General features: G+C 36.4%; 12 non-coding genes and 2 pseudogenes across 12 annotated transcripts; all 14 read right to left on the reverse strand.

The window, feature by feature from the left end:
• Positions 1-3,841: 3,841 nt before the first annotated feature.
• LOC122320405 lies at positions 3,842-10,602 on the reverse strand (annotated as a pseudogene).
• Positions 10,603-11,040: 438 nt separating this feature from the next.
• Positions 11,041-11,220, reverse strand: LOC122320376. Its single transcript, XR_006245636.1, has one exon. It is a non-coding gene; the product is annotated as a 5.8S ribosomal RNA (ribosomal RNA).
• A 600-nt stretch (positions 11,221-11,820) lies between these two features.
• Positions 11,821-13,817, reverse strand: LOC122320388. The gene has a single exon (XR_006245648.1). It is a non-coding gene; the product is annotated as a small subunit ribosomal RNA (ribosomal RNA).
• Positions 13,818-19,172: 5,355 nt separating this feature from the next.
• Positions 19,173-23,134, reverse strand: LOC122320401. Its single transcript, XR_006245661.1, has one exon. It is a non-coding gene; the product is annotated as a large subunit ribosomal RNA (ribosomal RNA).
• Positions 23,135-23,572: 438 nt separating this feature from the next.
• Positions 23,573-23,752, reverse strand: LOC122320377. The gene has a single exon (XR_006245637.1). It is a non-coding gene; the product is annotated as a 5.8S ribosomal RNA (ribosomal RNA).
• Positions 23,753-24,353: 601 nt separating this feature from the next.
• On the reverse strand, positions 24,354-26,348 carry LOC122320392. Its single transcript, XR_006245652.1, has one exon. It is a non-coding gene; the product is annotated as a small subunit ribosomal RNA (ribosomal RNA).
• Positions 26,349-31,704: 5,356 nt separating this feature from the next.
• Positions 31,705-35,666, reverse strand: LOC122320404. The gene has a single exon (XR_006245664.1). It is a non-coding gene; the product is annotated as a large subunit ribosomal RNA (ribosomal RNA).
• Positions 35,667-36,104: 438 nt separating this feature from the next.
• On the reverse strand, positions 36,105-36,284 carry LOC122320378. Its single transcript, XR_006245638.1, has one exon. It is a non-coding gene; the product is annotated as a 5.8S ribosomal RNA (ribosomal RNA).
• A 601-nt stretch (positions 36,285-36,885) lies between these two features.
• On the reverse strand, positions 36,886-38,882 carry LOC122320389. Its single transcript, XR_006245649.1, has one exon. It is a non-coding gene; the product is annotated as a small subunit ribosomal RNA (ribosomal RNA).
• A 10,139-nt stretch (positions 38,883-49,021) lies between these two features.
• Positions 49,022-52,983, reverse strand: LOC122320402. Its single transcript, XR_006245662.1, has one exon. It is a non-coding gene; the product is annotated as a large subunit ribosomal RNA (ribosomal RNA).
• A 437-nt stretch (positions 52,984-53,420) lies between these two features.
• On the reverse strand, positions 53,421-53,600 carry LOC122320379. The gene has a single exon (XR_006245639.1). It is a non-coding gene; the product is annotated as a 5.8S ribosomal RNA (ribosomal RNA).
• A 599-nt stretch (positions 53,601-54,199) lies between these two features.
• Positions 54,200-56,196, reverse strand: LOC122320390. The gene has a single exon (XR_006245650.1). It is a non-coding gene; the product is annotated as a small subunit ribosomal RNA (ribosomal RNA).
• A 4,891-nt stretch (positions 56,197-61,087) lies between these two features.
• Positions 61,088-71,231, reverse strand: LOC122320407 (annotated as a pseudogene).
• A 437-nt stretch (positions 71,232-71,668) lies between these two features.
• On the reverse strand, positions 71,669-71,848 carry LOC122320380. Its single transcript, XR_006245640.1, has one exon. It is a non-coding gene; the product is annotated as a 5.8S ribosomal RNA (ribosomal RNA).
• Between the last annotated feature and the right edge of the window lie 241 nt (positions 71,849-72,089).

The following is a 72,089-nucleotide window of genomic DNA, read 5'->3' on the forward strand; positions in this document are numbered from 1 at the left end:
ATATGATATATTTCTTAATATAATTGATATTTATGCTGATTTTCATATGTATATGGTTAATTTATTAATATTATTGACAAAATCATATGCATATCATATGTTTTGAACAATACTTGGGTCGGCAACCACTGCCTACCTATAATAGTTTTTGAACACCCTATCTAGATATCGGGTGTTTTCTGTACTAGATGAGCCCACACTGTGGCTTTCTCTTAATTTACTTAAGAGTTTATAGGTATATTTCATACTTTTTTATATACATATGATATATTTCTTAATATAATTGATATTTATGTTGATTTTCATATGTATATGGTTAATTTATTAATATTATTGACAAAATCATATGCATATCATATGTTTTGAACAATACTTGGGTCGGCAACCACTGCCTACCTATAATAGTTTTTGAACACCCTATCTAGATATCGGGTGTTTTCTGTACTAGATGAGCCCACACTGTGGCTTTCTCTTAATTTACTTAAGAGTTTATAGGTATATTTCATACTTTTTTATATACATATGATATATTTCTTAATATAATTGATATTTATGTTGATTTTCATATGTATATGGTTAATTTATTAATATTATTGACAAAATCATATGCATATCATATGTTTTGAACAATACTTGGGTCGGCAACCACTGCCTACCTATAATAGTTTTTGAACACCCTATCTAGATATCGGGTGTTTTCAGTACTAGATGAGCCCACACTGTGGCTTTTTCTCAATTTACTTAAGAGTTTATAGGTATATTTCATACTTTTTTATATACATATGTTATATTTCTTAATATAATTGATATTTATGCTGATTTTCATATGTATATGGTTAATTTATTAATATTATTGACAAAATCATATGCATATCATATGTTTTGAACAATACTTGGGTCGGCAACCACTGCCTACCTATAATAGTTTTTGAACACCCTATCTAGATATCGGGTGTTTTCAGTACTAGATGAGCCCACACTGTGGCTTTTTCTCAATTTACTTAAGAGTTTATAGGTATATTTCATACTTTTTTATATACATATGATATATTTCTTAATATAATTGATATTTATGCTGATTTTCATATGTATATGATTAATTTATTAATATTATTGACAAAATCATATGCATATCATATGTTTTAAACAATACTTGAGTCGGCAACCACTTATAGGTAGGTTTATAGGTATATTTCATACTTTTTTATATACATATGATATATATTTCTTCATATAATTGATATTCATACTGATTTTCATATGTATATGGTAAATTTATTTATATTATTGATATCATATATATATATATATATATATCGGATATCATAATTTCATATATTTTGAAGAATACTTTGATCGGCAAAACTGCCTTGCCTACCTATAATGATTTTTAATGGAAAAAAAGTGTTTAGTGTGAGCACCAGCCGCGTTGGTTTAATTTAATTTTATCCCAGTAGCAATTCTTCGGGACAGTAGGAATTTGATTAATTTATTGATGAACATTACTAATTGATTAACAAGGCATTGAACTACACTTTAAAAGTTACAGTTACTCCCGCCATTCAATTGTGTATTTTAAAAAATCTTTTGTTAGTCAGGGTGACTTATATCGTAATAATAAATTAATTACCTATTTTAATAATATTATATCATAGTATAATATTATATGAACGATTCCGCAAATAATATGTATTATTTATAGATATATTAAATATAGGTTTTTTTTTTATTCATTACCGGTCACCAATCATCTATATGGCTATACATTCATTAACTATTATTATTAATGTGACGAGACTCTTGGTTACCGTAAAGAGGTTTATATATAGTTATCTCAAACATTACTTTGTTTCTTTTACTTTGACATGATCTTATATGCGTCACTAATAATATGACGGGACATTTGGCTACCGTAAAAGTGGATTCATAGTTAATCTCAAACATTACTTTGTTTCTTTTACTTTGACATGATCTTATATGCGTCACTAATAATATGACGGAATATTTGGCTACGGTAAAAGTGGATTCATAGTTAATCTCAAACATTACTTTGTTTCTTTTACTTTGACATGATCTTATATGCGTCACTAATAATATGACGGGACATTTGGCTACCGTAAAAGTGGATTCATAGTTAATCTCAAACATTACTTTGTTTCTTTTACTTTGACATGATCTTATATGCGTCACTAATAATATGACGGAACATTTGGCTACCGTAAAAGTGGATTCATAGTTAATCTCAAACATTACTTTGTTTCTTTTACTTTGACATGATCTTATATGCGTCACTAATAATATGACGGAACATTTGGCTACGGTAAAAGTGGATTCATAGTTAATCTCAAACATTACTTTGTTTCTTTTACTTTGACATGATCTTATATGCGTCACTAATAATATGACGGGACATTTGGCTACCGTAAAAGTGGATTCATAGTTAATCTCAAACATTACTTTGTTTCTTTTACTTTGACATGATCTTATATGCGTCACTAATAATATGACGGAATATTTGGCTACGGTAAAAGTGGATTCATAGTTAATCTCAAACATTACTTTGTTTCTTTTACTTTGACATGATCTTATATGCGTCACTAATAATATGACGGGACATTTGGCTACCGTAAAAGTGGATTCATAGTTAATCTCAAACATTACTTTGTTTCTTTTACTTTGACATGATCTTATATGCGTCACTAATAATATGACGGGACATTTGGCTACCGTAAAAGTGGATTCATAGTTAATCTCAAACATTACTTTGTTTCTTTTACTTTGACATGATCTTATATGCGTCACTAATAATATGACGGAACATTTGGCTACCGTAAAAGTGGATTCATAGTTAATCTCAAACATTACTTTGTTTCTTTTACTTTGACATGATCTTATATGCGTCACTAATAATATGACGGAACATTTGGCTACCGTAAAAGTGGATTCATAGTTAATCTCAAACATTACTTTGTTTCTTTTACTTTGACATGATCTTATATGCGTCACTAATAATATGACGGAACATTTGGCTACCGTAAAAGTGGATTCATAGTTAATCTCAAACATTACTTTGTTTCTTTTACTTTGACATGATCTTATATGCGTCACTAATATGACGGAACATTTGGCTACCGTAAAAGTGGATTCATAGTTAATCTCAAACATTACTTTGTTTCTTTTACTTTGACATGATCTTATATGCGTCACTAATAATATGACGGAATATTTGGCTACGGTAAAAGTGGATTCATAGTTAATCTCAAACATTACTTTGTTTCTTTTACTTTGACATGATCTTATATGCGTCACTAATAATATGACGGGACATTTGGCTACCGTAAAAGTGGATTCATAGTTAATCTCAAACATTACTTTGTTTCTTTTACTTTGACATGATCTTATATGCGTCACTAATAATATGACGGAACATTTGGCTACCGTAAAAGTGGATTCATAGTTAATCTCAAACATTACTTTGTTTCTTTTACTTTGACATGATCTTATATGCGTCACTAATAATATGACGGAACATTTGGCTACCGTAAAAGTGGATTCATAGTTAATCTCAAACATTACTTTGTTTCTTTTACTTTGACATGATCTTATATGCGTCACTAATAATATGACGGGACATTTGGCTACCGTAAAAGTGGATTCATAGTTAATCTCAAACATTACTTTGTTTCTTTTACTTTGACATGATCTTATATGCGTCACTAATAATATGACGAGTACTTTTTGGCTACCTTTTTCTTTGGATTCCCCAAAAATCCAAAATTATAATTATCAAAATAAATTTAATAATTATAATATTCTTTCCATTTCGTTATTTTATTAAATATCGAATCATCAAGCAAAGGATAAGCTTCAGTGGATCGCAGTATGGCAGCTGCTCAACCACTTACAACACCTTGCCTGTTACAAAAGTCGTTTACAATTGATTCTAGGCTTTGTCATTGTATTAAATAATGTTTTTATATGTAACTAGCGCGGCATCAGGTGATCGAAGATCCTCCCAATTTACTATGTTACAAATTACATTGGCATCACATCCATTGTCGTTTATAAAATGAATTATAAACTTTAAATGGTTTAGAAGCCATACAATGCAAATTGCCCCTTATTTATCATTGCAGTCCAGCACGGATACGACCTTAGAGGCGTTCAGGCATAATCCAACGGACGTAGCGTCATACCACTGTTCGCTCGAACAAGTATTGTGCCATTGGTCCGTACCTGCGGTTCCTCTCGTACTACGCAGGAATGCTGTCGCAACAACGTTTTGTCATTAGTAGGGTAAAACTAACCTGTCTCACGACGGTCTAAACCCAGCTCACGTTCCCTTGCATGGGTGAACAATCCAACGCTTGGTGAATTTTGCTTCACAATGATAGGAAGAGCCGACATCGAAGGATCAAAAAGCGACGTCGCTATGAACGCTTGGCCGCCACAAGCCAGTTATCCCTATGGTAACTTTTCTGACACCTCTTGTTAAAAACTCTTTAAACCAAAAGGATCGATAGGCCGAGCTTTTGCTGTCCCTGTGTGTACTGAAGAACACCGAGATCAAGTCAGCATTTGCCCTTTTGCTCTATGTGTGGTTTCTGTCCGCACTGAGCTGGCCTTGGGACACCTCCGTTATTATTTGAGAGATGTACCGCCCCAGTCAAACTCCCTACCTGGCAATGTCCTTGAATTGGATCATACCTGAGTAATTGGAGTTATACCAAATTTTCAAATCAAAAATACATAAATGCATCGTTTTATTAAAGAATTTGTTTGCGATTATATAACAAACTCGTGATACTTTGATCAAGAAGCTTGCATCAAAACCCAATACCATAAGATATAATAAATATATCCGTATAATGGCTAGGAAATGATACACGTTCCATTTAATCAAGTAAGTAAGGAAACAATAAGAGTAGTGGTATTTCATTGGCGATATCAAACCGAAGCCTAATATCTCCCACTTATTCTACACCTCTTATGTCTCCTTACACTGCCAGATTAGAGTCAAGCTCAAAAGGGTCTTCTTTCCCCGCTAATTATTCCAAGCCCGTTCCCTTGGCTGTGGTTTCGCTAGATAGTAGATAGGGACAGTAGGAATCTCGTTAATCCATTCATGCGCGTCACTAATTAGATGACGAGGCATTTGGCTATTTTTTTTTTTTTTTTTTTTTTTTTTTTGATCGCTAAGGAAGGGAAATCTTCGAAAGATACTACTAATCTCTTATTAGAGTTCATAGCATGCACGATTCACTGTTCTATCAGAACCGAAGTTCTACAGCGCCTACGTACTAAAACCCTCCTCATATGACAACTTGCGATGTTTATACCTTTTTTGGATGTTGTGCCAAGGTAGCAGGCAATTTTGCATAACCACAGTGCTTTCATCAACCCGCACCGCCAGAGTAACCGCTCCAATACATAAAATGTCTAAAGCAATAAATGCCTCCTTTCACTGCCCTGATACTGATGATATTACTATCACCAGTAGCTAGGAGGTCCTTTGCAATCAATCGTTTTACGGACTGACTACTCCAGATCCCCCTCCAGTTTAGTGTTGCGGAGTGGAACTCGATGTCACATGTCCCTCCGTATTGTCGCCGCAATTCAGTACGTATGTCCGGTCTGTCGTATCTCTCGACTTTGCGTTTGTGCGCATCGTCGATCGAGTGTCCGTCTGTCACAACCTGAGCGTCTATCACATAAATGTGATTTTGTCGGATAGCCACCAGGTCAGGTTTATTCAAGCCGGATTCGCATTGCAGACTTGGTTCGACATGAACAACGCAGCCTTTTCTCTCAAGTCCCAACTTGATTGAATTTACTACGCTGTTGTGTCTAGCTACCCGCCTTCCATGCGTACGGTAACATTTCTGCAAGATGTGGTTTGTTGTTTCGGAAGCATCACATCCTGCACGACACAGTCTATCCAATTCGTGCCGTCCCCTCGTAGTACGAGACTTTGAAGGTAGGGCATTTATCCGCAACTTGATTCCGTTCAAATATTCCTTTCCTGTTAGTAAACGCGTGGGTTGACTTACCCATCCATGTTGCTGGTGGAATTTACCAGCTTCACGGAGACCGCTGCCATCAACAGACATGTACAACCTATTTGCCCAGTACGACTCTATGTCCGAACGTGAAAGCAGTTCCGTACCTCCCGCTAGTAATCTAACCCGGGCCCGCCGCATTTCGTCGTCCATGAAACAGCTGGCCGCCTCGGATTGTTCGAGGTGGGGCCACTTAATGCTGCTCAATCGTTTTAAACGAAGCATTGGAGCTATCCATCTTAATGATGGGATCCCGAGTCCCCCAGAATTATGGGGGGCGTGGAAGAAGGATACTGGCACATCCGCCGGAAGATCTAACCATTTCCGGATATAGAATCGTACCAATTTGTCAGATTTTCTTAGAACGCCTATCGTCACACTCCCAAGGGTCAGCTTGTGATAGAGTTGTGGGATAAGGACAGTCCTAAGGGCAAATAACTTCTGTTGTGGCTTCAGGGGGGCCCGTGTCAATCTCAACAGCTTCGGACCGAAGTCTTCCGCTGGATTGTACCGGGCCCTCCCCTCCGCTGTGAACCGGATACCTAAATACTTCCACTCGTCGGTGCGCTTCATTGAAGGACATTCTCGCGAGCCTACACGAAAGCTGTGTTGCGTTACAACACTACACTTTTGTTTCGGCTGTCCCTTTATGCTAACAGTGAAACACTTGTTAGCATTTAGGTCGAGTCCCACAGAAGACAAAAAGTCAACTGTTTTGTCCAACAATTTTTGAAGGCCCATCGGAGTTTCCGCAAAAAGGACCAGATCATCAGCGAATGCTGCCGCGTTTATCATGGCATTTCCGACTTTGGCACCAATCTCTTTGGGTAGGGATCTAAGCAACCGATCCATGATCAAGTTGAATAGAACTGGAGACAGAGGATCCCCTTGCTTAACACCTCGCGCAGGTCTGATCACATCTGATATCCAGCCCTCCCCATTGAGTGTGGTGCCCCCGACCTCGTACGATCTCTGTACGTAGTCGACGAAATCCTTTGGTAGGCCATATGCAATCAAGGTGTTTTTGATTGCGGCATGAGATACAGAATCAAATGCCTTGCTAACATCTAGTGTCGCGATGTAGCATGATTTCCAACGTTTATGGCTTTCCCTCAGAATTAAGTCGACTATCGTCGCATTATCGGCACACCCATCGGTAGGCAGGAACCCCCGCTGACGCGGGTCCCAATTGATTGATGAGGTCAATCGGGTTGCTAGAATAGCATTTAGTTGCCTAACCAAGACCGAGGGGACCGAAATGGGACGAAAGTCTTGCGGACGAGTTGCCGTCGCCATCTTCGGGATGAAGATGGTTCTGGCCAGTCGTGATGGTTGTGGTAGATTGCCGCACCAGAGAATAAGGTTCATTATGCGAAGCATAATACCCGTTGGAATACTCCTGGCAGTTTTTGGAGATATCCCGTCAGGCCCCGGAGATGAAGATAATGGCACCTTGTTTACCCTTAAGTCCCGTTCATTAATAGGGGACCAAACCCTCTCAAGCGCGTGTTCCATGTGGAACCGTGTGTTCTCGCAAGAGCTTGGGCTGGGTTGGGTCATCACTTCTCTCCAGTAGGGTTCCATAATTTCTCTGTTTGGCATTACCGACTCATCAGCTCCATCAAGCAAGGATTTTATGCATCTCCCTTATGTTTGTCCCAGTTACGCTGCACCATTGCGTACTGCTGCCTTCTACTTTCCCTCCTATTTCGGGGCCTCCGGGGAGGCCTCGTCAGAATGTGGGGTGCATTCTGTGCCGGAAAAATTTCCAGGAGGTAGTTGGACAAACATTGGAGAGTGGTTTCCGGTCCAAGATCCTCCGCCCTATCGATGATAGATTGAAGGACCTCGGCTCTCCACAGGGGATTACATACTACGGGGCGGTTTTCCGCATGATTTCCTTAAGAGAGTCATAGTTACTCCCGCCGTTGACCCGCGCTTACTTGAATTTCTTCACTTTGACATTCAGAGCACTGGGCAGAAATCACATTGTGTCAACACCCGCTAGGGCCATCACAATGCTTTGTTTTAATTAGACAGTCGGATTCCCCAAGTCCGTGCCAGTTCTGAATTGATTGTTAATTGATAATCGTTATAATTAATAAGAACTAATCGGTTTGAGCCAATTAGTATTCTTAAAAATTTTAGCAAGAAAGTTCCACAATTGGCTACGTAACTAAACTATCCGGGGAACAAGTAACCACCATAAATGATAGACACTCTATTTACCCAGAACGAGCACATAAACCATGTTATTGTTTCCCAATCAAGCCCGACTATCTCAATCTTCAGAGCCAATCCTTATCCCGAAGTTACGGATCTAATTTGCCGACTTCCCTTACCTACATTATTCTATCGACTAGAGACTCTTCACCTTGGAGACCAGCTGCGGATATTGGTACGGCCTGTTGAGAAGTTTGCGTGTCCCCACCATAAATTTTCAAGGTCCGAGGAGAAAATATCGACACAACAGTATATGTCATGCTCTTCTAGCCCATCTACCATATCTCTCTGCGAAAGACTTCCATGGTAGTACGGCTATAAAACAGAAAAGAAAACTCTTCCGATATCTCTCGACGGCTTCTTTATGGTCGTTCCTGTTGCCAGGATGAGCACGAGGCCCATATTTAATAACAAACGGATACTCAACAGGTTACGGAATTGGAACCGTATTCCCTTTCGTTCAAAATTATTCAAGTATATTATTTTTGGCTTGTATATATATTTATTTAGTCATTAGTTTTTTACTTGAAAATTTTCGGCTTTCGCCTTGAACTTAGGACCGACTAACTCGTGATCAACCACTGTTCACACGAAACCCTTCTCCACTTCAGTCCTCCAAGGTCTCATTCGATTATTTGCTACTACCACCAAGATCTGTACCAATGGCAGCTCCATGCAGGCTTACGCCAAACACTTCTACGCATACCATTGTACCTTCCTACTCACTAAAGTTTCAAAATTTATATTACAAGTAATATAAATCATCTACTTTAGCGGTAATGTATAGGTATACAACTTAAGCGCCATCCATTTTAAGGGCTAGTTGCTTCGGCAGGTGAGTTGTTACACACTCCTTAGCGGATTTCGACTTCCATGATCACCGTCCTGCTGTTTTAAGCAACCAACGCCTTTCATGGTATCTGCATGAGTTGTTAATTTGGGCACCGTAACATTACGTTTGGTTCATCCCACAGCGCCAGTTCTGCTTACCAAAAGTGGCCCACTGGGCACATTATATCATAACCTTAAACTTCATATCAAGAAAGTTAAGGTTCTTACCCATTTAAAGTTTGAGAATAGGTTAAGATCGTTTCGACCCTAAGGCCTCTAATCATTCGCTTTACCAGATAAGATTATTTTATATAATATTAAAATGCACCAGCTATCCTGAGGGAAACTTCGGAAGGAACCAGCTACTAGATGGTTCGATTGGTCTTTCGCCCCTATACTCAATTCTGACAATCGATTTGCACGTCAGAACTGTTTCGGTCTTCCATCAGGGTTTCCCCTGACTTCAACCTGATCAAGTATAGTTCACCATCTTTCGGGTCACAGCATATATGCTCAAGGTACGTTCCAGTTAGAGGCATAAATAATATAAATATCATTATACATAACTATATAGAACGCCCCGGGATTGTGTTAATTAACTATAAATAGTTAAAAAACTAATCCCATTATTAGTCAAGTTAATTACGCTATTAGGTTTATATCCCAATAACTTGCACATATGTTAGACTCCTTGGTCCGTGTTTCAAGACGGGTCCCGAAGGTATCCTGAATCTTTCGCATTGTTAATCATACAAGTGCATATAATAAACACAAAAATCATTGATAATTATGCCATTATATAATTCCGAAAAATTAACGCACTGTAATCATATAAATCTATCAGCACTTTATCAAATTAATGACATTTATTTTGTGTTAAAACGCAAGCATTTTAATTTAAATAAACTATAAGCCATATTTTATGATAAATTTTGTATGCTAATAGATTACAATGTCCTTATATGGAAAAAATGCACACTATTATCATAATATTGTTTAAATATTACAATTTTAATGATGAATTTTCCATAATGGATATTCAGGTTCATCGGGCTTAACCTCTAAGCAGTTTCACGTACTATTTAACTCTCTATTCAGAGTTCTTTTCAACTTTCCCTCACGGTACTTGTTTACTATCGGTCTCATGGTTATATTTAGTTTTAGATGGAGTTTACCACCCACTTAGTGCTGCACTATCAAGCAACACGACTCTTTGGAAACATCATCTAGTAATCATTAACGTTATACGGGCCTGGCACCCTCTATGGGTAAATGGCCTCATTTAAGAAGGACTTAAATCGTTAATTTCTCATACTAGAATATTGACGCTCCATACACTGCATCTCACATTTGCCATATAGACAAAGTGACTTAGTGCTGAACTGATTTCTTTTCGCTCGCCGCTACTAAGAAAATCCTAGTTAGTTTCTTTTCCTCCCCTAATTAATATGCTTAAATTCAGGGGGTAGTCCCATATGAGTTGAGGTTGTATATAACATTTTTTTTTTCAATATATTCTTTACATTTATATAATGGAGAAACATTTAATGAATTCGTATAAAAATTTTTTTCGTTAATTAGTTTTAATTTAGTTATGAGTTTTAAACGAATTTAACGAAGAACAATAACATTTACAAAAGATTTCAATTTTACTAAATCATTAATAAGAGACAATTCTAGATGAAAAATATTTCAAACATTTTTTATGCTAGACATTCCTCAGTATTATATGATTGAAAATGAAAATATTTTTCTTCGTTTTTCACAATCAAATTATTTATAATGTGAGATAATGTTTTCCATAGATATTTTAATATTATGAATAAAAATAATAATTATATTTAATTAAAATTTTTATCCAATAATATACCATATGCTTAGAAATTTGATTACCAAATTTCTAAACAACTTAATTAGCATAGTCTTACAACCCTCAACCATATGTAGTCCAAGCAGCACTAAAAAATTAATTAAAGTACCATAACAGCATGGACTGCGATATGCGTTCAAAATGTCGATGTTCATGTGTCCTGCAGTTCACACGATGACGCACAGTTTGCTGCGTTCTTCATCGACCCATGAGCCGAGTGATCCACCGCTTAGAGTTTTTATATTTATTATTTCAATTTGTCAAATATGAATTTATTGAAAGAAATTAAAAATACACCATTTTACTGGCATATATCAATTCCTTCAATAAATCTTTTTTTTTATACCTAAAACGAAATGCTGCGAAATGTCTTAGTTTTATATAAACAATATTATACCATTTATTACTTGGATAATTTACAATTTCATATAATTTTAATGTGATATAATATTGCGTTTTTTATATAAAACATTAACCTGAAGTAAACCAGGTACAACATTCAACATTTTAGGTTGTTGCATTAGCCAATGTATGCCCATAACTATGATGAACAATACATATTCGCAACGCGTGTATATTATGGTCCATATACACGCAAGTTTCATATTATAATATATAAACATAAATTTGTGAATATATTATAATACAATTTAATTTGCTTGATTATTATTCTTGTTTGCTTGATTTTATTTATAAAAAAATTTAATCCAAATTTTCATTGAACTTCTTTTTTTATAAATATATAATTGTTTGGCAATTTTATCTTGTTATATTATAAAAATATATTTTATAATTAAAACAAGTTATTGTTGTTTACGGTAAAGATATTATATACAATAATGATCCTTCCGCAGGTTCACCTACGGAAACCTTGTTACGACTTTTACTTCCTCTAAATAATCAAGTTCGGTCAACTTTTGCGAAACAACCGTAACACGCAAGGCGTCACAGTGATCACGTCCGGAGACCTCACTAAATAATTCAATCGGTAGTAGCGACGGGCGGTGTGTACAAAGGGCAGGGACGTAATCAATGCGAGTTAATGACTCACACTTACTGGGAATTCCAAGTTCATGTGAACAGTTTCAGTTCACAATCCCAAGCATGAAAGTGGTTCAGCGGTTTACCCGGACCTCTCGGTCTAGGAAATACACGTTGATACTTTCATTGTAGCGCGCGTGCAGCCCAGGACATCTAAGGGCATCACAGACCTGTTATTGCTCAATCTCATTATTGCTAGACGCAATTTGTCCATTTAAGAAGCTAGTGTCCTTATAATGGGACAAACCAACAGGTACGGCTCCACTTACATAAACACATTCAAACACAATAAACATTTTACTGCCCACCATGAATGAAGGCTATATAAGCTTCAACACCATAATCCTGAAGATATCTATTTAATATATTTGAGTCTCGTTCGTTATCGGAATTAACCAGACAAATCACTCCACGAACTAAGAACGGCCATGCACCACCACCCATAGATTCGAGAAAGAGCTATCAATCTGTCTTACACACTTATGTTCGGACCTGGTAAGTTTTCCCGTGTTGAGTCAAATTAAGCCGCAGGCTCCACTCCTGGTGGTGCCCTTCCGTCAATTCCTTTAAGTTTCAGCTTTGCAACCATACTTCCCCCGGAGCCCAAAAGCTTTGGTTTCCCGGGAAGCGACTGAGAGAGCCATAAAAGTAGCTACACCCAATTGCTAGCTGGCATCGTTTATGGTTAGAACTAGGGCGGTATCTGATCGCCTTCGAACCTCTAACTTTCGTTCTTGATTAATGAAAACATCTTTGGCAAATGCTTTCGCTTAAGTTAGTCTTACGACGGTCCAAGAATTTCACCTCTCGCGTCGTAATACTAATGCCCCCAAACTGCTTCTATTAATCATTACCTCTTGATCTGAAAACCAATGAAAGCAGAACAGAGGTCTTATTTCATTATCCCATGCACAGAATATTCAGGCATTTGAAGCCTGCTTTAAGCACTCTAATTTGTTCAAAGTAATTGTACCGGCCCACAATAACACTCGTTTAAGAGCACTAATGCAGGTTTTTAAATAGGAGGAACATATGAAAAAATACAAGTACTTAATCACATATAAGAACTCCACCGGTAATACGCTTACATACATAAAGGTATAGTACTAACCACAAATGTAAGTTGTACTACCCGTATGAAGCACAAGTTCAACTACGAACGTTTTAACCGCAACAACTTTAATATACGCTATTGGAGCTGGAATTACCGCGGCTGCTGGCACCAGACTTGCCCTCCAATTGGTCCTTGTTAAAGGATTTAAAGTGTACTCATTCCAATTACAGGGCCTCGGATATGAGTCCTGTATTGTTATTTTTCGTCACTACCTCCCCGAGCTGGGAGTGGGTAATTTACGCGCCTGCTGCCTTCCTTAGATGTGGTAGCCGTTTCTCAGGCTCCCTCTCCGGAATCGAACCCTGATTCCCCGTTACCCGTTGCAACCATGGTAGTCCTAGATACTACCATCAAAAGTTGATAGGGCAGACATTTGAAAGATCTGTCGTCGGTACATGACCATACGATCTGCATGTTATCTAGAGTTCAACCAATATAACGATCTTGCGATCGCTTGGTTTTAGCCTAATAAAAGCACATGTCCCATAAAGGTTCATGTTTTAATTGCATGTATTAGCTCTAGAATTACCACAGTTATCCAAGTAACTGTTAACGATCTAAGGAACCATAACTGATATAATGAGCCTTTTGCGGTTTCACTTTTAATTCGTGTGTACTTAGACATGCATGGCTTAATCTTTGAGACAAGCATATAACTACTGGCAGGATCAACCAGAATAATGTTTTTCTTTACATATTTCATTCATATTTTCGAATAGAAATAATGCAATATAAATATTATAGATCTATTATTTTAATATTCTATTTTTTGAATTTGATTACGGCCAAAACTTGTATAGCATTCGTAATCCTTCTTTTATGTTTTGTTTTATACTTGTTTCGCCACTAATATAACAAGTTTTAGATGTTATAAGAATTATTCATTACATCATATATATAAATATACGTATGTATGTATAATTTTATAACATAATTTTTATTTAATATATATTTGCTACTATAATTTTATTATATGTACAATATTTTATTCTAAAATATCATTTTATTTCAACATACATAATTATTTATGTATCCACACATTTGCAATTTTTGTTTAATCAATATAAATATTGAATTAAATCATTTGTATTTTGATGTTAAATTTAAAATTTAACATTTTTCCATATAACTCTCGAATGATATATAATATAAAACCGAGCGCATATGAAAAATAAGTATTTATTTAATAATAATATTATTAAAAAATATTATTATTTTATTTGAACTCACTATACCGGCAAACGATATAGTGCGTCCGATTTTAAGGCAGGTACTAATTTAATATACATTATATTAGCCTGCCACCAAAAATTAACGATAATAATTGGAAACCAATTGTTATTATATATATACATATATAACCTTGGCGCACGTTTCAACGTTATTATCTTGAGTTTTAATAATATTAGTCCGCTCAGCCAAGTCTCGTATTCAAAAAGAATAAAGAAACAAATTTATACGGATAATATTATAATATATATTGTCAACATTGACTAAATCATATTATATACATAGATTTATATCAATTCTAGATGGACATCCACTGACCATCCTATAGTAGTTTTTTGCATCGATGTCTTGAAATCGGGCATTTTCAATTGGGCTTGCCACCCACCCTACAGTTATTCTCCTATAATAACTTAAGAGAATATTGAATTCAGTACTTTTTATATACATATGAATTACTTCTTCATATAATTTATATTTATGCTGATTTTCATATGTATATGGTAAATTTATTTATATTATTGACAAAATCATATGCATATCATATGTTTTGAACAATACTTGGGTCGGCAACCACTGCCTACCTATAATAGTTTTTGAACACCCTATCTAGATATCGGGTGTTTTCTGTACTAGATGAGCCCACACTGTGGCTTTCTCTTAATTTACTTAAGAGTTTATAGGTATATTTCATACTTTTTTATATACATATGATATATTTCTTAATATAATTGATATTTATGCTGATTTTCATATGTATATGGTAAATTTATTTATATTATTGACAAAATCATATGCATATCATATGTTTTGAACAATACTTGGGTCGGCAACCACTGCCTACCTATAATAGTTTTTGAACACCCTATCTAGATATCGGGTGTTTTCTGTACTAGATGAGCCCACACTGTGGCTTTCTCTTAATTTACTTAAGAGTTTATAGGTATATTTCATACTTTTTTATATACATATGATATATTTCTTAATATAATTGATATTTATGCTGATTTTCATATGTATATGGTTAATTTATTAATATTATTGACAAAATCATATGCATATCATATGTTTTGAACAATACTTGGGTCGGCAACCACTGCCTACCTATAATAGTTTTTGAACACCCTATCTAGATATCGGGTGTTTTCTGTACTAGATGAGCCCACACTGTGGCTTTCTCTTAATTTACTTAAGAGTTTATAGGTATATTTCATACTTTTTTATATACATATGATATATTTCTTAATATAATTGATATTTATGTTGATTTTCATATGTATATGGTTAATTTATTAATATTATTGACAAAATCATATGCATATCATATGTTTTGAACAATACTTGGGTCGGCAACCACTGCCTACCTATAATAGTTTTTGAACACCCTATCTAGATATCGGGTGTTTTCTGTACTAGATGAGCCCACACTGTGGCTTTCTCTTAATTTACTTAAGAGTTTATAGGTATATTTCATACTTTTTTATATACATATGATATATTTCTTAATATAATTGATATTTATGTTGATTTTCATATGTATATGGTTAATTTATTAATATTATTGACAAAATCATATGCATATCATATGTTTTGAACAATACTTGGGTCGGCAACCACTGCCTACCTATAATAGTTTTTGAACACCCTATCTAGATATCGGGTGTTTTCAGTACTAGATGAGCCCACACTGTGGCTTTTTCTCAATTTACTTAAGAGTTTATAGGTATATTTCATACTTTTTTATATACATATGTTATATTTCTTAATATAATTGATATTTATGCTGATTTTCATATGTATATGGTTAATTTATTAATATTATTGACAAAATCATATGCATATCATATGTTTTGAACAATACTTGGGTCGGCAACCACTGCCTACCTATAATAGTTTTTGAACACCCTATCTAGATATCGGGTGTTTTCAGTACTAGATGAGCCCACACTGTGGCTTTCTTAATTTACTTAAGAGTTTATAGGTATATTTCATACTTTTTTATATACATATGATATATTTCTTAATATAATTGATATTTATGCTGATTTTCATATGTATATGATTAATTTATTAATATTATTGACAAAATCATATGCATATCATATGTTTTAAACAATACTTGAGTCGGCAACCACTTATAGGTAGGTTTATAGGTATATTTCATACTTTTTTATATACATATGATATATATTTCTTCATATAATTGATATTCATACTGATTTTCATATGTATATGGTAAATTTATTTATATTATTGATATCATATATATATATATATATATATCGGATATCATAATTTCATATATTTTGAAGAATACTTTGATCGGCAAAACTGCCTTGCCTACCTATAATGATTTTTAATGGAAAAAAAGTGTTTAGTGTGAGCACCAGCCGCGTTGGTTTAATTTAATTTTATCCCAGTAGCAATTCTTCGGGACAGTAGGAATTTGATTAATTTATTGATGAACATTACTAATTGATTAACAAGGCATTGAACTACACTTTAAAAGTTACAGTTACTCCCGCCATTCAATTGTGTATTTTAAAAAATCTTTTGTTAGTCAGGGTGACTTATATCGTAATAATAAATTAATTACCTATTTTAATAATATTATATCATAGTATAATATTATATGAACGATTCCGCAAATAATATGTATTATTTATAGATATATTAAATATAGGTTTTTTTTTTATTCATTACCGGTCACCAATCATCTATATGGCTATACATTCATTAACTATTATTATTAATGTGACGAGACTCTTGGTTACCGTAAAGAGGTTTATATATAGTTATCTCAAACATTACTTTGTTTCTTTTACTTTGACATGATCTTATATGCGTCACTAATAATATGACGGGACATTTGGCTACCGTAAAAGTGGATTCATAGTTAATCTCAAACATTACTTTGTTTCTTTTACTTTGACATGATCTTATATGCGTCACTAATAATATGACGGAATATTTGGCTACGGTAAAAGTGGATTCATAGTTAATCTCAAACATTACTTTGTTTCTTTTACTTTGACATGATCTTATATGCGTCACTAATAATATGACGGGACATTTGGCTACCGTAAAAGTGGATTCATAGTTAATCTCAAACATTACTTTGTTTCTTTTACTTTGACATGATCTTATATGCGTCACTAATAATATGACGGAACATTTGGCTACCGTAAAAGTGGATTCATAGTTAATCTCAAACATTACTTTGTTTCTTTTACTTTGACATGATCTTATATGCGTCACTAATAATATGACGGAACATTTGGCTACGGTAAAAGTGGATTCATAGTTAATCTCAAACATTACTTTGTTTCTTTTACTTTGACATGATCTTATATGCGTCACTAATAATATGACGGGACATTTGGCTACCGTAAAAGTGGATTCATAGTTAATCTCAAACATTACTTTGTTTCTTTTACTTTGACATGATCTTATATGCGTCACTAATAATATGACGGAATATTTGGCTACGGTAAAAGTGGATTCATAGTTAATCTCAAACATTACTTTGTTTCTTTTACTTTGACATGATCTTATATGCGTCACTAATAATATGACGGGACATTTGGCTACCGTAAAAGTGGATTCATAGTTAATCTCAAACATTACTTTGTTTCTTTTACTTTGACATGATCTTATATGCGTCACTAATAATATGACGGGACATTTGGCTACCGTAAAAGTGGATTCATAGTTAATCTCAAACATTACTTTGTTTCTTTTACTTTGACATGATCTTATATGCGTCACTAATAATATGACGGAACATTTGGCTACCGTAAAAGTGGATTCATAGTTAATCTCAAACATTACTTTGTTTCTTTTACTTTGACATGATCTTATATGCGTCACTAATAATATGACGGAACATTTGGCTACCGTAAAAGTGGATTCATAGTTAATCTCAAACATTACTTTGTTTCTTTTACTTTGACATGATCTTATATGCGTCACTAATAATATGACGGAACATTTGGCTACCGTAAAAGTGGATTCATAGTTAATCTCAAACATTACTTTGTTTCTTTTACTTTGACATGATCTTATATGCGTCACTAATATGACGGAACATTTGGCTACCGTAAAAGTGGATTCATAGTTAATCTCAAACATTACTTTGTTTCTTTTACTTTGACATGATCTTATATGCGTCACTAATAATATGACGGAATATTTGGCTACGGTAAAAGTGGATTCATAGTTAATCTCAAACATTACTTTGTTTCTTTTACTTTGACATGATCTTATATGCGTCACTAATAATATGACGGGACATTTGGCTACCGTAAAAGTGGATTCATAGTTAATCTCAAACATTACTTTGTTTCTTTTACTTTGACATGATCTTATATGCGTCACTAATAATATGACGGAATATTTGGCTACCGTAAAAGTGGATTCATAGTTAATCTCAAACATTACTTTGTTTCTTTTACTTTGACATGATCTTATATGCGTCACTAATAATATGACGGAACATTTGGCTACCGTAAAAGTGGATTCATAGTTAATCTCAAACATTACTTTGTTTCTTTTACTTTGACATGATCTTATATGCGTCACTAATAATATGACGGGACATTTGGCTACCGTAAAAGTGGATTCATAGTTAATCTCAAACATTACTTTGTTTCTTTTACTTTGACATGATCTTATATGCGTCACTAATAATATGACGAGTACTTTTTGGCTACCTTTTTCTTTGGATTCCCCAAAAATCCAAAATTATAATTATCAAAATAAATTTAATAATTATAATATTCTTTCCATTTCGTTATTTTATTAAATATCGAATCATCAAGCAAAGGATAAGCTTCAGTGGATCGCAGTATGGCAGCTGCTCAACCACTTACAACACCTTGCCTGTTACAAAAGTCGTTTACAATTGATTCTAGGCTTTGTCATTGTATTAAATAATGTTTTTATATGTAACTAGCGCGGCATCAGGTGATCGAAGATCCTCCCAATTTACTATGTTACAAATTACATTGGCATCACATCCATTGTCGTTTATAAAATGAATTATAAACTTTAAATGGTTTAGAAGCCATACAATGCAAATTGCCCCTTATTTATCATTGCAGTCCAGCACGGATACGACCTTAGAGGCGTTCAGGCATAATCCAACGGACGTAGCGTCATACCACTGTTCGCTCGAACAAGTATTGTGCCATTGGTCCGTACCTGCGGTTCCTCTCGTACTACGCAGGAATGCTGTCGCAACAACGTTTTGTCATTAGTAGGGTAAAACTAACCTGTCTCACGACGGTCTAAACCCAGCTCACGTTCCCTTGCATGGGTGAACAATCCAACGCTTGGTGAATTTTGCTTCACAATGATAGGAAGAGCCGACATCGAAGGATCAAAAAGCGACGTCGCTATGAACGCTTGGCCGCCACAAGCCAGTTATCCCTATGGTAACTTTTCTGACACCTCTTGTTAAAAACTCTTTAAACCAAAAGGATCGATAGGCCGAGCTTTTGCTGTCCCTGTGTGTACTGAACACCGAGATCAAGTCAGCATTTGCCCTTTTGCTCTATGTGTGGTTTCTGTCCGCACTGAGCTGGCCTTGGGACACCTCCGTTATTATTTGAGAGATGTACCGCCCCAGTCAAACTCCCTACCTGGCAATGTCCTTGAATTGGATCATACCTGAGTAATTGGAGTTATACCAAATTTTCAAATCAAAAATACATAAATGCATCGTTTTATTAAAGAATTTGTTTGCGATTATATAACAAACTCGTGATACTTTGATCAAGAAGCTTGCATCAAAACCCAATACCATAAGATATAATAAATATATCCGTATAATGGCTAGGAAATGATACACGTTCCATTTAATCAAGTAAGTAAGGAAACAATAAGAGTAGTGGTATTTCATTGGCGATATCAAACCGAAGCCTAATATCTCCCACTTATTCTACACCTCTTATGTCTCCTTACACTGCCAGATTAGAGTCAAGCTCAAAAGGGTCTTCTTTCCCCGCTAATTATTCCAAGCCCGTTCCCTTGGCTGTGGTTTCGCTAGATAGTAGATAGGGACAGTAGGAATCTCGTTAATCCATTCATGCGCGTCACTAATTAGATGACGAGGCATTTGGCTACCTTAAGAGAGTCATAGTTACTCCCGCCGTTGACCCGCGCTTACTTGAATTTCTTCACTTTGACATTCAGAGCACTGGGCAGAAATCACATTGTGTCAACACCCGCTAGGGCCATCACAATGCTTTGTTTTAATTAGACAGTCGGATTCCCCAAGTCCGTGCCAGTTCTGAATTGATTGTTAATTGATAATCGTTATAATTAATAAGAACTAATCGGTTTGAGCCAATTAGTATTCTTAAAAATTTTAGCAAGAAAGTTCCACAATTGGCTACGTAACTAAACTATCCGGGGAACAAGTAACCACCATAAATGATAGACACTCTATTTACCCAGAACGAGCACATAAACCATGTTATTGTTTCCCAATCAAGCCCGACTATCTCAATCTTCAGAGCCAATCCTTATCCCGAAGTTACGGATCTAATTTGCCGACTTCCCTTACCTACATTATTCTATCGACTAGAGACTCTTCACCTTGGAGACCAGCTGCGGATATTGGTACGGCCTGTTGAGAAGTTTGCGTGTCCCCACCATAAATTTTCAAGGTCCGAGGAGAAAATATCGACACAACAGTATATGTCATGCTCTTCTAGCCCATCTACCATATCTCTCTGCGAAAGACTTCCATGGTAGTACGGCTATAAAACAGAAAAGAAAACTCTTCCGATATCTCTCGACGGCTTCTTTATGGTCGTTCCTGTTGCCAGGATGAGCACGAGGCCCATATTTAATAACAAACGGATACTCAACAGGTTACGGAATTGGAACCGTATTCCCTTTCGTTCAAAATTATTCAAGTATATTATTTTTGGCTTGTATATATATTTATTTAGTCATTAGTTTTTTACTTGAAAATTTTCGGCTTTCGCCTTGAACTTAGGACCGACTAACTCGTGATCAACCACTGTTCACACGAAACCCTTCTCCACTTCAGTCCTCCAAGGTCTCATTCGATTATTTGCTACTACCACCAAGATCTGTACCAATGGCAGCTCCATGCAGGCTTACGCCAAACACTTCTACGCATACCATTGTACCTTCCTACTCACTAAAGTTTCAAAATTTATATTACAAGTAATATAAATCATCTACTTTAGCGGTAATGTATAGGTATACAACTTAAGCGCCATCCATTTTAAGGGCTAGTTGCTTCGGCAGGTGAGTTGTTACACACTCCTTAGCGGATTTCGACTTCCATGATCACCGTCCTGCTGTTTTAAGCAACCAACGCCTTTCATGGTATCTGCATGAGTTGTTAATTTGGGCACCGTAACATTACGTTTGGTTCATCCCACAGCGCCAGTTCTGCTTACCAAAAGTGGCCCACTGGGCACATTATATCATAACCTTAAACTTCATATCAAGAAAGTTAAGGTTCTTACCCATTTAAAGTTTGAGAATAGGTTAAGATCGTTTCGACCCTAAGGCCTCTAATCATTCGCTTTACCAGATAAGATTATTTTATATAATATTAAAATGCACCAGCTATCCTGAGGGAAACTTCGGAAGGAACCAGCTACTAGATGGTTCGATTGGTCTTTCGCCCCTATACTCAATTCTGACAATCGATTTGCACGTCAGAACTGTTTCGGTCTTCCATCAGGGTTTCCCCTGACTTCAACCTGATCAAGTATAGTTCACCATCTTTCGGGTCACAGCATATATGCTCAAGGTACGTTCCAGTTAGAGGCATAAATAATATAAATATCATTATACATAACTATATAGAACGCCCCGGGATTGTGTTAATTAACTATAAATAGTTAAAAAACTAATCCCATTATTAGTCAAGTTAATTACGCTATTAGGTTTATATCCCAATAACTTGCACATATGTTAGACTCCTTGGTCCGTGTTTCAAGACGGGTCCCGAAGGTATCCTGAATCTTTCGCATTGTTAATCATACAAGTGCATATAATAAACACAAAAATCATTGATAATTATGCCATTATATAATTCCGAAAAATTAACGCACTGTAATCATATAAATCTATCAGCACTTTATCAAATTAATGACATTTATTTTGTGTTAAAACGCAAGCATTTTAATTTAAATAAACTATAAGCCATATTTTATGATAAATTTTGTATGCTAATAGATTACAATGTCCTTATATGGAAAAAATGCACACTATTATCATAATATTGTTTAAATATTACAATTTTAATGATGAATTTTCCATAATGGATATTCAGGTTCATCGGGCTTAACCTCTAAGCAGTTTCACGTACTATTTAACTCTCTATTCAGAGTTCTTTTCAACTTTCCCTCACGGTACTTGTTTACTATCGGTCTCATGGTTATATTTAGTTTTAGATGGAGTTTACCACCCACTTAGTGCTGCACTATCAAGCAACACGACTCTTTGGAAACATCATCTAGTAATCATTAACGTTATACGGGCCTGGCACCCTCTATGGGTAAATGGCCTCATTTAAGAAGGACTTAAATCGTTAATTTCTCATACTAGAATATTGACGCTCCATACACTGCATCTCACATTTGCCATATAGACAAAGTGACTTAGTGCTGAACTGATTTCTTTTCGCTCGCCGCTACTAAGAAAATCCTAGTTAGTTTCTTTTCCTCCCCTAATTAATATGCTTAAATTCAGGGGGTAGTCCCATATGAGTTGAGGTTGTATATAACATTTTTTTTTTCAATATATTCTTTACATTTATATAATGGAGAAACATTTAATGAATTCGTATAAAAATTTTTTTCGTTAATTAGTTTTAATTTAGTTATGAGTTTTAAACGAATTTAACGAAGAACAATAACATTTACAAAAGATTTCAATTTTACTAAATCATTAATAAGAGACAATTCTAGATGAAAAATATTTCAAACATTTTTTATGCTAGACATTCCTCAGTATTATATGATTGAAAATGAAAATATTTTTCTTCGTTTTTCACAATCAAATTATTTATAATGTGAGATAATGTTTTCCATAGATATTTTAATATTATGAATAAAAATAATAATTATATTTAATTAAAATTTTTATCCAATAATATACCATATGCTTAGAAATTTGATTACCAAATTTCTAAACAACTTAATTAGCATAGTCTTACAACCCTCAACCATATGTAGTCCAAGCAGCACTAAAAAATTAATTAAAGTACCATAACAGCATGGACTGCGATATGCGTTCAAAATGTCGATGTTCATGTGTCCTGCAGTTCACACGATGACGCACAGTTTGCTGCGTTCTTCATCGACCCATGAGCCGAGTGATCCACCGCTTAGAGTTTTTATATTTATTATTTCAATTTGTCAAATATGAATTTATTGAAAGAAATTAAAAATACACCATTTTACTGGCATATATCAATTCCTTCAATAAATCTTTTTTTTTATACCTAAAACGAAATGCTGCGAAATGTCTTAGTTTTATATAAACAATATTATACCATTTATTACTTGGATAATTTACAATTTCATATAATTTTAATGTGATATAATATTGCGTTTTTTATATAAAACATTAACCTGAAGTAAACCAGGTACAACATTCAACATTTTAGGTTGTTGCATTAGCCAATGTATGCCCATAACTATGATGAACAATACATATTCGCAACGCGTGGATATTATGGTCCATATACACGCAAGTTTCATATTATAATATATAAACATAAATTTGTGAATATATTATAATACAATTTAATTTGCTTGATTATTATTCTTGTTTGCTTGATTTTATTTATAAAAAAATTTAATCCAAATTTTCATTGAACTTCTTTTTTTTATAAATATATAATTGTTTGGCAATTTTATCTTGTTATATTATAAAAATATATTTTATAATTAAAACAAGTTATTGTTGTTTACGGTAAAGATATTATATACAATAATGATCCTTCCGCAGGTTCACCTACGGAAACCTTGTTACGACTTTTACTTCCTCTAAATAATCAAGTTCGGTCAACTTTTGCGAAACAACCGTAACACGCAAGGCGTCACAGTGATCACGTCCGGAGACCTCACTAAATAATTCAATCGGTAGTAGCGACGGGCGGTGTGTACAAAGGGCAGGGACGTAATCAATGCGAGTTAATGACTCACACTTACTGGGAATTCCAAGTTCATGTGAACAGTTTCAGTTCACAATCCCAAGCATGAAAGTGGTTCAGCGGTTTACCCGGACCTCTCGGTCTAGGAAATACACGTTGATACTTTCATTGTAGCGCGTGCAGCCCAGGACATCTAAGGGCATCACAGACCTGTTATTGCTCAATCTCATTATTGCTAGACGCAATTTGTCCATTTAAGAAGCTAGTGTCCTTATAATGGGACAAACCAACAGGTACGGCTCCACTTACATAAACACATTCAAACACAATAAACATTTTACTGCCCACCATGAATGAAGGCTATATAAGCTTCAACACCATAATCCTGAAGATATCTATTTAATATATTTGAGTCTCGTTCGTTATCGGAATTAACCAGACAAATCACTCCACGAACTAAGAACGGCCATGCACCACCACCCATAGATTCGAGAAAGAGCTATCAATCTGTCTTACACACTTATGTTCGGACCTGGTAAGTTTTCCCGTGTTGAGTCAAATTAAGCCGCAGGCTCCACTCCTGGTGGTGCCCTTCCGTCAATTCCTTTAAGTTTCAGCTTTGCAACCATACTTCCCCCGGAGCCCAAAAGCTTTGGTTTCCCGGGAAGCGACTGAGAGAGCCATAAAAGTAGCTACACCCAATTGCTAGCTGGCATCGTTTATGGTTAGAACTAGGGCGGTATCTGATCGCCTTCGAACCTCTAACTTTCGTTCTTGATTAATGAAAACATCTTTGGCAAATGCTTTCGCTTAAGTTAGTCTTACGACGGTCCAAGAATTTCACCTCTCGCGTCGTAATACTAATGCCCCCAAACTGCTTCTATTAATCATTACCTCTTGATCTGAAAACCAATGAAAGCAGAACAGAGGTCTTATTTCATTATCCCATGCACAGAATATTCAGGCATTTGAAGCCTGCTTTAAGCACTCTAATTTGTTCAAAGTAATTGTACCGGCCCACAATAACACTCGTTTAAGAGCACTAATGCAGGTTTTTAAATAGGAGGAACATATGAAAAAATACAAGTACTTAATCACATATAAGAACTCCACCGGTAATACGCTTACATACATAAAGGTATAGTACTAACCACAAATGTAAGTTGTACTACCCGTATGAAGCACAAGTTCAACTACGAACGTTTTAACCGCAACAACTTTAATATACGCTATTGGAGCTGGAATTACCGCGGCTGCTGGCACCAGACTTGCCCTCCAATTGGTCCTTGTTAAAGGATTTAAAGTGTACTCATTCCAATTACAGGGCCTCGGATATGAGTCCTGTATTGTTATTTTTCGTCACTACCTCCCCGAGCTGGGAGTGGGTAATTTACGCGCCTGCTGCCTTCCTTAGATGTGGTAGCCGTTTCTCAGGCTCCCTCTCCGGAATCGAACCCTGATTCCCCGTTACCCGTTGCAACCATGGTAGTCCTAGATACTACCATCAAAAGTTGATAGGGCAGACATTTGAAAGATCTGTCGTCGGTACATGACCATACGATCTGCATGTTATCTAGCGTTCAACCAATATAACGATCTTGCGATCGCTTGGTTTTAGCCTAATAAAAGCACATGTCCCATAAAGGTTCATGTTTTAATTGCATGTATTAGCTCTAGAATTACCACAGTTGTCCAAGTAACTGTTAACGATCTAAGGAACCATAACTGATATAATGAGCCTTTTGCGGTTTCACTTTTAATTCGTGTGTACTTAGACATGCATGGCTTAATCTTTGAGACAAGCATATAACTACTGGCAGGATCAACCAGAATAATGTTTTTCTTTACATATTTCATTCATATTTTCGAATAGAAATAATGCAATATAAATATTATAGATCTATTATTTTAATATTCTATTTTTTGAATTTGATTACGGCCAAAACTTGTATAGCATTCGTAATCCTTCTTTTATGTTTTGTTTTATACTTGTTTCGCCACTAATATAACAAGTTTTAGATGTTATAAGAATTATTCATTACATCATATATATAAATATACGTATGTATGTATAATTTTATAACATAATTTTTATTTAATATATATTTGCTACTATAATTTTATTATATGTACAATATTTTATTCTAAAATATCATTTTATTTCAACATACATAATTATTTATGTATCCACACATTTGCAATTTTTGTTTAATCAATATAAATATTGAATTAAATCATTTGTATTTTGATGTTAAATTTAAAATTTAACATTTTTCCATATAACTCTCGAATGATATATAATATAAAACCGAGCGCATATGAAAAATAAGTATTTATTTAATAATAATATTATTAAAAAATATTATTATTTTATTTGAACTCACTATACCGGCAAACGATATAGTGCGTCCGATTTTAAGGCAGGTACTAATTTAATATACATTATATTAGCCTGCCACCAAAAATTAACGATAATAATTGGAAACCAATTGTTATTATATATATACATATATAACCTTGGCGCACGTTTCAACGTTATTATCTTGAGTTTTAATAATATTAGTCCGCTCAGCCAAGTCTCGTATTCAAAAAGAATAAAGAAACAAATTTATACGGATAATATTATAATATATATTGTCAACATTGACTAAATCATATTATATACATAGATTTATATCAATTCTAGATGGACATCCACTGACCATCCTATAGTAGTTTTTTGCATCGATGTCTTGAAATCGGGCATTTTCAATTGGGCTTGCCACCCACCCTACAGTTATTCTCCTATAATAACTTAAGAGAATATTGAATTCAGTACTTTTTATATACATATGAATTACTTCTTCATATAATTTATATTTATGCTGATTTTCATATGTATATGGTAAATTTATTTATATTATTGACAAAATCATATGCATATCATATGTTTTGAACAATACTTGGGTCGGCAACCACTGCCTACCTATAATAGTTTTTGAACACCCTATCTAGATATCGGGTGTTTTCTGTACTAGATGAGCCCACACTGTGGCTTTCTCTTAATTTACTTAAGAGTTTATAGGTATATTTCATACTTTTTTATATACATATGATATATTTCTTAATATAATTGATATTTATGCTGATTTTCATATGTATATGGTAAATTTATTTATATTATTGACAAAATCATATGCATATCATATGTTTTGAACAATACTTGGGTCGGCAACCACTGCCTACCTATAATAGTTTTTGAACACCCTATCTAGATATCGGGTGTTTTCTGTACTAGATGAGCCCACACTGTGGCTTTCTCTTAATTTACTTAAGAGTTTATAGGTATATTTCATACTTTTTTATATACATATGATATATTTCTTAATATAATTGATATTTATGCTGATTTTCATATGTATATGGTTAATTTATTAATATTATTGACAAAATCATATGCATATCATATGTTTTGAACAATACTTGGGTCGGCAACCACTGCCTACCTATAATAGTTTTTGAACACCCTATCTAGATATCGGGTGTTTTCTGTACTAGATGAGCCCACACTGTGGCTTTCTCTTAATTTACTTAAGAGTTTATAGGTATATTTCATACTTTTTTATATACATATGATATATTTCTTAATATAATTGATATTTATGTTGATTTTCATATGTATATGGTTAATTTATTAATATTATTGACAAAATCATATGCATATCATATGTTTTGAACAATACTTGGGTCGGCAACCACTGCCTACCTATAATAGTTTTTGAACACCCTATCTAGATATCGGGTGTTTTCTGTACTAGATGAGCCCACACTGTGGCTTTCTCTTAATTTACTTAAGAGTTTATAGGTATATTTCATACTTTTTTATATACATATGATATATTTCTTAATATAATTGATATTTATGTTGATTTTCATATGTATATGGTTAATTTATTAATATTATTGACAAAATCATATGCATATCATATGTTTTGAACAATACTTGGGTCGGCAACCACTGCCTACCTATAATAGTTTTTGAACACCCTATCTAGATATCGGGTGTTTTCAGTACTAGATGAGCCCACACTGTGGCTTTTTCTCAATTTACTTAAGAGTTTATAGGTATATTTCATACTTTTTTATATACATATGTTATATTTCTTAATATAATTGATATTTATGCTGATTTTCATATGTATATGGTTAATTTATTAATATTATTGACAAAATCATATGCATATCATATGTTTTGAACAATACTTGGGTCGGCAACCACTGCCTACCTATAATAGTTTTTGAACACCCTATCTAGATATCGGGTGTTTTCAGTACTAGATGAGCCCACACTGTGGCTTTCTCTCAATTTACTTAAGAGTTTATAGGTATATTTCATACTTTTTTATATACATATGATATATTTCTTAATATAATTGATATTTATGCTGATTTTCATATGTATATGATTAATTTATTAATATTATTGACAAAATCATATGCATATCATATGTTTTAAACAATACTTGAGTCGGCAACCACTTATAGGTAGGTTTATAGGTATATTTCATACTTTTTATATACATATGATATATATTTCTTCATATAATTGATATTCATACTGATTTTCATATGTATATGGTAAATTTATTTATATTATTGATATCATATATATATATATATATATATCGGATATCATAATTTCATATATTTTGAAGAATACTTTGATCGGCAAAACTGCCTTGCCTACCTATAATGATTTTTAATGGAAAAAAAGTGTTTAGTGTGAGCACCAGCCGCGTTGGTTTAATTTAATTTTATCCCAGTAGCAATTCTTCGGGACAGTAGGAATTTGATTAATTTATTGATGAACATTACTAATTGATTAACAAGGCATTGAACTACACTTTAAAAGTTACAGTTACTCCCGCCATTCAATTGTGTATTTTAAAAAATCTTTTGTTAGTCAGGGTGACTTATATCGTAATAATAAATTAATTACCTATTTTAATAATATTATATCATAGTATAATATTATATGAACGATTCCGCAAATAATATGTATTATTTATAGATATATTAAATATAGGTTTTTTTTTTATTCATTACCGGTCACCAATCATCTATATGGCTATACATTCATTAACTATTATTATTAATGTGACGAGACTCTTGGTTACCGTAAAGAGGTTTATATATAGTTATCTCAAACATTACTTTGTTTCTTTTACTTTGACATGATCTTATATGCGTCACTAATAATATGACGGGACATTTGGCTACCGTAAAAGTGGATTCATAGTTAATCTCAAACATTACTTTGTTTCTTTTACTTTGACATGATCTTATATGCGTCACTAATAATATGACGGAATATTTGGCTACGGTAAAAGTGGATTCATAGTTAATCTCAAACATTACTTTGTTTCTTTTACTTTGACATGATCTTATATGCGTCACTAATAATATGACGGGACATTTGGCTACCGTAAAAGTGGATTCATAGTTAATCTCAAACATTACTTTGTTTCTTTTACTTTGACATGATCTTATATGCGTCACTAATAATATGACGGAACATTTGGCTACCGTAAAAGTGGATTCATAGTTAATCTCAAACATTACTTTGTTTCTTTTACTTTGACATGATCTTATATGCGTCACTAATAATATGACGGAACATTTGGCTACGGTAAAAGTGGATTCATAGTTAATCTCAAACATTACTTTGTTTCTTTTACTTTGACATGATCTTATATGCGTCACTAATAATATGACGGGACATTTGGCTACCGTAAAAGTGGATTCATAGTTAATCTCAAACATTACTTTGTTTCTTTTACTTTGACATGATCTTATATGCGTCACTAATAATATGACGGAATATTTGGCTACGGTAAAAGTGGATTCATAGTTAATCTCAAACATTACTTTGTTTCTTTTACTTTGACATGATCTTATATGCGTCACTAATAATATGACGGGACATTTGGCTACCGTAAAAGTGGATTCATAGTTAATCTCAAACATTACTTTGTTTCTTTTACTTTGACATGATCTTATATGCGTCACTAATAATATGACGGGACATTTGGCTACCGTAAAAGTGGATTCATAGTTAATCTCAAACATTACTTTGTTTCTTTTACTTTGACATGATCTTATATGCGTCACTAATAATATGACGGAACATTTGGCTACCGTAAAAGTGGATTCATAGTTAATCTCAAACATTACTTTGTTTCTTTTACTTTGACATGATCTTATATGCGTCACTAATAATATGACGGAACATTTGGCTACCGTAAAAGTGGATTCATAGTTAATCTCAAACATTACTTTGTTTCTTTTACTTTGACATGATCTTATATGCGTCACTAATAATATGACGGAACATTTGGCTACCGTAAAAGTGGATTCATAGTTAATCTCAAACATTACTTTGTTTCTTTTACTTTGACATGATCTTATATGCGTCACTAATATGACGGAACATTTGGCTACCGTAAAAGTGGATTCATAGTTAATCTCAAACATTACTTTGTTTCTTTTACTTTGACATGATCTTATATGCGTCACTAATAATATGACGGAATATTTGGCTACGGTAAAAGTGGATTCATAGTTAATCTCAAACATTACTTTGTTTCTTTTACTTTGACATGATCTTATATGCGTCACTAATAATATGACGGGACATTTGGCTACCGTAAAAGTGGATTCATAGTTAATCTCAAACATTACTTTGTTTCTTTTACTTTGACATGATCTTATATGCGTCACTAATAATATGACGGAACATTTGGCTACCGTAAAAGTGGATTCATAGTTAATCTCAAACATTACTTTGTTTCTTTTACTTTGACATGATCTTATATGCGTCACTAATAATATGACGGAACATTTGGCTACCGTAAAAGTGGATTCATAGTTAATCTCAAACATTACTTTGTTTCTTTTACTTTGACATGATCTTATATGCGTCACTAATAATATGACGGGACATTTGGCTACCGTAAAAGTGGATTCATAGTTAATCTCAAACATTACTTTGTTTCTTTTACTTTGACATGATCTTATATGCGTCACTAATAATATGACGAGTACTTTTTGGCTACCTTTTTCTTTGGATTCCCCAAAAATCCAAAATTATAATTATCAAAATAAATTTAATAATTATAATATTCTTTCCATTTCGTTATTTTATTAAATATCGAATCATCAAGCAAAGGATAAGCTTCAGTGGATCGCAGTATGGCAGCTGCTCAACCACTTACAACACCTTGCCTGTTACAAAAGTCGTTTACAATTGATTCTAGGCTTTGTCATTGTATTAAATAATGTTTTTATATGTAACTAGCGCGGCATCAGGTGATCGAAGATCCTCCCAATTTACTATGTTACAAATTACATTGGCATCACATCCATTGTCGTTTATAAAATGAATTATAAACTTTAAATGGTTTAGAAGCCATACAATGCAAATTGCCCCTTATTTATCATTGCAGTCCAGCACGGATACGACCTTAGAGGCGTTCAGGCATAATCCAACGGACGTAGCGTCATACCACTGTTCGCTCGAACAAGTATTGTGCCATTGGTCCGTACCTGCGGTTCCTCTCGTACTACGCAGGAATGCTGTCGCAACAACGTTTTGTCATTAGTAGGGTAAAACTAACCTGTCTCACGACGGTCTAAACCCAGCTCACGTTCCCTTGCATGGGTGAACAATCCAACGCTTGGTGAATTTTGCTTCACAATGATAGGAAGAGCCGACATCGAAGGATCAAAAAGCGACGTCGCTATGAACGCTTGGTCGCCACAAGCCAGTTATCCCTATGGTAACTTTTCTGACACCTCTTGTTAAAAACTCTTTAAACCAAAAGGATCGATAGGCCGAGCTTTTGCTGTCCCTGTGTGTACTGAACACCGAGATCAAGTCAGCATTTGCCCTTTTGCTCTATGTGTGGTTTCTGTCCGCACTGAGCTGGCCTTGGGACACCTCCGTTATTATTTGAGAGATGTACCGCCCCAGTCAAACTCCCTACCTGGCAATGTCCTTGAATTGGATCATACCTGAGTAATTGGAGTTATACCAAATTTTCAAATCAAAAATACATAAATGCATCGTTTTATTAAAGAATTTGTTTGCGATTATATAACAAACTCGTGATACTTTGATCAAGAAGCTTGCATCAAAACCCAATACCATAAGATATAATAAATATATCCGTATAATGGCTAGGAAATGATACACGTTCCATTTAATCAAGTAAGTAAGGAAACAATAAGAGTAGTGGTATTTCATTGGCGATATCAAACCGAAGCCTAATATCTCCCACTTATTCTACACCTCTTATGTCTCCTTACACTGCCAGATTAGAGTCAAGCTCAAAAGGGTCTTCTTTCCCCGCTAATTATTCCAAGCCCGTTCCCTTGGCTGTGGTTTCGCTAGATAGTAGATAGGGACAGTAGGAATCTCGTTAATCCATTCATGCGCGTCACTAATTAGATGACGAGGCATTTGGCTACCTTAAGAGAGTCATAGTTACTCCCGCCGTTGACCCGCGCTTACTTGAATTTCTTCACTTTGACATTCAGAGCACTGGGCAGAAATCACATTGTGTCAACACCCGCTAGGGCCATCACAATGCTTTGTTTTAATTAGACAGTCGGATTCCCCAAGTCCGTGCCAGTTCTGAATTGATTGTTAATTGATAATCGTTATAATTAATAAGAACTAATCGGTTTGAGCCAATTAGTATTCTTAAAAATTTTAGCAAGAAAGTTCCACAATTGGCTACGTAACTAAACTATCCGGGGAACAAGTAACCACCATAAATGATAGACACTCTATTTACCCAGAACGAGCACATAAACCATGTTATTGTTTCCCAATCAAGCCCGACTATCTCAATCTTCAGAGCCAATCCTTATCCCGAAGTTACGGATCTAATTTGCCGACTTCCCTTACCTACATTATTCTATCGACTAGAGACTCTTCACCTTGGAGACCAGCTGCGGATATTGGTACGGCCTGTTGAGAAGTTTGCGTGTCCCCACCATAAATTTTCAAGGTCCGAGGAGAAAATATCGACACAACAGTATATGTCATGCTCTTCTAGCCCATCTACCATATCTCTCTGCGAAAGACTTCCATGGTAGTACGGCTATAAAACAGAAAAGAAAACTCTTCCGATATCTCTCGACGGCTTCTTTATGGTCGTTCCTGTTGCCAGGATGAGCACGAGGCCCATATTTAATAACAAACGGATACTCAACAGGTTACGGAATTGGAACCGTATTCCCTTTCGTTCAAAATTATTCAAGTATATTATTTTTGGCTTGTATATATATTTATTTAGTCATTAGTTTTTTACTTGAAAATTTTCGGCTTTCGCCTTGAACTTAGGACCGACTAACTCGTGATCAACCACTGTTCACACGAAACCCTTCTCCACTTCAGTCCTCCAAGGTCTCATTCGATTATTTGCTACTACCACCAAGATCTGTACCAATGGCAGCTCCATGCAGGCTTACGCCAAACACTTCTACGCATACCATTGTACCTTCCTACTCACTAAAGTTTCAAAATTTATATTACAAGTAATATAAATCATCTACTTTAGCGGTAATGTATAGGTATACAACTTAAGCGCCATCCATTTTAAGGGCTAGTTGCTTCGGCAGGTGAGTTGTTACACACTCCTTAGCGGATTTCGACTTCCATGATCACCGTCCTGCTGTTTTAAGCAACCAACGCCTTTCATGGTATCTGCATGAGTTGTTAATTTGGGCACCGTAACATTACGTTTGGTTCATCCCACAGCGCCAGTTCTGCTTACCAAAAGTGGCCCACTGGGCACATTATATCATAACCTTAAACTTCATATCAAGAAAGTTAAGGTTCTTACCCATTTAAAGTTTGAGAATAGGTTAAGATCGTTTCGACCCTAAGGCCTCTAATCATTCGCTTTACCAGATAAGATTATTTTATATAATATTAAAATGCACCAGCTATCCTGAGGGAAACTTCGGAAGGAACCAGCTACTAGATGGTTCGATTGGTCTTTCGCCCCTATACTCAATTCTGACAATCGATTTGCACGTCAGAACTGTTTCGGTCTTCCATCAGGGTTTCCCCTGACTTCAACCTGATCAAGTATAGTTCACCATCTTTCGGGTCACAGCATATATGCTCAAGGTACGTTCCAGTTAGAGGCATAAATAATATAAATATCATTATACATAACTATATAGAACGCCCCGGGATTGTGTTAATTAACTATAAATAGTTAAAAAACTAATCCCATTATTAGTCAAGTTAATTACGCTATTAGGTTTATATCCCAATAACTTGCACATATGTTAGACTCCTTGGTCCGTGTTTCAAGACGGGTCCCGAAGGTATCCTGAATCTTTCGCATTGTTAATCATACAAGTGCATATAATAAACACAAAAATCATTGATAATTATGCCATTATATAATTCCGAAAAATTAACGCACTGTAATCATATAAATCTATCAGCACTTTATCAAATTAATGACATTTATTTTGTGTTAAAACGCAAGCATTTTAATTTAAATAAACTATAAGCCATATTTTATGATAAATTTTGTATGCTAATAGATTACAATGTCCTTATATGGAAAAAATGCACACTATTATCATAATATTGTTTAAATATTACAATTTTAATGATGAATTTTCCATAATGGATATTCAGGTTCATCGGGCTTAACCTCTAAGCAGTTTCACGTACTATTTAACTCTCTATTCAGAGTTCTTTTCAACTTTCCCTCACGGTACTTGTTTACTATCGGTCTCATGGTTATATTTAGTTTTAGATGGAGTTTACCACCCACTTAGTGCTGCACTATCAAGCAACACGACTCTTTGGAAACATCATCTAGTAATCATTAACGTTATACGGGCCTGGCACCCTCTATGGGTAAATGGCCTCATTTAAGAAGGACTTAAATCGTTAATTTCTCATACTAGAATATTGACGCTCCATACACTGCATCTCACATTTGCCATATAGACAAAGTGACTTAGTGCTGAACTGATTTCTTTTCGCTCGCCGCTACTAAGAAAATCCTAGTTAGTTTCTTTTCCTCCCCTAATTAATATGCTTAAATTCAGGGGGTAGTCCCATATGAGTTGAGGTTGTATATAACATTTTTTTTTTCAATATATTCTTTACATTTATATAATGGAGAAACATTTAATGAATTCGTATAAAAATTTTTTTCGTTAATTAGTTTTAATTTAGTTATGAGTTTTAAACGAATTTAACGAAGAACAATAACATTTACAAAAGATTTCAATTTTACTAAATCATTAATAAGAGACAATTCTAGATGAAAAATATTTCAAACATTTTTTATGCTAGACATTCCTCAGTATTATATGATTGAAAATGAAAATATTTTTCTTCGTTTTTCACAATCAAATTATTTATAATGTGAGATAATGTTTTCCATAGATATTTTAATATTATGAATAAAAATAATAATTATATTTAATTAAAATTTTTATCCAATAATATACCATATGCTTAGAAATTTGATTACCAAATTTCTAAACAACTTAATTAGCATAGTCTTACAACCCTCAACCATATGTAGTCCAAGCAGCACTAAAAAATTAATTAAAGTACCATAACAGCATGGACTGCGATATGCGTTCAAAATGTCGATGTTCATGTGTCCTGCAGTTCACACGATGACGCACAGTTTGCTGCGTTCTTCATCGACCCATGAGCCGAGTGATCCACCGCTTAGAGTTTTTATATTTATTATTTCAATTTGTCAAATATGAATTTATTGAAAGAAATTAAAAATACACCATTTTACTGGCATATATCAATTCCTTCAATAAATCTTTTTTTTTATACCTAAAACGAAATGCTGCGAAATGTCTTAGTTTTATATAAACAATATTATACCATTTATTACTTGGATAATTTACAATTTCATATAATTTTAATGTGATATAATATTGCGTTTTTTATATAAAACATTAACCTGAAGTAAACCAGGTACAACATTCAACATTTTAGGTTGTTGCATTAGCCAATGTATGCCCATAACTATGATGAACAATACATATTCGCAACGCGTGTATATTATGGTCCATATACACGCAAGTTTCATATTATAATATATAAACATAAATTTGTGAATATATTATAATACAATTTAATTTGCTTGATTATTATTCTTGTTTGCTTGATTTTATTTATAAAAAAATTTAATCCAAATTTTCATTGAACTTCTTTTTTTTATAAATATATAATTGTTTGGCAATTTTATCTTGTTATATTATAAAAATATATTTTATAATTAAAACAAGTTATTGTTGTTTACGGTAAAGATATTATATACAATAATGATCCTTCCGCAGGTTCACCTACGGAAACCTTGTTACGACTTTTACTTCCTCTAAATAATCAAGTTCGGTCAACTTTTGCGAAACAACCGTAACACGCAAGGCGTCACAGTGATCACGTCCGGAGACCTCACTAAATAATTCAATCGGTAGTAGCGACGGGCGGTGTGTACAAAGGGCAGGGACGTAATCAATGCGAGTTAATGACTCACACTTACTGGGAATTCCAAGTTCATGTGAACAGTTTCAGTTCACAATCCCAAGCATGAAAGTGGTTCAGCGGTTTACCCGGACCTCTCGGTCTAGGAAATACACGTTGATACTTTCATTGTAGCGCGCGTGCAGCCCAGGACATCTAAGGGCATCACAGACCTGTTATTGCTCAATCTCATTATTGCTAGACGCAATTTGTCCATTTAAGAAGCTAGTGTCCTTATAATGGGACAAACCAACAGGTACGGCTCCACTTACATAAACACATTCAAACACAATAAACATTTTACTGCCCACCATGAATGAAGGCTATATAAGCTTCAACACCATAATCCTGAAGATATCTATTTAATATATTTGAGTCTCGTTCGTTATCGGAATTAACCAGACAAATCACTCCACGAACTAAGAACGGCCATGCACCACCACCCATAGATTCGAGAAAGAGCTATCAATCTGTCTTACACACTTATGTTCGGACCTGGTAAGTTTTCCCGTGTTGAGTCAAATTAAGCCGCAGGCTCCACTCCTGGTGGTGCCCTTCCGTCAATTCCTTTAAGTTTCAGCTTTGCAACCATACTTCCCCCGGAGCCCAAAAGCTTTGGTTTCCCGGGAAGCGACTGAGAGAGCCATAAAAGTAGCTACACCCAATTGCTAGCTGGCATCGTTTATGGTTAGAACTAGGGCGGTATCTGATCGCCTTCGAACCTCTAACTTTCGTTCTTGATTAATGAAAACATCTTTGGCAAATGCTTTCGCTTAAGTTAGTCTTACGACGGTCCAAGAATTTCACCTCTCGCGTCGTAATACTAATGCCCCCAAACTGCTTCTATTAATCATTACCTCTTGATCTGAAAACCAATGAAAGCAGAACAGAGGTCTTATTTCATTATCCCATGCACAGAATATTCAGGCATTTGAAGCCTGCTTTAAGCACTCTAATTTGTTCAAAGTAATTGTACCGGCCCACAATAACACTCGTTTAAGAGCACTAATGCAGGTTTTTAAATAGGAGGAACATATGAAAAAATACAAGTACTTAATCACATATAAGAACTCCACCGGTAATACGCTTACATACATAAAGGTATAGTACTAACCACAAATGTAAGTTGTACTACCCGTATGAAGCACAAGTTCAACTACGAACGTTTTAACCGCAACAACTTTAATATACGCTATTGGAGCTGGAATTACCGCGGCTGCTGGCACCAGACTTGCCCTCCAATTGGTCCTTGTTAAAGGATTTAAAGTGTACTCATTCCAATTACAGGGCCTCGGATATGAGTCCTGTATTGTTATTTTTCGTCACTACCTCCCCGAGCTGGGAGTGGGTAATTTACGCGCCTGCTGCCTTCCTTAGATGTGGTAGCCGTTTCTCAGGCTCCCTCTCCGGAATCGAACCCTGATTCCCCGTTACCCGTTGCAACCATGGTAGTCCTAGATACTACCATCAAAAGTTGATAGGGCAGACATTTGAAAGATCTGTCGTCGGTACATGACCATACGATCTGCATGTTATCTAGAGTTCAACCAATATAACGATCTTGCGATCGCTTGGTTTTAGCCTAATAAAAGCACATGTCCCATAAAGGTTCATGTTTTAATTGCATGTATTAGCTCTAGAATTACCACAGTTATCCAAGTAACTGTTAACGATCTAAGGAACCATAACTGATATAATGAGCCTTTTGCGGTTTCACTTTTAATTCGTGTGTACTTAGACATGCATGGCTTAATCTTTGAGACAAGCATATAACTACTGGCAGGATCAACCAGAATAATGTTTTTCTTTACATATTTCATTCATATTTTCGAATAGAAATAATGCAATATAAATATTATAGATCTATTATTTTAATATTCTATTTTTTGAATTTGATTACGGCCAAAACTTGTATAGCATTCGTAATCCTTCTTTTATGTTTTGTTTTATACTTGTTTCGCCACTAATATAACAAGTTTTAGATGTTATAAGAATTATTCATTACATCATATATATAAATATACGTATGTATGTATAATTTTATAACATAATTTTTATTTAATATATATTTGCTACTATAATTTTATTATATGTACAATATTTTATTCTAAAATATCATTTTATTTCAACATACATAATTATTTATGTATCCACACATTTGCAATTTTTGTTTAATCAATATAAATATTGAATTAAATCATTTGTATTTTGATGTTAAATTTAAAATTTAACATTTTTCCATATAACTCTCGAATGATATATAATATAAAACCGAGCGCATATGAAAAATAAGTATTTATTTAATAATAATATTATTAAAAAATATTATTATTTTATTTGAACTCACTATACCGGCAAACGATATAGTGCGTCCGATTTTAAGGCAGGTACTAATTTAATATACATTATATTAGCCTGCCACCAAAAATTAACGATAATAATTGGAAACCAATTGTTATTATATATATACATATATAACCTTGGCGCACGTTTCAACGTTATTATCTTGAGTTTTAATAATATTAGTCCGCTCAGCCAAGTCTCGTATTCAAAAAGAATAAAGAAACAAATTTATACGGATAATATTATAATATATATTGTCAACATTGACTAAATCATATTATATACATAGATTTATATCAATTCTAGATGGACATCCACTGACCATCCTATAGTAGTTTTTTGCATCGATGTCTTGAAATCGGGCATTTTCAATTGGGCTTGCCACCCACCCTACAGTTATTCTCCTATAATAACTTAAGAGAATATTGAATTCAGTACTTTTTATATACATATGAATTACTTCTTCATATAATTTATATTTATGCTGATTTTCATATGTATATGGTAAATTTATTTATATTATTGACAAAATCATATGCATATCATATGTTTTGAACAATACTTGGGTCGGCAACCACTGCCTACCTATAATAGTTTTTGAACACCCTATCTAGATATCGGGTGTTTTCTGTACTAGATGAGCCCACACTGTGGCTTTCTCTTAATTTACTTAAGAGTTTATAGGTATATTTCATACTTTTTTATATACATATGATATATTTCTTAATATAATTGATATTTATGCTGATTTTCATATGTATATGGTAAATTTATTTATATTATTGACAAAATCATATGCATATCATATGTTTTGAACAATACTTGGGTCGGCAACCACTGCCTACCTATAATAGTTTTTGAACACCCTATCTAGATATCGGGTGTTTTCTGTACTAGATGAGCCCACACTGTGGCTTTCTCTTAATTTACTTAAGAGTTTATAGGTATATTTCATACTTTTTTATATACATATGATATATTTCTTAATATAATTGATATTTATGCTGATTTTCATATGTATATGGTTAATTTATTAATATTATTGACAAAATCATATGCATATCATATGTTTTGAACAATACTTGGGTCGGCAACCACTGCCTACCTATAATAGTTTTTCAGTCGCGATCGGACACTCGACGAGTAAAGACGTGCCTACGGACCGCAGCAAAGCGTACATCCAAAACAACAACAACGACACAGTTTTGCGATAAGCCCGAGCTTATCTCGTGAAGCGCGCTCTGATTGGTCGCCGCGATAGCGTGATCAAGCCGCGCGCGTAAACAACACTAACACACGTGCAATTTATTGTGCGTGTTGGCAAAGCAGATAAGGCAGAAGGTGAAAACCGCACACCGAGCCCAAGTAGCGTGGCCTGCCATCCGGGCAGCTTATCTGCTCCCGCTTCCACTCCCCCTATGGAGATGGACTGGCAAGCGCCTCCCCGTCCGTCCCGTCCCCCCCGTCCCCCCCGATCACCCAATCCCCTCTCTCCTCCCAGAAAAAAGGCCTTCGCCAAGAAGTACGCCACTTCTAGCGACGAATCCAGCTCGTCCACGGAGCCTGGCGAGATCAGGCGTAAGGACCCTAAAAATCGCTCCCAAACTGACCAACCCAGCACCAGCGCGGCGGCCCGAGCTAGGGGTGACGTTCCCGAAAGGCTGAAGAGCAATTCTTTTGCTCTTCTCTCTGGCGACGACAGCGACTCGGAGAGCGACAGTGAGAGCGAGATGAAGGAGGAGAAGACCCTAACCGATACCCCCAGAAAAGTACCGAAGACGAAGCAGCCGAAGACGAAGCAGCCGAAGACGATCAAGCCTCCGCCGATCTTCATACCCGACGTGACTAACATCAAGTCGCTTATTGAGACAGTCACCAAGATCGTTGGCAATGATTTGGACTTCACTTACAAGGCCACGAGGGACAACCAGATAAGGGTTATGATGCCTGACAAAGCCAGCTACTCGGCAGTAAAGGCACAACTGGACTCCGCCGGCATAAGGTACTACACCTATCAACCCAGAGACGAACGGGCATATAAAATTGTCGTCAAAGGCCTGCACCACTCCACGCCCATTGAATACATTAAGGAGGAGCTGAAAAGCATGGGACATATTGTCAGGGACGGACGTAATGCCATTGGGCACCGAAGTAAGAACCCACTTCCCTTGTTCTTCATCAATCTGGAGCCAGGATCCAACAACAAGGAAGCCTTCAACATCAAGAGGCTCTGCAGATCTGTTGTGACGGTGGAACCCCCCCATAAATTTGACGACATACCTCAATGCTATAGATGCCAAGGCTACGGACACAGCCAGCGATACTGCAGACTTCAAGCTAGGTGTGTTAAATGCGGAGAGGAGCACGCCACATCTGAATGCCGAAAGAAGAGAGAAGAGGCGGCCAGATGCGTCCACTGCAGTGGAGCCCACCCGTCATCTTACAGAGGGTGCCCTGCATACAAGAAGGCCAAGGCAAATATGGCTCCCAAAACTTCCCATCCCGTGCTGACAAACGGCTCACGCCAGACGTACCCATCGGTGAACACAGCAGGAAGAAGCTATGCTGATATAGCTAAGGCTGGCCTTGGACCACAACCGCAACCGCAACCGCAACAGCCACCAGTCCCCGAGATGCCACAGGCGGACCAAGTGACGGTCCTAATGGAAAGGATGGAGAATCTTCTCGAAAAAGTTATGGACAAGATGTTCAAGCAGATGACCATGATGCTTAGCTCCATACTCTCACAAGTCTGCAGCAAATAGGATTACACCTAGCCTTTTGGAATGCAAACGGCCTAATAAACCACAGGCTTGAAGTGGAACATTTCGTGCTCACCAATTCCATAGACATCCTCCTCATATCTGAAACCCATTTTTCCAGCAGATCATATTTCCATCTACGTGGGTACGACATCGTCCATGCAGATCACCCCAGCGGAAGAGCCCACGGCGGAGCGGCTATCATAATAAAAGCAGGGATTAAATACAGCGAGCTAGCTACCTTGCAGGAGGACTGGATCCAGTGCGCCAAGGTAAACGTCTCCACCCCAATCGGGAATCTCACGATTGCCTCTGTCTACCTCCCCCCAAAAAACAAGGTAACTGAGAGTCAATTTGACCTACTGTTGAGCGATATGGGTGAAAAATTTGTTCTGGCCGGAGACCTTAACGCCAAACACCAGTGGTGGGGAAGCCGACTAAATAACCCCAAGGGAAATGCACTATATAGATGCATCCAACGTAGAGGCATTGACTGTCACTCTACAGGAGAACCCACCTACTGGCCCACGGACCCTTCTAAACACCCTGATATCCTCGATATAGCGCTCTCCAAAGGGATACACCACTCCAAAGTCGCCTGCCACCCCAACGTAGACCTGCTATCGGACCACAGTGCTGTCGAGCTGCTCATCAATCTTCCGGTACGGAAAAAGGACAGTCGTCCAAAGATGTTCAGCAAGAGCACTAATTTCGAAGCGTACGCAGCCTGGATGATGGACGAAATTGACCCGGATACTGATCTGACCTCCTCCGAACAAATCGACGCTGCAGTGGACAAGCTGACACGAGAAATGCACAACGCCGCCGCATACGCGACGCCAAGAGTCTCACGCACTTCAGGACCACCTCACACGAACCTACATCTGTGGTCGCCAGAAATTGCTGCACTTGTCGCAGAAAAACGAAGACTGAGAAGAGCTTGGTTTATTTCCAGAAACCAGTGGGATAAACGAGCCTTCAATGGAGCAGCAAAGCGGCTCAGGGCGAGACTGCAGGAGCTGAAGCGAGGTGCTTTCGAGGAATTCCTGAGCGAACTCGAACCAGGGGATCCACAACACAGCTTGTGGCGTGTGACGAAATGCATCAAACGGCCAGCCAAGCGAGTCGCTGCAGTTAGGAAGGCAGATGGGACGTGGTGCCGCAACGACCCGGATAGAGCAGAGGCTTTTGCTGAACACCTAGAAGGAGTTTTTACCCCCTTGATGAGCTGCACCCAAGGCGAAGCTGATAATACGCTCAGTGAAACCACAGCTCGACTCGACCACAGCTCGAGTCCAATCGACCCAGTCACAGTCGAAGAGGTTCAAGCCGAAATAAAGGGGCTCAAAATCAAAAAGTCGCCTGGAAACGACGGCATCGAGGCAATCGCCATTAAACGTCTTCCACCTTCTTGCGTTCAGTTGCTAATGAACATTATTAATGGATGCTTCCAAATAGGCCATTTTCCGTCTTCGTGGAAAAAAGCAGAAGTTATAATGATTCCCAAGCCCGGAAAACCTGAAGCCAATCTCGCCTCCTACCGTCCGATTAGTCTTCTGGCAATACTCTCCAAAATATTCGAAAGAATATTTTTGCGTAGAGTATTGCCGTTGCTGGACGAGGCTGGTTTGATTCCTAATCACCAGTTTGGCTTCAGACGCTCCCACTCAACACCAGAGCAATGCCATCGTCTAGTCAGCACAATCCTTAACGCGTTTGAGGAGAGAAAATACTGCTGCGCCGTGCTGCTAGACATCAAGCAGGCTTTTGACCGAGTTTGGCATCCAGGACTTCTGCTGAAAATCAATAACAATTTGCCACACCCGTTTTACGCAGTACTGCGCTCATACCTGGAGGGCAGGACTTTCCAAGTGAGAAGCGGTGAAATGAAGTCATCCACAAAGAACATCAATGCTGGAGTGCCTCAGGGGAGTGTACTCGGGCCAATACTTTATACCTTGTACACAGCCGACCTCCCAGTCATCAGCAACGAGGGCCTAACCGTAGCCACCTACGCTGACGACACCGCTTTCCTAGCAACCGCCAACTCTACGATCGGAGCCTCTGATATCATCCAACAACAGTTGGACGCTATTGAACCCTGGCTACGGAAGTGGAACATCACCGTCAACGAGGACAAATCCACCCAGACCACCTTCACACTACGACAAGGTAACTGCCCGCCGGTCACCCTCAATGGAGTTGTCATCCCGGATGATCCAAACCCGAAGTACCTTGGTATGACCCTGGACAGGCGATTAACTTGGCGCGCCCACATCCAGAAGAAAAGAAAGCAAGCGGAGGACAGAATCAATCAGTACCGGTGGTTGATGGGTAGGAGATCAAAACTGAAGAACAGGCATAAGCTACTGGTCTACTACACCATCATCAAGCCGATTTGGACCTACGGTATCCAACTGTGGGGTACTGCATCATATTCCAACCGACGAAGCATACAGAGGCTACAAAATAAAGCCTTAAGAATGGTCTCGGGCGCCCACATATACCACACTACCGAGGCCATCCACGATGCACTTGGCGTGCCCTGGGTGAAGGACGAAATAGAGAAGGCGAGCAGGAGACACTTCGACAAGCTGTCACAACATCCCAACATCCTAGCGTTCAACCTAACAGAGAGTGGACTGCGCAGAAGGCTCCGGCGAACACACCCCAGGGACCTGGCGAATGAATGAACTTCCTGCTGTAACCTGACCCAATAATAAACCCAATAACACGAATGTAAAGCTTCCACCCAGAAAACTATGTAAATGTTCCCCCAAGAATGTAACCGAGAAACAATTTAATTATTGTCCTAATTGGGACAGATCTTAAATGCGCAAAATAAAGACAGAACAAATAATAATAATATAATAGTTTTTGAACACCCTATCTAGATATCGGGTGTTTTCTGTACTAGATGAGCCCACACTGTGGCTTTCTCTTAATTTACTTAAGAGTTTATAGGTATATTTCATACTTTTTTATATACATATGATATATTTCTTAATATAATTGATATTTATGCTGATTTTCATATGTATATGGTTAATTTATTAATATTATTGACAAAATCATATGCATATCATATGTTTTGAACAATACTTGGGTCGGCAACCACTGCCTACCTATAATAGTTTTTGAACACCCTATCTAGATATCGGGTGTTTTCTGTACTAGATGAGCCCACACTGTGGCTTTCTCTTAATTTACTTAAGAGTTTATAGGTATATTTCATACTTTTTTATATACATATGATATATTTCTTAATATAATTGATATTTATGTTGATTTTCATATGTATATGGTTAATTTATTAATATTATTGACAAAATCATATGCATATCATATGTTTTGAACAATACTTGGGTCGGCAACCACTGCCTACCTATAATAGTTTTTGAACACCCTATCTAGATATCGGGTGTTTTCTGTACTAGATGAGCCCACACTGTGGCTTTCTCTTAATTTACTTAAGAGTTTATAGGTATATTTCATACTTTTTTATATACATATGATATATTTCTTAATATAATTGATATTTATGTTGATTTTCATATGTATATGGTTAATTTATTAATATTATTGACAAAATCATATGCATATCATATGTTTTGAACAATACTTGGGTCGGCAACCACTGCCTACCTATAATAGTTTTTGAACACCCTATCTAGATATCGGGTGTTTTCAGTACTAGATGAGCCCACACTGTGGCTTTTTCTCAATTTACTTAAGAGTTTATAGGTATATTTCATACTTTTTTATATACATATGTTATATTTCTTAATATAATTGATATTTATGCTGATTTTCATATGTATATGGTTAATTTATTAATATTATTGACAAAATCATATGCATATCATATGTTTTGAACAATACTTGGGTCGGCAACCACTGCCTACCTATAATAGTTTTTGAACACCCTATCTAGATATCGGGTGTTTTCAGTACTAGATGAGCCCACACTGTGGCTTTCTCTTAATTTACTTAAGAGTTTATAGGTATATTTCATACTTTTTTATATACATATGATATATTTCTTAATATAATTGATATTTATGCTGATTTTCATATGTATATGATTAATTTATTAATATTATTGACAAAATCATATGCATATCATATGTTTTAAACAATACTTGAGTCGGCAACCACTTATAGGTAGGTTTATAGGTATATTTCATACTTTTTTATATACATATGATATATATTTCTTCATATAATTGATATTCATACTGATTTTCATATGTATATGGTAAATTTATTTATATTATTGATATCATATATATATATATATATATATCGGATATCATAATTTCATATATTTTGAAGAATACTTTGATCGGCAAAACTGCCTTGCCTACCTATAATGATTTTTAATGGAAAAAAAGTGTTTAGTGTGAGCACCAGCCGCGTTGGTTTAATTTAATTTTATCCCAGTAGCAATTCTTCGGGACAGTAGGAATTTGATTAATTTATTGATGAACATTACTAATTGATTAACAAGGCATTGAACTACACTTTAAAAGTTACAGTTACTCCCGCCATTCAATTGTGTATTTTAAAAAATCTTTTGTTAGTCAGGGTGACTTATATCGTAATAATAAATTAATTACCTATTTTAATAATATTATATCATAGTATAATATTATATGAACGATTCCGCAAATAATATGTATTATTTATAGATATATTAAATATAGGTTTTTTTTTTATTCATTACCGGTCACCAATCATCTATATGGCTATACATTCATTAACTATTATTATTAATGTGACGAGACTCTTGGTTACCGTAAAGAGGTTTATATATAGTTATCTCAAACATTACTTTGTTTCTTTTACTTTGACATGATCTTATATGCGTCACTAATAATATGACGGGACATTTGGCTACCGTAAAAGTGGATTCATAGTTAATCTCAAACATTACTTTGTTTCTTTTACTTTGACATGATCTTATATGCGTCACTAATAATATGACGGAATATTTGGCTACGGTAAAAGTGGATTCATAGTTAATCTCAAACATTACTTTGTTTCTTTTACTTTGACATGATCTTATATGCGTCACTAATAATATGACGGGACATTTGGCTACCGTAAAAGTGGATTCATAGTTAATCTCAAACATTACTTTGTTTCTTTTACTTTGACATGATCTTATATGCGTCACTAATAATATGACGGAACATTTGGCTACCGTAAAAGTGGATTCATAGTTAATCTCAAACATTACTTTGTTTCTTTTACTTTGACATGATCTTATATGCGTCACTAATAATATGACGGAACATTTGGCTACGGTAAAAGTGGATTCATAGTTAATCTCAAACATTACTTTGTTTCTTTTACTTTGACATGATCTTATATGCGTCACTAATAATATGACGGGACATTTGGCTACCGTAAAAGTGGATTCATAGTTAATCTCAAACATTACTTTGTTTCTTTTACTTTGACATGATCTTATATGCGTCACTAATAATATGACGGAATATTTGGCTACGGTAAAAGTGGATTCATAGTTAATCTCAAACATTACTTTGTTTCTTTTACTTTGACATGATCTTATATGCGTCACTAATAATATGACGGGACATTTGGCTACCGTAAAAGTGGATTCATAGTTAATCTCAAACATTACTTTGTTTCTTTTACTTTGACATGATCTTATATGCGTCACTAATAATATGACGGGACATTTGGCTACCGTAAAAGTGGATTCATAGTTAATCTCAAACATTACTTTGTTTCTTTTACTTTGACATGATCTTATATGCGTCACTAATAATATGACGGAACATTTGGCTACCGTAAAAGTGGATTCATAGTTAATCTCAAACATTACTTTGTTTCTTTTACTTTGACATGATCTTATATGCGTCACTAATAATATGACGGAACATTTGGCTACCGTAAAAGTGGATTCATAGTTAATCTCAAACATTACTTTGTTTCTTTTACTTTGACATGATCTTATATGCGTCACTAATAATATGACGGAACATTTGGCTACCGTAAAAGTGGATTCATAGTTAATCTCAAACATTACTTTGTTTCTTTTACTTTGACATGATCTTATATGCGTCACTAATATGACGGAACATTTGGCTACCGTAAAAGTGGATTCATAGTTAATCTCAAACATTACTTTGTTTCTTTTACTTTGACATGATCTTATATGCGTCACTAATAATATGACGGAATATTTGGCTACGGTAAAAGTGGATTCATAGTTAATCTCAAACATTACTTTGTTTCTTTTACTTTGACATGATCTTATATGCGTCACTAATAATATGACGGGACATTTGGCTACCGTAAAAGTGGATTCATAGTTAATCTCAAACATTACTTTGTTTCTTTTACTTTGACATGATCTTATATGCGTCACTAATAATATGACGGAACATTTGGCTACCGTAAAAGTGGATTCATAGTTAATCTCAAACATTACTTTGTTTCTTTTACTTTGACATGATCTTATATGCGTCACTAATAATATGACGGAACATTTGGCTACCGTAAAAGTGGATTCATAGTTAATCTCAAACATTACTTTGTTTCTTTTACTTTGACATGATCTTATATGCGTCACTAATAATATGACGGGACATTTGGCTACCGTAAAAGTGGATTCATAGTTAATCTCAAACATTACTTTGTTTCTTTTACTTTGACATGATCTTATATGCGTCACTAATAATATGACGAGTACTTTTTGGCTACCTTTTTCTTTGGATTCCCCAAAAATCCAAAATTATAATTATCAAAATAAATTTAATAATTATAATATTCTTTCCATTTCGTTATTTTATTAAATATCGAATCATCAAGCAAAGGATAAGCTTCAGTGGATCGCAGTATGGCAGCTGCTCAACCACTTACAACACCTTGCCTGTTACAAAAGTCGTTTACAATTGATTCTAGGCTTTGTCATTGTATTAAATAATGTTTTTATATGTAACTAGCGCGGCATCAGGTGATCGAAGATCCTCCCAATTTACTATGTTACAAATTACATTGGCATCACATCCATTGTCGTTTATAAAATGAATTATAAACTTTAAATGGTTTAGAAGCCATACAATGCAAATTGCCCCTTATTTATCATTGCAGTCCAGCACGGATACGACCTTAGAGGCGTTCAGGCATAATCCAACGGACGTAGCGTCATACCACTGTTCGCTCGAACAAGTATTGTGCCATTGGTCCGTACCTGCGGTTCCTCTCGTACTACGCAGGAATGCTGTCGCAACAACGTTTTGTCATTAGTAGGGTAAAACTAACCTGTCTCACGACGGTCTAAACCCAGCTCACGTTCCCTTGCATGGGTGAACAATCCAACGCTTGGTGAATTTTGCTTCACAATGATAGGAAGAGCCGACATCGAAGGATCAAAAAGCGACGTCGCTATGAACGCTTGGCCGCCACAAGCCAGTTATCCCTATGGTAACTTTTCTGACACCTCTTGTTAAAAACTCTTTAAACCAAAAGGATCGATAGGCCGAGCTTTTGCTGTCCCTGTGTGTACTGAACACCGAGATCAAGTCAGCATTTGCCCTTTTGCTCTATGTGTGGTTTCTGTCCGCACTGAGCTGGCCTTGGGACACCTCCGTTATTATTTGAGAGATGTACCGCCCCAGTCAAACTCCCTACCTGGCAATGTCCTTGAATTGGATCATACCTGAGTAATTGGAGTTATACCAAATTTTCAAATCAAAAATACATAAATGCATCGTTTTATTAAAGAATTTGTTTGCGATTATATAACAAACTCGTGATACTTTGATCAAGAAGCTTGCATCAAAACCCAATACCATAAGATATAATAAATATATCCGTATAATGGCTAGGAAATGATACACGTTCCATTTAATCAAGTAAGTAAGGAAACAATAAGAGTAGTGGTATTTCATTGGCGATATCAAACCGAAGCCTAATATCTCCCACTTATTCTACACCTCTTATGTCTCCTTACACTGCCAGATTAGAGTCAAGCTCAAAAGGGTCTTCTTTCCCCGCTAATTATTCCAAGCCCGTTCCCTTGGCTGTGGTTTCGCTAGATAGTAGATAGGGACAGTAGGAATCTCGTTAATCCATTCATGCGCGTCACTAATTAGATGACGAGGCATTTGGCTACCTTAAGAGAGTCATAGTTACTCCCGCCGTTGACCCGCGCTTACTTGAATTTCTTCACTTTGACATTCAGAGCACTGGGCAGAAATCACATTGTGTCAACACCCGCTAGGGCCATCACAATGCTTTGTTTTAATTAGACAGTCGGATTCCCCAAGTCCGTGCCAGTTCTGAATTGATTGTTAATTGATAATCGTTATAATTAATAAGAACTAATCGGTTTGAGCCAATTAGTATTCTTAAAAATTTTAGCAAGAAAGTTCCACAATTGGCTACGTAACTAAACTATCCGGGGAACAAGTAACCACCATAAATGATAGACACTCTATTTACCCAGAACGAGCACATAAACCATGTTATTGTTTCCCAATCAAGCCCGACTATCTCAATCTTCAGAGCCAATCCTTATCCCGAAGTTACGGATCTAATTTGCCGACTTCCCTTACCTACATTATTCTATCGACTAGAGACTCTTCACCTTGGAGACCAGCTGCGGATATTGGTACGGCCTGTTGAGAAGTTTGCGTGTCCCCACCATAAATTTTCAAGGTCCGAGGAGAAAATATCGACACAACAGTATATGTCATGCTCTTCTAGCCCATCTACCATATCTCTCTGCGAAAGACTTCCATGGTAGTACGGCTATAAAACAGAAAAGAAAACTCTTCCGATATCTCTCGACGGCTTCTTTATGGTCGTTCCTGTTGCCAGGATGAGCACGAGGCCCATATTTAATAACAAACGGATACTCAACAGGTTACGGAATTGGAACCGTATTCCCTTTCGTTCAAAATTATTCAAGTATATTATTTTTGGCTTGTATATATATTTATTTAGTCATTAGTTTTTTACTTGAAAATTTTCGGCTTTCGCCTTGAACTTAGGACCGACTAACTCGTGATCAACCACTGTTCACACGAAACCCTTCTCCACTTCAGTCCTCCAAGGTCTCATTCGATTATTTGCTACTACCACCAAGATCTGTACCAATGGCAGCTCCATGCAGGCTTACGCCAAACACTTCTACGCATACCATTGTACCTTCCTACTCACTAAAGTTTCAAAATTTATATTACAAGTAATATAAATCATCTACTTTAGCGGTAATGTATAGGTATACAACTTAAGCGCCATCCATTTTAAGGGCTAGTTGCTTCGGCAGGTGAGTTGTTACACACTCCTTAGCGGATTTCGACTTCCATGATCACCGTCCTGCTGTTTTAAGCAACCAACGCCTTTCATGGTATCTGCATGAGTTGTTAATTTGGGCACCGTAACATTACGTTTGGTTCATCCCACAGCGCCAGTTCTGCTTACCAAAAGTGGCCCACTGGGCACATTATATCATAACCTTAAACTTCATATCAAGAAAGTTAAGGTTCTTACCCATTTAAAGTTTGAGAATAGGTTAAGATCGTTTCGACCCTAAGGCCTCTAATCATTCGCTTTACCAGATAAGATTATTTTATATAATATTAAAATGCACCAGCTATCCTGAGGGAAACTTCGGAAGGAACCAGCTACTAGATGGTTCGATTGGTCTTTCGCCCCTATACTCAATTCTGACAATCGATTTGCACGTCAGAACTGTTTCGGTCTTCCATCAGGGTTTCCCCTGACTTCAACCTGATCAAGTATAGTTCACCATCTTTCGGGTCACAGCATATATGCTCAAGGTACGTTCCAGTTAGAGGCATAAATAATATAAATATCATTATACATAACTATATAGAACGCCCCGGGATTGTGTTAATTAACTATAAATAGTTAAAAAACTAATCCCATTATTAGTCAAGTTAATTACGCTATTAGGTTTATATCCCAATAACTTGCACATATGTTAGACTCCTTGGTCCGTGTTTCAAGACGGGTCCCGAAGGTATCCTGAATCTTTCGCATTGTTAATCATACAAGTGCATATAATAAACACAAAAATCATTGATAATTATGCCATTATATAATTCCGAAAAATTAACGCACTGTAATCATATAAATCTATCAGCACTTTATCAAATTAATGACATTTATTTTGTGTTAAAACGCAAGCATTTTAATTTAAATAAACTATAAGCCATATTTTATGATAAATTTTGTATGCTAATAGATTACAATGTCCTTATATGGAAAAAATGCACACTATTATCATAATATTGTTTAAATATTACAATTTTAATGATGAATTTTCCATAATGGATATTCAGGTTCATCGGGCTTAACCTCTAAGCAGTTTCACGTACTATTTAACTCTCTATTCAGAGTTCTTTTCAACTTTCCCTCACGGTACTTGTTTACTATCGGTCTCATGGTTATATTTAGTTTTAGATGGAGTTTACCACCCACTTAGTGCTGCACTATCAAGCAACACGACTCTTTGGAAACATCATCTAGTAATCATTAACGTTATACGGGCCTGGCACCCTCTATGGGTAAATGGCCTCATTTAAGAAGGACTTAAATCGTTAATTTCTCATACTAGAATATTGACGCTCCATACACTGCATCTCACATTTGCCATATAGACAAAGTGACTTAGTGCTGAACTGATTTCTTTTCGCTCGCCGCTACTAAGAAAATCCTAGTTAGTTTCTTTTCCTCCCCTAATTAATATGCTTAAATTCAGGGGGTAGTCCCATATGAGTTGAGGTTGTATATAACATTTTTTTTTCAATATATTCTTTACATTTATATAATGGAGAAACATTTAATGAATTCGTATAAAAATTTTTTTCGTTAATTAGTTTTAATTTAGTTATGAGTTTTAAACGAATTTAACGAAGAACAATAACATTTACAAAAGATTTCAATTTTACTAAATCATTAATAAGAGACAATTCTAGATGAAAAATATTTCAAACATTTTTTATGCTAGACATTCCTCAGTATTATATGATTGAAAATGAAAATATTTTTCTTCGTTTTTCACAATCAAATTATTTATAATGTGAGATAATGTTTTCCATAGATATTTTAATATTATGAATAAAAATAATAATTATATTTAATTAAAATTTTTATCCAATAATATACCATATGCTTAGAAATTTGATTACCAAATTTCTAAACAACTTAATTAGCATAGTCTTACAACCCTCAACCATATGTAGTCCAAGCAGCACTAAAAAATTAATTAAAGTACCATAACAGCATGGACTGCGATATGCGTTCAAAATGTCGATGTTCATGTGTCCTGCAGTTCACACGATGACGCACAGTTTGCTGCGTTCTTCATCGACCCATGAGCCGAGTGATCCACCGCTTAGAGTTTTTATATTTATTATTTCAATTTGTCAAATATGAATTTATTGAAAGAAATTAAAAATACACCATTTTACTGGCATATATCAATTCCTTCAATAAATCTTTTTTTTATACCTAAAACGAAATGCTGCGAAATGTCTTAGTTTTATATAAACAATATTATACCATTTATTACTTGGATAATTTACAATTTCATATAATTTTAATGTGATATAATATTGCGTTTTTTATATAAAACATTAACCTGAAGTAAACCAGGTACAACATTCAACATTTTAGGTTGTTGCATTAGCCAATGTATGCCCATAACTATGATGAACAATACATATTCGCAACGCGTGTATATTATGGTCCATATACACGCAAGTTTCATATTATAATATATAAACATAAATTTGTGAATATATTATAATACAATTTAATTTGCTTGATTATTATTCTTGTTTGCTTGATTTTATTTATAAAAAAATTTAATCCAAATTTTCATTGAACTTCTTTTTTTATAAATATATAATTGTTTGGCAATTTTATCTTGTTATATTATAAAAATATATTTTATAATTAAAACAAGTTATTGTTGTTTACGGTAAAGATATTATATACAATAATGATCCTTCCGCAGGTTCACCTACGGAAACCTTGTTACGACTTTTACTTCCTCTAAATAATCAAGTTCGGTCAACTTTTGCGAAACAACCGTAACACGCAAGGCGTCACAGTGATCACGTCCGGAGACCTCACTAAATAATTCAATCGGTAGTAGCGACGGGCGGTGTGTACAAAGGGCAGGGACGTAATCAATGCGAGTTAATGACTCACACTTACTGGGAATTCCAAGTTCATGTGAACAGTTTCAGTTCACAATCCCAAGCATGAAAGTGGTTCAGCGGTTTACCCGGACCTCTCGGTCTAGGAAATACACGTTGATACTTTCATTGTAGCGCGCGTGCAGCCCAGGACATCTAAGGGCATCACAGACCTGTTATTGCTCAATCTCATTATTGCTAGACGCAATTTGTCCATTTAAGAAGCTAGTGTCCTTATAATGGGACAAACCAACAGGTACGGCTCCACTTACATAAACACATTCAAACACAATAAACATTTTACTGCCCACCATGAATGAAGGCTATATAAGCTTCAACACCATAATCCTGAAGATATCTATTTAATATATTTGAGTCTCGTTCGTTATCGGAATTAACCAGACAAATCACTCCACGAACTAAGAACGGCCATGCACCACCACCCATAGATTCGAGAAAGAGCTATCAATCTGTCTTACACACTTATGTTCGGACCTGGTAAGTTTTCCCGTGTTGAGTCAAATTAAGCCGCAGGCTCCACTCCTGGTGGTGCCCTTCCGTCAATTCCTTTAAGTTTCAGCTTTGCAACCATACTTCCCCCGGAGCCCAAAAGCTTTGGTTTCCCGGGAAGCGACTGAGAGAGCCATAAAAGTAGCTACACCCAATTGCTAGCTGGCATCGTTTATGGTTAGAACTAGGGCGGTATCTGATCGCCTTCGAACCTCTAACTTTCGTTCTTGATTAATGAAAACATCTTTGGCAAATGCTTTCGCTTAAGTTAGTCTTACGACGGTCCAAGAATTTCACCTCTCGCGTCGTAATACTAATGCCCCCAAACTGCTTCTATTAATCATTACCTCTTGATCTGAAAACCAATGAAAGCAGAACAGAGGTCTTATTTCATTATCCCATGCACAGAATATTCAGGCATTTGAAGCCTGCTTTAAGCACTCTAATTTGTTCAAAGTAATTGTACCGGCCCACAATAACACTCGTTTAAGAGCACTAATGCAGGTTTTTAAATAGGAGGAACATATGAAAAAATACAAGTACTTAATCACATATAAGAACTCCACCGGTAATACGCTTACATACATAAAGGTATAGTACTAACCACAAATGTAAGTTGTACTACCCGTATGAAGCACAAGTTCAACTACGAACGTTTTAACCGCAACAACTTTAATATACGCTATTGGAGCTGGAATTACCGCGGCTGCTGGCACCAGACTTGCCCTCCAATTGGTCCTTGTTAAAGGATTTAAAGTGTACTCATTCCAATTACAGGGCCTCGGATATGAGTCCTGTATTGTTATTTTTCGTCACTACCTCCCCGAGCTGGGAGTGGGTAATTTACGCGCCTGCTGCCTTCCTTAGATGTGGTAGCCGTTTCTCAGGCTCCCTCTCCGGAATCGAACCCTGATTCCCCGTTACCCGTTGCAACCATGGTAGTCCTAGATACTACCATCAAAAGTTGATAGGGCAGACATTTGAAAGATCTGTCGTCGGTACATGACCATACGATCTGCATGTTATCTAGAGTTCAACCAATATAACGATCTTGCGATCGCTTGGTTTTAGCCTAATAAAAGCACATGTCCCATAAAGGTTCATGTTTTAATTGCATGTATTAGCTCTAGAATTACCACAGTTATCCAAGTAACTGTTAACGATCTAAGGAACCATAACTGATATAATGAGCCTTTTGCGGTTTCACTTTTAATTCGTGTGTACTTAGACATGCATGGCTTAATCTTTGAGACAAGCATATAACTACTGGCAGGATCAACCAGAATAATGTTTTTCTTTACATATTTCATTCATATTTTCGAATAGAAATAATGCAATATAAATATTATAGATCTATTATTTTAATATTCTATTTTTTGAATTTGATTACGGCCAAAACTTGTATAGCATTCGTAATCCTTCTTTTATGTTTTGTTTTATACTTGTTTCGCCACTAATATAACAAGTTTTAGATGTTATAAGAATTATTCATTACATCATATATATAAATATACGTATGTATGTATAATTTTATAACATAATTTTTATTTAATATATATTTGCTACTATAATTTTATTATATGTACAATATTTTATTCTAAAATATCATTTTATTTCAACATACATAATTATTTATGTATCCACACATTTGCAATTTTTGTTTAATCAATATAAATATTGAATTAAATCATTTGTATTTTGATGTTAAATTTAAAATTTAACATTTTTCCATATAACTCTCGAATGATATATAATATAAAACCGAGCGCATATGAAAAATAAGTATTTATTTAATAATAATATTATTAAAAAATATTATTATTTTATTTGAACTCACTATACCGGCAAACGATATAGTGCGTCCGATTTTAAGGCAGGTACTAATTTAATATACATTATATTAGCCTGCCACCAAAAATTAACGATAATAATTGGAAACCAATTGTTATTATATATATACATATATAACCTTGGCGCACGTTTCAACGTTATTATCTTGAGTTTTAATAATATTAGTCCGCTCAGCCAAGTCTCGTATTCAAAAAGAATAAAGAAACAAATTTATACGGATAATATTATAATATATATTGTCAACATTGACTAAATCATATTATATACATAGATTTATATCAATTCTAGATGGACATCCACTGACCATCCTATAGTAGTTTTTTGCATCGATGTCTTGAAATCGGGCATTTTCAATTGGGCTTGCCACCCACCCTACAGTTATTCTCCTATAATAACTTAAGAGAATATTGAATTCAGTACTTTTTATATACATATGAATTACTTCTTCATATAATTTATATTTATGCTGATTTTCATATGTATATGGTAAATTTATTTATATTATTGACAAAATCATATGCATATCATATGTTTTGAACAATACTTGGGTCGGCAACCACTGCCTACCTATAATAGTTTTTGAACACCCTATCTAGATATCGGGTGTTTTTTTTACTAAATAAGCCCCCCCCTTGGCTTTTTTTTTTTTTTTTTTAAAAATTTTAAATAATTTTTTTTTTTTTTTTTTAAAAAAATAATTTTTTTTTTTATTATTAATTTTTTTTTTTTTTTTTTTTTTTTAAAAAAAAATTTTTTTTTTTTATAAAAAAAAAAAAAAAAAAAAAAATATTTTAAAAAAAAAAAAACCAAAAACAAAAAATATTTCTATAATAGTTTTTGAACACCCTATCTAGATATCGGGTGTTTTCTGTACTAGATGAGCCCACACTGTGGCTTTCTCTTAATTTACTTAAGAGTTTATAGGTATATTTCATACTTTTTTATATACATATGATATATTTCTTAATATAATTGATATTTATGTTGATTTTCATATGTATATGGTTAATTTATTAATATTATTGACAAAATCATATGCATATCATATGTTTTGAACAATACTTGGGTCGGCAACCACTGCCTACCTATAATAGTTTTTGAACACCCTATCTAGATATCGGGTGTTTTCTGTACTAGATGAGCCCACACTGTGGCTTTCTCTTAATTTACTTAAGAGTTTATAGGTATATTTCATACTTTTTTATATACATATGATATATTTCTTAATATAATTGATATTTATGTTGATTTTCATATGTATATGGTTAATTTATTAATATTATTGACAAAATCATATGCATATCATATGTTTTGAACAATACTTGGGTCGGCAACCACTGCCTACCTATAATAGTTTTTGAACACCCTATCTAGATATCGGGTGTTTTCAGTACTAGATGAGCCCACACTGTGGCTTTTTCTCAATTTACTTAAGAGTTTATAGGTATATTTCATACTTTTTTATATACATATGTTATATTTCTTAATATAATTGATATTTATGCTGATTTTCATATGTATATGGTTAATTTATTAATATTATTGACAAAATCATATGCATATCATATGTTTTGAACAATACTTGGGTCGGCAACCACTGCCTACCTATAATAGTTTTTGAACACCCTATCTAGATATCGGGTGTTTTCAGTACTAGATGAGCCCACACTGTGGCTTTCTCTTAATTTACTTAAGAGTTTATAGGTATATTTCATACTTTTTTATATACATATGATATATTTCTTAATATAATTGATATTTATGCTGATTTTCATATGTATATGATTAATTTATTAATATTATTGACAAAATCATATGCATATCATATGTTTTAAACAATACTTGAGTCGGCAACCACTTATAGGTAGGTTTATAGGTATATTTCATACTTTTTTATATACATATGATATATATTTCTTCATATAATTGATATTCATACTGATTTTCATATGTATATGGTAAATTTATTTATATTATTGATATCATATATATATATATATATATATCGGATATCATAATTTCATATATTTTGAAGAATACTTTGATCGGCAAAACTGCCTTGCCTACCTATAATGATTTTTAATGGAAAAAAAGTGTTTAGTGTGAGCACCAGCCGCGTTGGTTTAATTTAATTTTATCCCAGTAGCAATTCTTCGGGACAGTAGGAATTTGATTAATTTATTGATGAACATTACTAATTGATTAACAAGGCATTGAACTACACTTTAAAAGTTACAGTTACTCCCGCCATTCAATTGTGTATTTTAAAAAATCTTTTGTTAGTCAGGGTGACTTATATCGTAATAATAAATTAATTACCTATTTTAATAATATTATATCATAGTATAATATTATATGAACGATTCCGCAAATAATATGTATTATTTATAGATATATTAAATATAGGTTTTTTTTTTATTCATTACCGGTCACCAATCATCTATATGGCTATACATTCATTAACTATTATTATTAATGTGACGAGACTCTTGGTTACCGTAAAGAGGTTTATATATAGTTATCTCAAACATTACTTTGTTTCTTTTACTTTGACATGATCTTATATGCGTCACTAATAATATGACGGGACATTTGGCTACCGTAAAAGTGGATTCATAGTTAATCTCAAACATTACTTTGTTTCTTTTACTTTGACATGATCTTATATGCGTCACTAATAATATGACGGAATATTTGGCTACGGTAAAAGTGGATTCATAGTTAATCTCAAACATTACTTTGTTTCTTTTACTTTGACATGATCTTATATGCGTCACTAATAATATGACGGGACATTTGGCTACCGTAAAAGTGGATTCATAGTTAATCTCAAACATTACTTTGTTTCTTTTACTTTGACATGATCTTATATGCGTCACTAATAATATGACGGAACATTTGGCTACCGTAAAAGTGGATTCATAGTTAATCTCAAACATTACTTTGTTTCTTTTACTTTGACATGATCTTATATGCGTCACTAATAATATGACGGAACATTTGGCTACGGTAAAAGTGGATTCATAGTTAATCTCAAACATTACTTTGTTTCTTTTACTTTGACATGATCTTATATGCGTCACTAATAATATGACGGGACATTTGGCTACCGTAAAAGTGGATTCATAGTTAATCTCAAACATTACTTTGTTTCTTTTACTTTGACATGATCTTATATGCGTCACTAATAATATGACGGAATATTTGGCTACGGTAAAAGTGGATTCATAGTTAATCTCAAACATTACTTTGTTTCTTTTACTTTGACATGATCTTATATGCGTCACTAATAATATGACGGGACATTTGGCTACCGTAAAAGTGGATTCATAGTTAATCTCAAACATTACTTTGTTTCTTTTACTTTGACATGATCTTATATGCGTCACTAATAATATGACGGGACATTTGGCTACCGTAAAAGTGGATTCATAGTTAATCTCAAACATTACTTTGTTTCTTTTACTTTGACATGATCTTATATGCGTCACTAATAATATGACGGAACATTTGGCTACCGTAAAAGTGGATTCATAGTTAATCTCAAACATTACTTTGTTTCTTTTACTTTGACATGATCTTATATGCGTCACTAATAATATGACGGAACATTTGGCTACCGTAAAAGTGGATTCATAGTTAATCTCAAACATTACTTTGTTTCTTTTACTTTGACATGATCTTATATGCGTCACTAATAATATGACGGAACATTTGGCTACCGTAAAAGTGGATTCATAGTTAATCTCAAACATTACTTTGTTTCTTTTACTTTGACATGATCTTATATGCGTCACTAATATGACGGAACATTTGGCTACCGTAAAAGTGGATTCATAGTTAATCTCAAACATTACTTTGTTTCTTTTACTTTGACATGATCTTATATGCGTCACTAATAATATGACGGAATATTTGGCTACGGTAAAAGTGGATTCATAGTTAATCTCAAACATTACTTTGTTTCTTTTACTTTGACATGATCTTATATGCGTCACTAATAATATGACGGGACATTTGGCTACCGTAAAAGTGGATTCATAGTTAATCTCAAACATTACTTTGTTTCTTTTACTTTGACATGATCTTATATGCGTCACTAATAATATGACGGAATATTTGGCTACCGTAAAAGTGGATTCATAGTTAATCTCAAACATTACTTTGTTTCTTTTACTTTGACATGATCTTATATGCGTCACTAATAATATGACGAGTACTTTTTGGCTACCTTTTTCTTTGGATTCCCCAAAAATCCAAAATTATAATTATCAAAATAAATTTAATAATTATAATATTCTTTCCATTTCGTTATTTTATTAAATATCGAATCATCAAGCAAAGGATAAGCTTCAGTGGATCGCAGTATGGCAGCTGCTCAACCACTTACAACACCTTGCCTGTTACAAAAGTCGTTTACAATTGATTCTAGGCTTTGTCATTGTATTAAATAATGTTTTTATATGTAACTAGCGCGGCATCAGGTGATCGAAGATCCTCCCAATTTACTATGTTACAAATTACATTGGCATCACATCCATTGTCGTTTATAAAATGAATTATAAACTTTAAATGGTTTAGAAGCCATACAATGCAAATTGCCCCTTATTTATCATTGCAGTCCAGCACGGATACGACCTTAGAGGCGTTCAGGCATAATCCAACGGACGTAGCGTCATACCACTGTTCGCTCGAACAAGTATTGTGCCATTGGTCCGTACCTGCGGTTCCTCTCGTACTACGCAGGAATGCTGTCGCAACAACGTTTTGTCATTAGTAGGGTAAAACTAACCTGTCTCACGACGGTCTAAACCCAGCTCACGTTCCCTTGCATGGGTGAACAATCCAACGCTTGGTGAATTTTGCTTCACAATGATAGGAAGAGCCGACATCGAAGGATCAAAAAGCGACGTCGCTATGAACGCTTGGCCGCCACAAGCCAGTTATCCCTATGGTAACTTTTCTGACACCTCTTGTTAAAAACTCTTTAAACCAAAAGGATCGATAGGCCGAGCTTTTGCTGTCCCTGTGTGTACTGAACACCGAGATCAAGTCAGCATTTGCCCTTTTGCTCTATGTGTGGTTTCTGTCCGCACTGAGCTGGCCTTGGGACACCTCCGTTATTATTTGAGAGATGTACCGCCCCAGTCAAACTCCCTACCTGGCAATGTCCTTGAATTGGATCATACCTGAGTAATTGGAGTTATACCAAATTTTCAAATCAAAAATACATAAATGCATCGTTTTATTAAAGAATTTGTTTGCGATTATATAACAAACTCGTGATACTTTGATCAAGAAGCTTGCATCAAAACCCAATACCATAAGATATAATAAATATATCCGTATAATGGCTAGGAAATGATACACGTTCCATTTAATCAAGTAAGTAAGGAAACAATAAGAGTAGTGGTATTTCATTGGCGATATCAAACCGAAGCCTAATATCTCCCACTTATTCTACACCTCTTATGTCTCCTTACACTGCCAGATTAGAGTCAAGCTCAAAAGGGTCTTCTTTCCCCGCTAATTATTCCAAGCCCGTTCCCTTGGCTGTGGTTTCGCTAGATAGTAGATAGGGACAGGTGGTGTGGATCGGATCCCTCCGAGTTTTATTTAACGTGGCGTGTTCCACATTGAAGGGAGTACAGCCACGACACTCTTATATACCCATGTATATAGTGCATGTGTCTAGATTAAGCGCCAGACCAACGCCCCAAAATAGAAGCTACAGCTATGTACGTAGCAACTATCCCGGTAGCAATTCGAGTGTGTGCTTGTCGGGCAAACACTCCCCCTTGCTGAGGAGCGAGATCTATCTAAAATCTCTTCTGATCTTAGGGTCACAGCACCCGAGTCGTATATACGCAACTCTTCGTCGAACTTGAAAGTTCTACCCGCGATATAGGTATCAACCACAGCCACCACGATACTCCCACAAGGGGGCCGACCTCAATGAGCAGCCTTGGAAGGCACTGCTCAACCCGTGGTACCGAAATGCAGGGTTCGGTGGACCCTCCCTTTTGGCTCCGACAAGCCCGGATAGAGTGCCCATGCCATATTAGTCGCCTCCTACGACAAGCAATGGTGGGCTGTGGCAGTATTCTTCTCCGCTAACCACACGGCGTGAGCAAAAAAGGAACTATGAGTTCCTCCCTCTCCTGGTGAAAACTTCCTCAGCAAACTCCTTCAGCCTCCGAGTCCTGTCCTCGTCCTCCAGAATCCGTCCAAATGTCCAGGTTTCGCCAACGCGCTGCACACCAAGTCCATTGAGGTCGCGCAAATCTGCATAGTGGGGGCAAGCACAAAGGATGTGCTCCCAATCCTCGTTAGGATCGCCACATGAGCATGCGGCGGTATCGCTAAGAGCTCTGCTATGCAGAAATGCGTTCAACGACCCGTGCCCTGTAAGCAGGAATCCCATGCGCATCGAAAACCCAAAATTGGGATTTCGATGGACGAGGCTGACATTGGGGATGAAATTGTGGGTCACCCGTCCTGGGGAGTCCACATCATCCCATCTGTCCTGCCAATCACGCAATAGACACTCGTCAATCCGCTCCATTCTCTGCTTCCAGCTTAGACCTGAAAGGTCTTCGCCGTAGAGCCAGTCGTATTCCTCCAACGGGTATCCACGCTTCAGCTTGAACTTAACAGCAATTTTCATTGCTGCTAAGTCAAGCGGGGGAGCTCCAGCAAGAACCTGCAGTGCCAGGGAAGACACTGTTCGGCATACCGGAAGACTTCCTAGTAGGATCAGCCTTTGGCAGGCAATAAGTCGCCTCCTGGCCACTATTTGCCTCGTCGTACTGACATACCATACCGAGGCACCAAAGAGCACACAGGGTGCTAAGAGTCCGGCATATATGGTCCGCTTGGCTCGAGGACTGAGGCCCCAGTCGGCTCGAAGCACACGCGCCAATGCTCCAACAACTCCCGTGATCCGCATTCTGAGCGAGGTGATGTGCACCATGAAGCTCATGCGCTCACTGACTTTGATGCCAAGGTACCGGCAGCTGCGGACATATGGTAAGCTTGCTCCCGCAAATCTTACCAATGGCGTACGCGCCATGTTGCCCTTCAGCAGCATAACCACCGTCTTGCTGGTGGAAACGGTTACACCAATTTCTGCTCCCCACGTTTCAACAATGGACATTAGTTGCGCTCCTTTTTCTTCAAGCGCGAGTCGGGAGTTTCCCTCGATGAGAAGAAGCAGGTCATCCGCGTACGCGCTGAGTGCGCAGTACGGCTCAAGGCGCTGTAGCAGTACATCCATCAGTAGATCCCAAATAAATGGGCCACTGATTGACCCCTGCGGGCAACCTCTAGTGACTGGTACGTCCACGGTACCAACACTGCTTCGGATCACTGCTCTTCGGCCGGAGAAGAAGCTTCGCCACAAGCTCATTTCCCGGCATCCCAACTCGGCCAATCGGCGCAGTGCAGCGCACCAGTCGACGTTGTCGAAACCTCCTTTGAAGTCCACGAAAAGTCCAAGCACGTATCGCGCCGTGCTGGCGGCGACACTGCTCTTTACGTGTCTCCAACCTTCCTCCACACATCGTCCTCGGCGAAATCCAAACTGCCATCTGCAGCCTTCCGGAAGAACTTCTCTAACGCGATTCACCATGATTCCCTCAAGCACCTTGCCGAAAACGGGCAGCAGACAGATTCCCCTGTACGAGGATGGCTCGCACTTGTCCTTGTCGGGTCCCTTGAGTAGCGCCACTACGCGTGGACACTTCCACTCGCTGGGAAAGTACCCCGACCGGATACACCGGGAAAATAGCCTCGTGAGGTATTGAGGTATGGCGCGCCAGACCGCCTTGCAGATCGTGCCGTTGATGCCGTCCATGCCAGGCGAGCGTCTGCTCTTCAACCTGGCGACACAAGCGTCAACCTCGAATTCATCGAGCGCCGGTGGGACTGTCTCCGCGTAGGCAATCGGTGCATCTGACTCCGCAACTGGGAAAAAGTTACGGAGGAGCACTCGCGCACAGTCACCCCAATCGGTGACCAGCTCGCCGTTTACGCGAAGACACCCAATCTCCGAGCGTTTGTTACGACCGCGGCAAATCTTGTAGACGCGCCCCCATGGATCGTCTGCGTTCTCTCCCACGAAGTTTCTCCAGCTGTCCTCCTTCGCCTTCAGAATGAGCTTCTTGTAGCCGGCTGAGGCGATCCTCAGTTCGACCACAAGCAGCTCAGTCCTTTCGACGTAGGAATCTCGTTAATCCATTCATGCGCGTCACTAATTAGATGACGAGGCATTTGGCTATTTTTTTTTTTTTTTTTTTTTTTTTGATCGCTAAGGAAGGGAAATCTTCGAAAGATACTACTAATCTCTTATTAGAGTTCATAGCATGCACGATTCACTGTTCTATCAGAACCGAAGTTCTACAGCGCCTACGTACTAAAACCCTCCTCATATGACAACTTGCGATGTTTATACCTTTTTTGGATGTTGTGCCAAGGTAGCAGGCAATTTTGCATAACCACAGTGCTTTCATCAACCCGCACCGCCAGAGTAACCGCTCCAATACATAAAATGTCTAAAGCAATAAATGCCTCCTTTCACTGCCCTGATACTGATGATATTACTATCACCAGTAGCTAGGAGGTCCTTTGCAATCAATCGTTTTACGGACTGACTACTCCAGATCCCCCTCCAGTTTAGTGTTGCGGAGTGGAACTCGATGTCACATGTCCCTCCGTATTGTCGCCGCAATTCAGTACGTATGTCCGGTCTGTCGTATCTCTCGACTTTGCGTTTGTGCGCATCGTCGATCGAGTGTCCGTCTGTCACAACCTGAGCGTCTATCACATAAATGTGATTTTGTCGGATAGCCACCAGGTCAGGTTTATTCAAGCCGGATTCGCATTGCAGACTTGGTTCGACATGAACAACGCAGCCTTTTCTCTCAAGTCCCAACTTGATTGAATTTACTACGCTGTTGTGTCTAGCTACCCGCCTTCCATGCGTACGGTAACATTTCTGCAAGATGTGGTTTGTTGTTTCGGAAGCATCACATCCTGCACGACACAGTCTATCCAATTCGTGCCGTCCCCTCGTAGTACGAGACTTTGAAGGTAGGGCATTTATCCGCAACTTGATTCCGTTCAAATATTCCTTTCCTGTTAGTAAACGCGTGGGTTGACTTACCCATCCATGTTGCTGGTGGAATTTACCAGCTTCACGGAGACCGCTGCCATCAACAGACATGTACAACCTATTTGCCCAGTACGACTCTATGTCCGAACGTGAAAGCAGTTCCGTACCTCCCGCTAGTAATCTAACCCGGGCCCGCCGCATTTCGTCGTCCATGAAACAGCTGGCCGCCTCGGATTGTTCGAGGTGGGGCCACTTAATGCTGCTCAATCGTTTTAAACGAAGCATTGGAGCTATCCATCTTAATGATGGGATCCCGAGTCCCCCAGAATTATGGGGGGCGTGGAAGAAGGATACTGGCACATCCGCCGGAAGATCTAACCATTTCCGGATATAGAATCGTACCAATTTGTCAGATTTTCTTAGAACGCCTATCGTCACACTCCCAAGGGTCAGCTTGTGATAGAGTTGTGGGATAAGGACAGTCCTAAGGGCAAATAACTTCTGTTGTGGCTTCAGGGGGGCCCGTGTCAATCTCAACAGCTTCGGACCGAAGTCTTCCGCTGGATTGTACCGGGCCCTCCCCTCCGCTGTGAACCGGATACCTAAATACTTCCACTCGTCGGTGCGCTTCATTGAAGGACATTCTCGCGAACCTACTCGAAAGCTGTGTTGGGTCACAACACTACACTTTTGTTTCGGCTGTCCCTTTATGCTAACAGTGAAACACTTGTTAGCATTTAGGTCGAGTCCCACAGAAGACAAAAAGTCAACTGTTTTGTCCAACAATTTTTGAAGGCCCATCGGAGTTTCCGCAAAAAGGACCAGATCATCAGCGAATGCTGCCGCGTTTGTCATGGCATTTCCGACTTTGGCACCAATCTCTTTGGGTAGGGATCTAAGCAACCGATCCATGATCAAGTTGAATAGAACTGGAGACAGAGGATCCCCTTGCTTAACACCTCGCGCAGGTCTGATCACATCTGATATCCAGCCCTCCCCATTGAGTGTGGTGCCCCCGACCTCGTACGATCTCTGTACGTAGTCGACGAAATCCTTTGGTAGGCCATATGCAATCAAGGTGTTTTTGATTGCGGCATGAGATACAGAATCAAATGCCTTGCTAACATCTAGTGTCGCGATGTAGCATGATTTCCAACGTTTATGGCTTTCCCTCAGAATTAAGTCGACTATCGTCGCATTATCGGCACACCCATCGGTAGGCAGGAACCCCCCGCTGACGCGGGTCCCAATTGATTGATGAGGTCAATCGGGTTGCTAGAATAGCATTTAGTTGCCTAACCAAGACCGAGGGGACCGAAATGGGACGAAAGTCTTGCGGACGAGTTGCCGTCGCCATCTTCGGGATGAAGATGGTTCTGGCCAGTCGTGATGGTTGTGGTAGATTGCCGCACCAGAGAATAAGGTTCATTATGCGAAGCATAATACCCGTTGGAATACTCCTGGCAGTTTTTGGAGATATCCCGTCAGGCCCCGGAGATGAAGATAATGGCACCTTGTTTACCCTTAAGTCCCGTTCATTAATAGGGGACCAAACCCTCTCAAGCGCGTGTTCCATGTGGAACCGTGTGTTCTCGCAAGAGCTTGGGCTGGGTTGGGTCATCACTTCTCTCCAGTAGGGTTCCATAATTTCTCTGTTTGGCATTACCGACTCATCAGCTCCATCAAGCAAGGATTTTATGCATCTCCCCTTATGTTTGTCCCAGTTACGCTGCACCATTGCGTACTGCTGCCTTCTACTTTCCCTCCTATTTCGGGGCCTCCGGGGAGGCCTCGTCAGAATGTGGGGTGCATTCTGTGCCGGAAAAATTTCCAGGAGGTAGTTGGACAAACATTGGAGAGTGGTTTCCGGTCCAAGATCCTCCGCCCTATCGATGATAGATTGAAGGACCTCGGCTCTCCACAGGGGATTACATACTACGGGGCGGTAGCCCCGTAGTTTCCGCATGATTTCGCCAGACTGTACAGATGGAATAATTCGGGATGCTTCCGATGGCGATACTCGGTGTTCTTGCTCGCTATAACTAGGGCGGCGCTGTGTGGTACTTAATTCTGCAACTTCTGGGGTGGGAGCAGATTGCCCTCTTATCTGCTCCATTTTTGCCTTATAGTCACCCCTCTGTCGAATTTTCTTTATTCCTTCGACGCTGCGGTGTGTAAAAAAATCCGCTAGTTGCTTATTTGGATGCCGTAAGATACCACTTGCTGCAAGCTCAAACTCCTTTCTCGCCATCATCCACTTCTCTTCCTCACTCCATCTTAGGTTTACGTCTACACGCCGACGAAGTTGATCAAACTCGTCTTTGTGCATACGTGACATGTGAACACCAAGCCCTCTTTTAGAGCTAAAGATTCTTTCACATATCGTACAGGTGACCCTAACCAATGGGTCGATTCCTGCACTATGGTCATGTTGGGCTTCCAGGTTAAGTACCACAGAAGTGTTAGGTCTCCGAGGCTCGTTTCTATTAGTTGCACCAACATGGAAAAAGTTCTAAGGGGCTGGTAACCCCAAAGAACCATTCGCCGTCTCGAATTAGCTACTAGTCAGTAAACTGTCTAGCACCCGGAGGATACCACGAGGAGGTTTCGAGACGACTTGGTTTGACTTCCTATGACTGACGAGATACGGGATTACACCACTTCTGCATATTCCATCAAACCCTGGAGCCACCAGGGTCACTGGTTAAGATCTCCATCCTCCAAGTCATAGTTACTCCCGCCGTTGACCCGCGCTTACTTGAATTTCTTCACTTTGACATTCAGAGCACTGGGCAGAAATCACATTGTGTCAACACCCGCTAGGGCCATCACAATGCTTTGTTTTAATTAGACAGTCGGATTCCCCAAGTCCGTGCCAGTTCTGAATTGATTGTTAATTGATAATCGTTATAATTAATAAGAACTAATCGGTTTGAGCCAATTAGTATTCTTAAAAATTTTAGCAAGAAAGTTCCACAATTGGCTACGTAACTAAACTATCCGGGGAACAAGTAACCACCATAAATGATAGACACTCTATTTACCCAGAACGAGCACATAAACCATGTTATTGTTTCCCAATCAAGCCCGACTATCTCAATCTTCAGAGCCAATCCTTATCCCGAAGTTACGGATCTAATTTGCCGACTTCCCTTACCTACATTATTCTATCGACTAGAGACTCTTCACCTTGGAGACCAGCTGCGGATATTGGTACGGCCTGTTGAGAAGTTTGCGTGTCCCCACCATAAATTTTCAAGGTCCGAGGAGAAAATATCGACACAACAGTATATGTCATGCTCTTCTAGCCCATCTACCATATCTCTCTGCGAAAGACTTCCATGGTAGTACGGCTATAAAACAGAAAAGAAAACTCTTCCGATATCTCTCGACGGCTTCTTTATGGTCGTTCCTGTTGCCAGGATGAGCACGAGGCCCATATTTAATAACAAACGGATACTCAACAGGTTACGGAATTGGAACCGTATTCCCTTTCGTTCAAAATTATTCAAGTATATTATTTTTGGCTTGTATATATATTTATTTAGTCATTAGTTTTTTACTTGAAAATTTTCGGCTTTCGCCTTGAACTTAGGACCGACTAACTCGTGATCAACCACTGTTCACACGAAACCCTTCTCCACTTCAGTCCTCCAAGGTCTCATTCGATTATTTGCTACTACCACCAAGATCTGTACCAATGGCAGCTCCATGCAGGCTTACGCCAAACACTTCTACGCATACCATTGTACCTTCCTACTCACTAAAGTTTCAAAATTTATATTACAAGTAATATAAATCATCTACTTTAGCGGTAATGTATAGGTATACAACTTAAGCGCCATCCATTTTAAGGGCTAGTTGCTTCGGCAGGTGAGTTGTTACACACTCCTTAGCGGATTTCGACTTCCATGATCACCGTCCTGCTGTTTTAAGCAACCAACGCCTTTCATGGTATCTGCATGAGTTGTTAATTTGGGCACCGTAACATTACGTTTGGTTCATCCCACAGCGCCAGTTCTGCTTACCAAAAGTGGCCCACTGGGCACATTATATCATAACCTTAAACTTCATATCAAGAAAGTTAAGGTTCTTACCCATTTAAAGTTTGAGAATAGGTTAAGATCGTTTCGACCCTAAGGCCTCTAATCATTCGCTTTACCAGATAAGATTATTTTATATAATATTAAAATGCACCAGCTATCCTGAGGGAAACTTCGGAAGGAACCAGCTACTAGATGGTTCGATTGGTCTTTCGCCCCTATACTCAATTCTGACAATCGATTTGCACGTCAGAACTGTTTCGGTCTTCCATCAGGGTTTCCCCTGACTTCAACCTGATCAAGTATAGTTCACCATCTTTCGGGTCACAGCATATATGCTCAAGGTACGTTCCAGTTAGAGGCATAAATAATATAAATATCATTATACATAACTATATAGAACGCCCCGGGATTGTGTTAATTAACTATAAATAGTTAAAAAACTAATCCCATTATTAGTCAAGTTAATTACGCTATTAGGTTTATATCCCAATAACTTGCACATATGTTAGACTCCTTGGTCCGTGTTTCAAGACGGGTCCCGAAGGTATCCTGAATCTTTCGCATTGTTAATCATACAAGTGCATATAATAAACACAAAAATCATTGATAATTATGCCATTATATAATTCCGAAAAATTAACGCACTGTAATCATATAAATCTATCAGCACTTTATCAAATTAATGACATTTATTTTGTGTTAAAACGCAAGCATTTTAATTTAAATAAACTATAAGCCATATTTTATGATAAATTTTGTATGCTAATAGATTACAATGTCCTTATATGGAAAAAATGCACACTATTATCATAATATTGTTTAAATATTACAATTTTAATGATGAATTTTCCATAATGGATATTCAGGTTCATCGGGCTTAACCTCTAAGCAGTTTCACGTACTATTTAACTCTCTATTCAGAGTTCTTTTCAACTTTCCCTCACGGTACTTGTTTACTATCGGTCTCATGGTTATATTTAGTTTTAGATGGAGTTTACCACCCACTTAGTGCTGCACTATCAAGCAACACGACTCTTTGGAAACATCATCTAGTAATCATTAACGTTATACGGGCCTGGCACCCTCTATGGGTAAATGGCCTCATTTAAGAAGGACTTAAATCGTTAATTTCTCATACTAGAATATTGACGCTCCATACACTGCATCTCACATTTGCCATATAGACAAAGTGACTTAGTGCTGAACTGATTTCTTTTCGCTCGCCGCTACTAAGAAAATCCTAGTTAGTTTCTTTTCCTCCCCTAATTAATATGCTTAAATTCAGGGGGTAGTCCCATATGAGTTGAGGTTGTATATAACATTTTTTTTTCAATATATTCTTTACATTTATATAATGGAGAAACATTTAATGAATTCGTATAAAAATTTTTTTCGTTAATTAGTTTTAATTTAGTTATGAGTTTTAAACGAATTTAACGAAGAACAATAACATTTACAAAAGATTTCAATTTTACTAAATCATTAATAAGAGACAATTCTAGATGAAAAATATTTCAAACATTTTTTATGCTAGACATTCCTCAGTATTATATGATTGAAAATGAAAATATTTTTCTTCGTTTTTCACAATCAAATTATTTATAATGTGAGATAATGTTTTCCATAGATATTTTAATATTATGAATAAAAATAATAATTATATTTAATTAAAATTTTTATCCAATAATATACCATATGCTTAGAAATTTGATTACCAAATTTCTAAACAACTTAATTAGCATAGTCTTACAACCCTCAACCATATGTAGTCCAAGCAGCACTAAAAAATTAATTAAAGTACCATAACAGCATGGACTGCGATATGCGTTCAAAATGTCGATGTTCATGTGTCCTGCAGTTCACACGATGACGCACAGTTTGCTGCGTTCTTCATCGACCCATGAGCCGAGTGATCCACCGCTTAGAGTTTTTATATTTATTATTTCAATTTGTCAAATATGAATTTATTGAAAGAAATTAAAAATACACCATTTTACTGGCATATATCAATTCCTTCAATAAATCTTTTTTTTTATACCTAAAACGAAATGCTGCGAAATGTCTTAGTTTTATATAAACAATATTATACCATTTATTACTTGGATAATTTACAATTTCATATAATTTTAATGTGATATAATATTGCGTTTTTTATATAAAACATTAACCT

The sequence above is a fragment of the Drosophila ficusphila genome, unplaced genomic scaffold (assembly GCF_018152265.1).
Source record: "Drosophila ficusphila isolate 14025-0441.05 unplaced genomic scaffold, ASM1815226v1 contig_498, whole genome shotgun sequence".
In the NCBI taxonomy this organism is placed as follows: Eukaryota; Metazoa; Arthropoda; class Insecta; order Diptera; family Drosophilidae; genus Drosophila; species Drosophila ficusphila.